Source organism: Lissotriton vulgaris, chromosome 9, assembly GCF_964263255.1.
Source record: "Lissotriton vulgaris chromosome 9, aLisVul1.2, whole genome shotgun sequence".
In the NCBI taxonomy this organism is placed as follows: domain Eukaryota; kingdom Metazoa; phylum Chordata; class Amphibia; order Caudata; family Salamandridae; genus Lissotriton; species Lissotriton vulgaris.
Genome location: NC_141697.1, coordinates 580,732,240 through 580,804,328, shown reverse-complemented (window position 1 = coordinate 580,804,328; position 72,089 = coordinate 580,732,240). Strand labels below are relative to the sequence as shown.

General features: G+C 43.1%; 1 protein-coding gene across 1 annotated transcript; it reads right to left on the bottom strand.

Annotated features, from left to right (window-relative positions):
• Positions 1 to 38,102: 38,102 nt before the first annotated feature.
• On the bottom strand, positions 38,103 to 69,321 carry NAA40 (N-alpha-acetyltransferase 40, NatD catalytic subunit). Its single transcript, XM_086938141.1, has 8 exons — positions 69,148 to 69,321; positions 62,698 to 62,793; positions 62,292 to 62,344; positions 56,965 to 57,060; positions 56,213 to 56,371; positions 53,949 to 54,032; positions 39,384 to 39,461; positions 38,103 to 39,026 (listed from the first exon to the last, which is right to left on the bottom strand). The coding sequence occupies exons 1-8, from the start codon at positions 69,151 to 69,153 to the stop codon at positions 38,885 to 38,887; spliced, it is 714 nt and encodes a 237-aa protein (XP_086794267.1). The 5' UTR covers positions 69,154 to 69,321; the 3' UTR covers positions 38,103 to 38,884.
• Positions 69,322 to 72,089: the final 2,768 nt, after the last annotated feature.

Genomic DNA, 72,089 nt, shown 5'->3' with positions numbered 1-72,089 from the left:
CTAACACCGTTATTTTTTAGCATTGTTTATTTAGAAGAGCTGCAAGTAGGAATGTGGCCGGCAGGGCCCCAGCAACAAAACTGACCCTCAAGGCATTGAAAATGATCCACCGAACTGCCAAGTAGCCAGTCCAGTCCTGTGTGCAATATCCTTCTAATGTAAATCAAATGGGTACTTTATCCAAGGGGTGTGTGAAATTCACACATTTGGAAAGTGTGTCATTACATAAAATTTCAGCATAATTAGTGATACTGCAAAACTTGGTGTTGGCTCTATATTTATGTGCAAAATGCATCCCACAGAGACACATTTTGAGATATATTTTTTGACAAAACACAAGTGCTGAAAACGGCAGCCTCTTGCATTCTGGTTGTTCACATTGTTCCTCTGTGCTTGCCCTAACATTTTACCACAAAAGGTGCATAATTACGCAACTTCGCTCTAATAGTGTCATTTCTGAAATTCCCCCTGACACGAAATTATGTCAGCATATCGGACATTTCACCCGAACATACTTTAACCCTAATTGACTACAAGAACAATGTATGAACAGGGGAATTGCTGTAAGACATGTTGCACCAGTTGTGGAAGATAACGAGAAACACAAAGTCTATTTAGCACACAGTGGGCCTCATTTATGAGGACTTGCGTCAGTTTTGCGCTTTTGATGTGTCACTTTTTGTCACGCATCGGCGGCGTAAAACATGCCTTCTGTTGCGCACTATTTACAAAGTGACGCATCTAAGTAGATGCGTCCCATTATAAACCCCTGCGCTACATCATACCTGCGTCAGGTATAATGTATGCAGGGGGGGCGTTCCGCCGCAAAAAGCCTCGTAGAAGTGACGCAGTGAAATCTATGAGATTTCACTGCGTCACTTCTAGGACGCCGTTGCGTCAAAATCTTACACCTGCCTCACAGCAGGCGTAAAACTGATGCAGGCCCTTTTACATGGGGCTTGCCCCATGTGAAAGGACGCATTGCTGGAGTTGCGTCACTTTTGTGACACACTCCAGCAAAGCATCACTTTTGCGCCATACAGATACATCAGAAATACTGACATATCTGTAACTCCTTGCAACACGATGCGTCATACAGTAAATATGACGCATCAGGTATGTCGCAAGGAGTGTGCACTGAGAAGTGACGCATCACTGCTTTCACGCAGCGATGCGTCATTTCTCATAAATGAGGCCCAGTGTGTCTAATTCCTCTACTAACAAGCCTTAGTGCACAGTTCATCAAACATTAAATATTTTAAAAACGTAATATTAGGTGTAACTGGCAATACAGAGAATGATGTCACAAAATATTTCAGAACCCAGCTGACATCATCAAAGAAAGCAACATTCTATAATGCCTATTCTTGATGACTTTTAGAAATGAGGACTAGGAGAAGAGATTTGAATGTTTTCTCTCCACAGGATGCTCCCTTTTTACACAGCTCCATGGTAATCCTTTTTAATAATGTTAGAACAATGACTGAGTTAAAACCTGCAAAGAATAAAAAGTACACCTCGTATGTTGCATGAAGACTTTTGTGGCAGGCTGATAACTAACTGAGCTATATTTATTTCTAGAACTGGAACCTGTGAACTACAACTTGCACACAGATCACTACTACAACCTTAATAATTCACTGAGATATCTTATTAGGATACATAGTGTTGACCGTCAAGTTAGAGACAGAGCTCTGCAGCAGCCACATCAACCCTCTAAGCTATTTTCTGAGGATTCAATGCAGCAGATTTCACACAGATATTCTCAGCAAATTTATTATCCACATAAGCTATCTTGATAGTTATATATCCAAAGATTTGCTCAATACACATACCTGTGCAATTGGTGACTGAGTTCACTTAGCAATCTCAAACAACAAGCGACTTACCTTCGGTAATGCTCGTTCTGGTAAATACTCTATCTAGCTGCAGATTCTTCACCTTTAGAATATTCCCCAGGCGGCAGACTGGATCTTAAAGCTTTTTCAGCAATACTCCAGGACAGCCCTAGATGGCACTGTGCAGCTCTGTGCTGGTTCTATATCATCCCAGACATGTGCAGAGGAGAGCTGCATAAATTCTGCACCACTGCATACCGACGTCAGTTTCTTGCTTGACTTTTCACGCCCTTAGGCATGGATCATAAAACAATTGTCGGTACCTATGTGCAGATCTCTAACTTGGGACCTTTTTTCAGGTAATAAAAAGAGGCCATTACACAGAACAGGTAGATGAGAGAGTGGTGCGGAATCCAAGTATTCACTAGAAAGAGTGTTACCCAAGGTAAGTAACTTGTTCTTCTTATGGATAATTCTACCAGCAGATTCATTGCCTGTAGAATAGATACCAAGGAACAACCGCCCAAAGGTCGAAGGTCTGTGGAGTGCACTTAAAACAAAAAGTCTGGCAGGGCCAGATGGGCAAAATGCCCATTGCATCAGATCTGGTTGTCAAGGCAGTAGTGCTTTGTGAATGTGTGCACCAACACACCCATGTCACAGCCTGGCAGATGTCAAGGACAGGGACTCTGTGTGCCAATGCAGCAGCCTTAGCCCTGGTGAAAATGGCTTCCAGTCCTTCTGGAGGCTGCTTTTTGACCTGTGCATAGCATATCTTAATGCAGGGGACTGTCAACTTGACAGAGTCCTCTTTTGCACAGCCTTCCCTTTATTCGCCTGGGAGAACCCTCAATAAAATTATCGTTCACCTGATGGTCCTTGATACAATCAATGTAAAAGCTTAAAGCCCTTTTTGGGGTCTACCTGCTAGTCTCTCCTCCTCTTTGAAAGGGTGAGGAGGGGCACAAAATGCCGGGAGAGTGATGGATTGACTAATGTAGAAAGGAGTAGTGACTTTTGACAAAAATGGAGATGAGTTCTCAGCATCAGTTTATGCAGAAAATGAGTGATCTAGGATGGTTGCACTGATAGGGCCTGGAATTCACTCAATGGATAAGCTGATGTGATTGCAATTAGGAAAACAGTATTTATGGACAGAAGACAAATGAGCAGCTGTGCATCAGCTGGAAGGGCGCACACATGGGAGATGTCAAAAACAAGTTACTGCTCCGCTGTGGCATCACAAACGGTTTGGAAGGTAACATGAATGTCAAACTTTTTTTTTAACCTTTAATAAACCACATCCCAAAAAGAGATTTATACAAGGACAATTGGTCCAGCAAATGCATAAAGGCAGAAAGAGCTTCCAAATTACCTATAATTGGGTGCACTGCAAGGCCTTGCTGGACCAAAGGCAAAACAAACAATTAAACAACAGCACACAGGCCAAAAAATTGTTCCACCGCAAATGGACGTGGTGGAAGGGCACATGGCAGCAAGGATGACATCCACAACTTAAGGTGGCAGAGCAAATGCATTCATCTGCTGTAGATCAATCTCCACACATTGAGGTGGAGGTTTCACTGGTTTAGGGGAGGGACCCTGCCCCTGCTACTGCAGAAGAAGATCTTCCCAATGTGATGCTTATGTCCAGAGGTTCCAGGTACCACACTCTTCTGATGCTCATTCCAGAGCCACTAGAATGACTTGGGCCTGGTCGTTTTGTAGTGTACTTCCTATTTTCCCTATAGGCCCTGCGCATTGGAATAACATAAACAGCAGTGTAGACGTAGGACTGAGGTCTTCTAGGTCTCTACTGACTATGTTAGACTTAATTTAGGTTTGCGCCAGCTAGCTCAGAGGTCACTGGAAACTTTCTTGACTGAATAGGAAGTGATCAGCTTCCCTGGCTCAGACAAGAAGGGATTCAGCTTCCGACAACCGCATAAACATGACAACTTTGCTCCCTCAGAATAAGAGTCAATCTCTAGAGTCGTGTGAAACAATACACAGCTATTTCACTCCGTCAGTTGTGCATATTTAATTTCACCAGGGTGCAGAGAATAGAGAGGCGGGCATTTTCAATAAAAGGTATTATTTATTGAGCAGTCTTCCTTCTCATGCAAGAGAAATGAAGTGCCACAATTGCAATACTTAATGTAAAGTAAAGTACGTACAGTAAAAGGAGTATTATTAAATAATACTGTAAAAGCATTGATATGGTTTCTTAGCCATAAGACACTTTAAAATGGATAAAATATATATACATATATACATAGGCTAACATACTCTACTGGTGCTTCTAAACCACGCCTACCCCGGTGTACCTGACCTAAGCCTAATACATGGGAAGGAGTAAGTAAGTAGCAGTTTAAGTTAAGTAGGTTTGTTGCCAAGGATCTGTTCAAGACTTCTCTCTAAGGGTTTAGTCAGCACTGTACCTTGGGAATAGAATGTAGGAGGTCTGGTATCTCCCTCTCAGGACTCGATATTCCAGTCACCCGCAAGGGTAGGCTGGAAACGCCGGAGCTGGATTTTCTCGGCAGGAGAAAAGACAGCGTCTTTCTCAGCGCGTCAAAGAGGAGGGGCAGCGTCCGTGGGCTTCTCGCTTCTGCTCGGCTCTCAGAAAGTAGATTAGCTGCTCTGCTCCAGATTCACCACCGTGTGTTTGTTTAAGGCAACGTTGGTATATTTATACCTGAAAGGTGCCGAGTTTGACGTAAGGTTTGGACATAAGACGTCAATAAAGATGTCACTAAGAACTGGCAGTTCTTACAGTGCTCTATAATGCTCTATAATGCCTATTCTTGATGACTTTTAGAAATGAGGACTAGGAGAAGAGATTTGAATGTTTTCTCTCCACAGGATGCTCCCTTTTTACACAGCTCCATGGTAATCCTTTTTAATAATGTTAGAACAATGACTGAGTTAAAACCTGCAAAGAATAAAAAGTACACCTCGTATGTTGCATGAAGACTTTTGTGGCAGGCTGATAACTAACTGAGCTATATTTATTTCTAGAACTGGAACCTGTGAACTACAACTTGCACACAGATCACTACTACAACCTTAATAATTCACTGAGATATCTTATTAGGATACATAGTGTTGACCGTCAAGTTAGAGACAGAGCTCTGCAGCAGCCACATCAACCCTCTAAGCTATTTTCTGAGGATTCAATGCAGCAGATTTCACACAGATATTCTCAGCAAATTTATTATCCACATAAGCTATCTTGATAGTTATATATCCAAAGATTTGCTCAATACACATACCTGTGCAATTGGTGACTGAGTTCACTTAGCAATCTCAAACAACAAGCGACTTACCTTCGGTAATGCTCGTTCTGGTAAATACTCTATCTAGCTGCAGATTCTTCACCTTTAGAATATTCCCCAGGCGGCAGACTGGATCTTAAAGCTTTTTCAGCAATACTCCAGGACAGCCCTAGATGGCACTGTGCCGCTCTGTGCTGGTTCTATATCATCCCAGACATGTGCAGAGGAGAGCTGCATAAATTCTGCACCACTGCATACCGACGTCAGTTTCTTGCTTGACTTTTCACGCCCTTAGGCATGGATCATAAAACAATTGTCGGTACCTATGTGCAGATCTCTAACTTGGGACCTTTTTTCAGGTAATAAAAAGAGGCCATTACACAGAACAGGTAGATGAGAGAGTGGTGCGGAATCCAAGTATTCACTAGAAAGAGTGTTACCCAAGGTAAGTAACTTGTTCTTCTTATGGATAATTCTACCAGCAGATTCATTGCCTGTAGAATAGATACCAAGGAACAACCGCCCAAAGGTCGAAGGTCTGTGGAGTGCACTTAAAACAAAAAGTCTGGCAGGGCCAGATGGGCAAAATGCCCATTGCATCAGATCTGGTTGTCAAGGCAGTAGTGCTTTGTGAATGTGTGCACCAACACACCCATGTCACAGCCTGGCAGATGTCAAGGACAGGGACTCTGTGTGCCAATGCAGCAGCCTTAGCCCTGGTGAAAATGGCTTCCAGTCCTTCTGGAGGCTGCTTTTTGACCTGTGCATAGCATATCTTAATGCAGGGGACTGTCAACTTGACAGAGTCCTCTTTTGCACAGCCTTCCCTTTATTCGCCTGGGAGAACCCTCAATAAAATTATCGTTCACCTGATGGTCCTTGATACAATCAATGTAAAAGCTTAAAGCCCTTTTTGGGGTCTACCTGCTAGTCTCTCCTCCTCTTTGAAAGGGTGAGGAGGGGCACAAAATGCCGGGAGAGTGATGGATTGACTAATGTAGAAAGGAGTAGTGACTTTTGACAAAAATGGAGATGAGTTCTCAGCATCAGTTTATGCAGAAAATGAGTGATCTAGGATGGTTGCACTGATAGGGCCTGGAATTCACTCAATGGATAAGCTGATGTGATTGCAATTAGGAAAACAGTATTTATGGACAGAAGACAAATGAGCAGCTGTGCATCAGCTGGAAGGGCGCACACATGGGAGATGTCAAAAACAAGTTACTGCTCCGCTGTGGCATCACAAACGGTTTGGAAGGTAACATGAATGTCAAACTTTTTTTTTAACCTTTAATAAACCACATCCCAAAAAGAGATTTATACAAGGACAATTGGTCCAGCAAATGCATAAAGGCAGAAAGAGCTTCCAAATTACCTATAATTGGGTGCACTGCAAGGCCTTGCTGGACCAAAGGCAAAACAAACAATTAAACAACAGCACACAGGCCAAAAAATTGTTCCACCGCAAATGGACGTGGTGGAAGGGCACATGGCAGCAAGGATGACATCCACAACTTAAGGTGGCAGAGCAAATGCATTCATCTGCTGTAGATCAATCTCCACACATTGAGGTGGAGGTTTCACTGGTTTAGGGGAGGGACCCTGCCCCTGCTACTGCAGAAGAAGATCTTCCCAATGTGATGCTTATGTCCAGAGGTTCCAGGTACCACACTCTTCTGATGCTCATTCCAGAGCCACTAGAATGACTTGGGCCTGGTCGTTTTGTAGTGTACTTCCTATTTTCCCTATAGGCCCTGCGCATTGGAATAACATAAACAGCAGTGTAGACGTAGGACTGAGGTCTTCTAGGTCTCTACTGACTATGTTAGACTTAATTTAGGTTTGCGCCAGCTAGCTCAGAGGTCACTGGAAACTTTCTTGACTGAATAGGAAGTGATCAGCTTCCCTGGCTCAGACAAGAAGGGATTCAGCTTCCGACAACCGCATAAACATGACAACTTTGCTCCCTCAGAATAAGAGTCAATCTCTAGAGTCGTGTGAAACAATACACAGCTATTTCACTCCGTCAGTTGTGCATATTTAATTTCACCAGGGTGCAGAGAATAGAGAGGCGGGCATTTTCAATAAAAGGTATTATTTATTGAGCAGTCTTCCTTCTCATGCAAGAGAAATGAAGTGCCACAATTGCAATACTTAATGTAAAGTAAAGTACGTACAGTAAAAGGAGTATTATTAAATAATACTGTAAAAGCATTGATATGGTTTCTTAGCCATAAGACACTTTAAAATGGATAAAATATATATACATATATACATAGGCTAACATACTCTACTGGTGCTTCTAAACCACGCCTACCCCGGTGTACCTGACCTAAGCCTAATACATGGGAAGGAGTAAGTAAGTAGCAGTTTAAGTTAAGTAGGTTTGTTGCCAAGGATCTGTTCAAGACTTCTCTCTAAGGGTTTAGTCAGCACTGTACCTTGGGAATAGAATGTAGGAGGTCTGGTATCTCCCTCTCAGGACTCGATATTCCAGTCACCCGCAAGGGTAGGCTGGAAACGCCGGAGCTGGATTTTCTCGGCAGGAGAAAAGACAGCGTCTTTCTCAGCGCGTCAAAGAGGAGGGGCAGCGTCCGTGGGCTTCTCGCTTCTGCTCGGCTCTCAGAAAGTAGATTAGCTGCTCTGCTCCAGATTCACCACCGTGTGTTTGTTTAAGGCAACGTTGGTATATTTATACCTGAAAGGTGCCGAGTTTGACGTAAGGTTTGGACATAAGACGTCAATAAAGATGTCACTAAGAACTGGCAGTTCTTACAGTGCTCGCAGGAGTTCTATTACAAATCAAAACAAAGCAAGCGGGGCTTTCCCAGGTTGCTGGAGGTTTGGTGTGTCGAAAGAACTCGGTGTGCTCTCTAGGAATCTAAGGAAGTAGCTTCTGCCGCGTCTTGGACTGCAGGGGCGATTTACTGAAATATGGCTCTGATTATTATGCCATTATAGGGATATTATTGATTATAGCTGTATAGGGGCATAAAGTCACAATATTGAATCGTGTTCCTAGATAAAACACATCACCCACTCCACGGTTTTATGTCCATCAGTTACTAAAACCTCAGCGAAAAAGATGCATGTGTATTCCAACCCACCCAAAATACATTTTAGCATTCGAAATGGTGTATGCGAAATACACGGAACGTTATAGGAACTGTACGTTTTTTAAGCAGTGTAATCATTCAAAAAATTGCATATATATTCAGTTGAACGATTTGCGAAAATTACACATGAAATGTCTTCATTACAGAAAAGAAGGTCGAGACTATTTAATCACATATAAATGAAATTGCTTGTGAGTCTGCTAGAGGCTGTGGTAACATATTGTCTCTAGATTAGCTAAAAATAGAAGCTCTGTTCTTTATGAATAGTTCTACTGTAAGCAGAGTACACGTGCCAAAAAAAAAGGTAAATATTTTGGAATTTTGGAAAAAATTAATTTCGTTTCAGGGGAAAAAATTGTTCCAAATGTTTTCAGTAGCTTTTGTTTTTCAAAGCTGAAGGCCGAATTCAGAGTTCAGGGGAAGGCTGTGTGCCGGTTTGCTTAAAAGTTATTCTTTTGGTTCAGGGGAGAACATGACTTCATATAGATGCGCAAAAAAACAGTCTACAGCTTCAGGTGAAAGTTCGACCAAGGATGATAATGCTGTAACCGGGCAGTCGTGAGAATGATTGCTATCATCGATTTCGGGATCAGCAATGCTCACAGTAGGTCGTACCTGGGTGATGTGGCTCTCATTTCTTGCTTCACTGCCACCACCTAATCGTAGTGCAGAAGTCTCAACGGATGCCATCATCAGGATTGGTAACCGCTGGGGACAACACGATGCATGAGCCGTTACTGGACTTAGCAAAGTATCGACATCCATTGGCACTGCTGATTGTAGTGTAAGACAGGTGTCTAACACGCATTCTTCTCCGCATAGCATACATCGAAGCACAGGTAAGATGCAGTTCTGCCATATAGGTCTGAATGAAAGAAACCAGGTAATATTCAGATCTCTTAGCCGGGCTAATCCAAGGACTTTAGTTGTGCGGTCCCGGTAGCGTATTGCTAGGATCGTTTCTTCCATCGTTGCCGGATTCATGTCTGCGTTTTGGCCTGCCATATCGGAGCAGAAGAGTCAAAAATAAGAATCCTGCTACGAGTCCCAAATCTAGTGGTAGGCCACCAAAAACCGAATGGACAAAATTGGGAAAGATGCCCAGGACTGCTTCGAAGGGTGTTAACAGTCCCGAAAAAATTGTCTTAAATACATTTGAGATACCACTGGCATCTGAAATAGTTAGGATTTGGCTTAGCATTTCTGCAAAATGCACGGGGCAATTAGTTGATAAAAGTGTATGTATCTCTGCCGTTGTCCTTGCAACTTGTAGATCATACGTTTAATTGATGACGTGATGGGCACTGTTGTCTGTAAAAGCACAGACTTCATTCTGCTTAAAGTATCAATTCGTATAGAAGAGATATTCAACAGAGGCCAAATCGTCGCCTCTGAGTCTCCAGGTCCGTTCGGATACAATGCTTGCATACAGCAAGTGACCATGGAACTAACGCTTACGAGTTATGCTTTCCCTGGCACTATGCCACAACAGCTGTGGTCCGTTAACTCCTGTTAGAAAGTTGTCTAAAGAATGGCTCTATCTGTGTTGCAGGTGTGCCATGCTGGTGGCATAAAAGGTTATTTGAAGTCCCCTCACAGGCCCCATGTAAATTAATACCTTGGCACAGAAGTATACCGCTTAGTGATTGTTTACAATTATTACCACTAAGAAATACATTCTGGTTGTTGTCACTATATCATGTGTGTGTAAAAGGTAATTTCCATGATGACTTAATGTACCCTTTACCCAACCTTTCATACTGGCCTGCTGGTATATACTCTTGGCATTTTTTAAATTGGAAAGTTGTTATCGGAACTGTGATAATTCCGTGAATTATCCATTCAATGACAGGTCTTTCTGACATTGTCAATGGTAATCTCTCAAGTTTTTCAATGCTCAGAATCGTATAGTCTGCTCCTTTCTGTGCCAAACTGATTTGTTTATCAGTAAGGTTAAAGATAGAGAACAATGACGTTGTGTTGATTAAACGCCAAGGCACATAGCCTGAACAAATGTTTTGCAACGTCCAGCCTAGCTGTACAATAGTAATTGACAAACAAATGGTTCTGTCGGGTATAGACAATTTCTTTGGAGTGGGCTGTAAACAGCTCCAACGCACACAAACAAGCAAAAACTCTCTGATAGAAAAGGTTTTTATATTATTAAAAAACAGGTAGAAGAAAAAGAATTAAGGTGGGAATTACTTCATTCCACTACATTACAAACAATTGCTTAAAAATTACGTGAATAGTGACTGTAGTGATTCAGGTGACAAGTGCAACATTTGATTGGTGACACTTATTTACAAAACCATATTATTTACAATAGAATTTCAAACAAAGGACCGGGGGAGGTTATAAACGATGTGGTTTCTGTCGTTTAAGGGGCCAGTTTTGTATTAGTAAAAGTTCCAAGGAAAATCAGTGGTTAATGTCCATATTCCTGGAGTTCACTTGGCCAAATGTTAGAGCGTCGACGTTTCGACCCTGGATGCGCCCCAGTTGGTGGTCGCGGCGGGTCTTTATCAAGACAGGGGGGGGGGAGGGATCGGTCAAGGCGTGATTTCTTCCTGAGGGTAGCCCGATGGTCAACCCTTAGTCTAGTAACATCCGCGATCAAAACTCCGCGATGTAGTCAAAAGGCGATCTGAGTTTTCACGCCAACCGAGCTGTCCGTGGGAAAAGCTCGTACAATAGAACGCAATTGGGACTGACCATGTTGTAACATTAGCAAGTCCTGATCTATTATATCTATAGCAGATGATACAATACTGTCCAGTGAATATATTCTGGAGGACAGAGTCATTAACCCATTGTCCACAACAGAAAGGGATTTTTCCAAATGAATACGATCAATTTCTCGTATTTTCTCTGCTGTCTCCATTTGAGTCACTTTCCATGCCTCGTTGTAAGCAGCGTATATACTGGCCGCTATGAAATGTTTTTGACGCTGTTTGCGTGGTCCCATTATGAAATCGCGCAAGTCAGCACCATCTTTAAGTAAAGACAAGTGTTGCTTAATTTGTGCCAGTGTGGAAGTTTGTAGCCATTCAAGGCATAGTTTCCCTACACTGTATGTTGTTACTATCCCTGGATGTTGTCTCTGGGAGAATCTAGGGTCTGGTCTGGTCATTTTTAACCCCTGTATTTTGTTCAGGAATCTATCTTGACATTTATTTGTGTCTGTTGGCCAGATTAACCACTTTTTCCAATCAGGATGTGTTCTATTTTGATGTAGAATTTGGGATACGTCTATCTCAATATCTGTGGTAGTGTTATCAGGTATTGGCTTTGGAATCGACGGTTTGTTTAAGTCTTTGATTTTGGCTAGACCAAAACAGGTAGTTTGTTGAATGGTGTCATTCAAAAACATTATTTGTTCTGGGATCATGCAGGCTCGAAATAATGCTTCTAGGCCTTGTACCTGCCATTCTTTTGTAACCCAGATGGTTTTTGTTTCAATGTTGTTTTTCCAGAAATCAAAACCAAATGTATTCATTTTTTCATAAAATGTTTCTGAATAGATCAATTTAGAATTTGTCAGCATGGTTTTTGTCCCTGTTTTATCTAACAGTTTATAATAGAATGTTTCTGCATCACTTGAGTTGAACCCTGAGAAGTATTGGAATTTCTCATAGAATGTTTTTGAACTGCTTTTAGGTGGAGTTGCACAATGTTCCCATTGATTATATTTAAAAACATTTCTAGGTTGAGCAGATTTATGCAAATAGTGATCTGCATAGTGGGTATAGCAATACATCTGTTAATAATTCGATGAACCTTGCAAGTAATCATGTTTTGTAAATTTTGCTGACATTACTAAATCTGACATCATATTATTTATGCTTTCAAAGTCCCAATCATCAGAGAACATACTCGGTTTTACAAAGTCACTTAGTGAAACCTTAAACTGATGAGGATATTTCAAGAGTTCGACCGGTCCATATATTTCGTAATCTGTTTTGTCCCAAACTACCCCGCCGGGTATTGGAATGGCTGTGACATTCACTGATGATAGTTCTCTCTTCTCGATGTGAGATGACTTGTGTGGCTTCAGAACTAAGTTGATGTTCTGACTTGCTGTGTCCATTGTACTGTAATAAATTTTCCTAAAATTAGGCAGAGTAGGAGTATGAGTACCACTACTACAATCCAATATTCAATCAATGGTGCATTTAGATATGCTTTTTGGAGTTGATGGAAGAGTTCTGTTGCTTTGTCTTTAAAAGTGTTTGTTGCTGGTGTTACTTCAGACTCGCTTTGATCTTCAGAAAAGTTATCGAAATTGATGAAGTAGCCAGATGCAGTTCTGTCAATTGTTGAAATTGTTTTTTCGATTTGTCTTTCATTAGCATATTCTGATGCTACATCATTGTAGACTGGTGTTTCTTGACGAACTGTTTCAATTTGGGTTTCAAGAGGCACAAGTTCCATGACATTGTTGTTGCATAGTCCTTTTTTATTCACTGCAGGTTTATCAAATGTGATTAGTCTCTCAGTTTGAACCTCTTGGATTGTAGCAATTTTGGTATTCTGCTATTTCTTGGGAGTCCACTGGGCCTACTACTTATTATTCATTACATATAATGGGGTAACCCTGTAACCCTCAGAACCTGGGTGGGTAATAGACAAAGTAATAATGGTTCTGTCGGACCGAAATACACACTGTTTTAGTATTTCAATGTTACCTTTTGCAATTCTCGTTCCTAACCAGGATATCAAGACAGGTGTACTAATACATTCACAAACCAACACACTGACCATAAAGAAAAATGAAAGCAAATTTTTACTCAAATACTTTCACATGTGAAGACAAATTATTTCAATCACTGTCCCTAACGAGTACTTAAAACATATATGGCACAACAACTTTGTGCTAAAGCATAATACACACTAAAAACAACAAGTAAAATGTGTTACTTCATCAACTTTTTGGAATCAACAACTATATATATACAATAATCCTGTAGGTGTCAGATGGATTGGGTGCTATGGAAATATACCTGGAAACAAGACCTCGGCCCCACAGAGTGCCAACTGAGCTAATCATAAAACTAGCGTCTCTAGCACTCAAGCAGAATTTTTTTTAATTTGAAGAGCTGTTCCTGCAAGTCAATGGTACAGCCATGGGTTGTCCCTTTGCACCAGAAATGGCCCTGTTGTATATGGCCCAATATGAGGAAAAATATGTGTATCGTGACAATCCGTACAGTGCCCACATTAAACAGTGGCTAAGGTACATTGATGACGTGTGGTGCATTTGGGAAGGATCTATTCCTGCCTTAAAGGAATTCCATTGGTGGCTTAACAGCCGGAGCCCTGATATTAAGTTCAGTCTGACATATGTTTCAAAAACCTCATCATTTCTGGATATGGAGATGAAATATACGCCTGAGGGATTAATGTCTACCCTCCATTTAAAAAAGACTGACAAAAACAACTCGCTGCATTTCCATAGCTATCACCCCAGGAATCTCAAAAATAACCTCCCCTATGGACAATATTTAAGGGTGAGGCATAATTGCTCAAGGGTAGAAGATTTTGAGGTACATGCAGAGGCTCTATTTTACAAGCTGCTTGAGAGGGGGTACCCACAGAAGCTCCTTAAACACTCCATGAAAAGACCACTATGGACACCAATAGACCATCTTCTCAGCAAAAAACAAAAATCTCCTACACAACGCATTGTCTGTGTTTCCACGTTTGGACCACATACGCATCCAGTACGGAAAATCATTTGCAATAACTGGCATCTTGTCGAGTGAGATATTCCAAATGTTGGACCACCGCTCTTTGCTCTTAAAAAGAACCAGAGCATTGGCCAGCAGATCATTAGTACATCTACAATCCAAAAAAAATACAATCAAAGCACCTTTTTTAATCTTCAACCAGTACAAGGACACCACAAATGTGGGACATGTTAAGCCGGCGGATCAACAATTGAGGAAACACTCTTCACAGATGGCAAGAAATGTTGGCGTCATAATGAGTTCACTAATTGTAAGTCAAAGTATGTGATTTACGCAATCATCTGTCCCTGCCAAAAGGTGTATGTGGGTAAAGCACGACAAAGGATAATCCAACACCGTTCACGCATCAAGAATAAAATAATGACTGCCTCACTTGTGAATCATTTCATACAAATGAATCACACCCGAGCGATTTTAAATGGACAATCTTGTCAATAACAAAACCCTCACCAAGGGGCGGCGATCCAGCACTTCGGCTATCGCAAAAGGGGGCATTCCTGATGATGAAGTTTGATACGGCGATCAGAGGTCTAAACGAATTGTCTGAATTAAGAAACTTGTGAAACCAACTACAATGCCCATAATTCAATGCGGCGTGCAATCCAGTCCGCTTCTTATCACGAAAACTCCATTCATGGAAAGTCCTAGCTGAGCTGCAGAAAAATGATGGCAGGGAAAGGAATGAAGCTCCAGGAGACAGAGGCAAGTGAGTTGTGCATGGCCTTGACATGTTTCACAGTCAAGGCCATTTCCAGTCCACGTCCTGAGGAGAACCCTAGAATAACTTAGGGTTTGAAACGTGTTGACTCTGAGCTGAAGCCAGAACAGTTGTGGGGCACTCCAGTGAACTATAAAAGTAATGTATCCCCCTATTGTGTAATGACCTCTTTTACTTAGAGCAGTCTTCAGCCCAGTAAACAGGCAGGACCTTCTAATTAGGATATGACCGCCTTTTCCTTCATTTGTTACACAAGGACTGAGGTCCTCTAAAGATTTTTGGAGGCAATTGACATTTCACATAGTGTTCATGTTTTGTACATGTGTCTACTGAGTATTTTGTGCTTTTTGATTTATATGTATTGTTGGTGATAAATGTGTTATCTGTGTCGCTTTTAAGGACATGACGAAATGTTTTCATGCATAATATTTTGAAATAGAAAAATAACTTAAAATAAACTATGCATACTTAGGATTTATTGGCTAGGTGTTGCTAAATATTTGTTCAACAAACTATTGGGTCACTATCAGTATAGAGCATACCGACCTTCTGGCCTGCTCTTTCAAATCGTAGTGGAAGCAGTCAGACTGCTTCACCATGATTGAAAGGTGAAATCCGGTTGCGGCTCTCTCCATGAGGTTATGCAAAACCTCAATATCCTCTGGAGGTAAATCAGTCTGGGGAGGTGGCGGTGGGGACGGACTTGGAATCACATAGTCATCCTATTCATCTAGAGATGGCTGACCATCCTGAATTTCACCCTCTTCTCTCTCCTCCTCCGAGGAAGAAGGATCCTCTCTGGACGGTTCTGCTACATGGGATGCAGGTAAAATAATAGGTGTAGCTGGCAGAGAAAGACGTGGAGGTACCAGAGGGGTAGGAGGTGGTGGCGATCCAGCAGGTTGCTCTTCAATGGGCTGTGGAAAGCACCTCAGATAGTCGGAGAGCATGAACTGGAGATACTGAACCAAGGAAACTGGAAGATGTGAAGTGTTTCGCTTAGGTGGAGGGTCAGAGTAGTATCCTTGTGACTCATAATACCTTGTAGGTGGACTATAATACTGTTGAAAATATTGTTTTTCGTCCTCATACTCCATCTTTCTCATGGCATTTCACATTCAGCTCAGAAGGACTCTGAGTTGCGCCAAAGAGGCTGCAGTCATCATCCGACTCTTCAATGTCCAGAAGGCGGGTAGAGAGAGGTCCTGGTGTTCTTGCAAGATTTTTATCATCATTGACGGAGGCGCCGACAGTGCAGTCGTTGAAGGAATTACCATGGTCGAACATAGTAGATAGGACCACTGTCAATGGAGAAATCAAACGGATTGTTACTGACAGGGCCATTGTCGACGGCAGTGACATCGACGGGATTATCGTCAACAGGAGCTTTGTGGATGTTTGGATCTTAATCGACGAGATGGGTGTGTCAATAGCAGCTGTCTTCATCTTTGTCATTGACGAGATGAAAGTGACGGTCATCGGCAATCTTGGTTTCGACAGAGGTCATTGTCGATGGGATTTTGAAAAGGATTTATGCCTCATAGAAGGGTCGGTAGAGGAGGCATGAGGGCTGTCTGGTAGAAGGTGTCGACGGACCAGATAAAGAGGTCTCCGAAAGGAAATGTTTTTGTTTCTCATTTTTCTTGGAGCTGTGAGGTAGATAGGAAGTCTTGATAGATTTTCTGGACAGTCTTGATAGATTTTCTGAAGCTCCTTCAAGAGATTTGGCCCTCTTGTGAGACCTGGCAGAGGAATCACTGTCCTCCTCAGAAGGTGTTTCCTGAGTCTTGGCCTCCTGAAGCCATAAGAGTAGCCTCCTTTCCCTGTCCCTCAAAGTTTTTGAGGAGAAAGTGTGGCAACTCTTGCACTCTTTTACCTCATGCTTTGGACTGAGGCAGTCCTTAAGTGGGTCATCCACATGAACTCTCTTCCCACGTCTTGCAGGTACGGAAAAGGCCATTACTATCAGAGATATTGGAAATATTAAAGTTGAATAATGCTTTTTAAATGAGAATTCTCGGCAAAGCTCAGGAAGACTCCCTTCACACATGACGTGTGGTGAAAATCTGAGGGACTCCGCCTCTCCTGGGAAGGTTCTAGAGGATGTTAGCAGATGATTGGTTATAATTGAAGTTTGGCCTTTTTTAAAATAAAATTAAGAAAAAGCCATAGATAGTCTAGTAAAGTCATGGCCTAGAGCCATAATAGATAGGTTTTTAGGTTACGCCTAGCAGCAGCACGCATGCACTGCTCGCTCTGCGAGGCATGCGGCATTAGGGTATGCACTTGAAGCTTCGTCTGCTCTCCGCCCATATTTTTCATTGGCCTGTGTCTTTGTCCATAAATGCTGGCTTCTGAGTCGGTAATAGGCTGGGTAGTCCCTCCTTGTCTTCCTTTGTAACCTTCCATGAGGACTGGACCTTTTACTGGTGGTGTTACTCGGTCTGTTTCATCTCCATCTGTGAGCATTATTTTCTTTAATGGTTTTCACCCATTCCACCCACAACGTGCTTTCCTGAAACAGCTCGGACTGCCATGCTTTATGGACAATATTTTAGGCTTTCAACATGCAGCGTGGCACAGGCGACATGCAGCCCTGCTTACCAAACGCATAAAATATCAAAAAAGAGAGTTTGGCGAGCCACACCTTTATTTTCTTCGGTGCCTCTCAACAAACTCTGTTGGGCAGTGTTTTCGCAGCACCCCCACACTTAAAGATTTAAAAACTCAAACACAACAATAAACGTAACTTTTATTCAACATAAACTAAAAATGCTAATATTGCGATACTGTTTACCTGTATGGTAAGACATGAGTTGGTTGGTTTTGATTATAACCAACACTGCAACTCCATTTTGAACAGTCTAGCGGTCTTCATGTTCAGTAGACCCAAAGAGACTACGGCAGGACGGTGCCATGCACTGTGGCATCGGCAGCCACAATGGAAACTTCCATTGCGACGAGGTCAGCTCTGGTGTGTTTTCCGTGGAGAAGCATGGACTCGTAACTGTCTTGTAACTTGCTGCGGACGCTGCTGTAGTACCCAGTAAGTGAACAGGGTTCATTCTTGTTTTATAGACAACTTTTTGGCTATCATTAAATCACAATCTAATAGATTTCTACAAAACATTTATTTATTGGTTTTGGGCCTCACTGTAGCTTAAACGAGATATTGCCAGGGCCTGAAAGGACCCCAGGGCCCCCTTGCTGGAAGTTTGGAAACGGGGGTTGGACTTTTGTATGGGGCTGGAGCGTCCTGTCTTTGAGGCCATGGGATGCCCTAGGAAACATTTTAAGATATGGAGAAGATGGGCGGACTATAGAGGACTGTGGCTGGAGCCACCACTGCCCCAAGATACTAGAGAAGATCTTTGACTATTGGACCCTGGGCGGCCGAGAGCACGCACCTTATTGTACTTTCATGCTTTATGCCTTGAGATTTGCAGACACTGTATAGGGTAAGGGATGGGATTTGGGGAGGGGGGTAGGGAGTTGTGGGTTGGGGGGGGCGGATGCATAATTTACTTTTGCTTGTACTGACTATATATCCTCTTTCATGTCTGAGCTCACTGGTCCTACGATGTGATGCGGGACAGTGTCCCCCTTGGTGTTTTGTCGGTACTACAATAACATTTGTTCTGAAAAAAAACATTTATTTATTTTTTGCATTTATTTTACTTCTTCTTGTATATTTTTTTGTACCCCACAAATAACTTTTTTAGAGGCACGCTGCTTGCACGAGCCATTTTCTTTCATTGGCACTCCATGCCCTGCACCAGTCTGCAGCTTCTGTGCATGGTAAACAACCTGTTCTGGAACAACTCGTTTTCACGACCCATAAAGCTCAACCATTGTGAAAATATTTTTGCAGTGCCTCGAGCGCTTTGCAGACATGCAGAGCGACTTCTCTCTAATCAAATGGAGCAAGGAATTCCAGGGAAGTACTAGAAGCGAAGGTGAGGGCGTTGTGTGACGTTCTAGGCGCACGGAACTGACCGAGTACACCCGAAACTACCCCCATGGGCTTCCCCGAGAGGTTTTGAGGCCATAACCCTCTTGGGTCGGGAAATCTGGCTATGGGATCACGGTTGTATTTCTTCATGCATTAATAGTTCAACTTGGCTTTTGGCAGGCTGCTATGGTAGTGCCGTGGGCCGATGTGCCCGCTGGCAAGAACTAGGCCTCTGGGTCACAGGTTCTCAGGCCCAGGAAGCAGTGTCACCTTCTATTACGGGACAACTATTTAAGTACAGTTCAGTGAGATAATATCTGTTATCAGCCCCTTGAGATTTATAGAGGGAGAAACCCAAACTGCTTTGCAAGTTCGGCAGCAAACACCGCGTAGTACAATGTGTGAATACTTCACTATTTCCTTTTGTTCTCATCTGGTCATTGTTCACACAGCGCGCTTAAATTTTTACCATGGCGGGCACCAATCTTTTTTAATTTACCCCCTCACTTGGCACTCTGGGAGCAAGGACCAGAGAAAGTTCTGTGTGTTGTTGCGGTCAGACACACACCCACAATGAAGTATTACAGCTAACATGTGGACTGTTATAACTTAATGTTAGAAATTAGATTTTGGTAGGCTAGGGCATTTGCCAAAGCCAGGCAAAAGACACCACTCTAGTCAGGATAAGGGAGTTACACTCCTAAAATAACCCCTGCTCACCCCCTTGGTAGCTTGGTATGAGCACTTAGGCTTATCTTAGCGGTAGTGTGTAACGCATTTTCACATAACAAACATTAATACAGTGTAAGCACTACAAAAGGACACCACACCAGTTTAGAAAAATATCCAATATTCTTATATACTTAAGACAAGACCAAAAACGATACAAATCCACAATACAGAAATTCAAAATCTTCGATTATCAAAATATGCATAAAAACAGTTCCTCGATGTTGATAGCGCCGTCCGGGACTAGCACAGCGTTGTGAGCAAACAGATCCAAACAGTTCTGGCTGACCGCGGTGTCGCGGGCCAACTATGGTGTCGGGAAGATCCGCAAACAGAACCTTTTTAGAAATGCAGGGTGTTGGCGACCTCTCGAGCTTCAGAAAGCACGGCGTCCGCAGGAATCGGTGCAGCGGTCTCCTGTCTGTTGGTGTTAGAAGAGCTGGCGTTGGCAGGCATCGGGTGCTGCAGTGCGAAGGGCAGCGATGCACTGCCCTCAGGTTGCAGTGCGAGCAGCAGCTCGGTGGGGGCGTCAGATGGCGTGGTCAGCTTTATCAGGGTCGCGGTGCAAGGTGAAGGTGGCACGAGTCACGGTGCTGGCAGGTGACAGTGCAAGCAGCGTCGTCGTCGTTGCTGAAGCGCTGTTGTCGGCTGACGACTTGGAGTCAATGGCTCCGGCGTCGGTAGGCCAAGGCTGCAGTGCGGGATGAGAGCAGTGCATCGTGTAAGTTTACGAGCGTGCCCTCGAACCACAGTGCAAGCCACGGCGTAGATTTCTGTGTGGAGCAGCATTGTTGCGGATATCAAGGCGTCGTCGTGGATCGAGGCAGTGCGGAGTGCAGTGCCCACAGGTCGCAGTGCGAGCAGCGGCTGGGTGGCTGCATGAGCAGCCGTCATTGGTGAGACCAGGGTTGCGGTGCGGCGTTGCCCTCTGGGCACGGACGCAGCAGCGTCGTAGATGTCGTCGGGTTGCTTTTCTTCTGTTGCAGCACAAAACAGTCCCCAGTGCTGAGGGCAGAAGAGCTTGGAGTCTTTGTTATTCCTGAGACTTCTTGAACAGGGGGCAAGCTCTCCCTCAAGCCCTTGGAGAAACTCACAAAGTAGATTGCAGAAAGTTCAGTCCAGTCCTTTCACTGCCCAAGACAGAAGCAGCCTCTGCAGGCCAACACAGCAAAGTGGTAGTTCCTCCTCACAGCTTCTCCGGCTCTTCTTCTTGGCTGTCTTCTTGGTCCAAAAGAGTTCTAAAGTGCAGGGGTCTGGGCCCCAATATTTATATCCCTAAATCCTTTGATCTCTTAAGCAGAGTGTCTGTGCCCAGCCAGAACCAGTTCTGCCTTCTCTGGTGTAACTTCCTGGCAGGAGGTGGAGACAGCATGGACAAAGGCAGACCAGGCCCTTTGAGGTGCAAGGATATCTCCTCACCCATCCTCAATTGCTGCCCGTGTCTATTCAGCCTTTTCCTGAATCATCTAGACTATCTGGACCCACACCTGCTCCCCAGCCTTCCCCAGACAGGCAATCCACATTCCAGCAGAGGCACACGGGATGGCTGAGCAAGAGAATACCTACTTTCTAAAAGTGGTATTTTCAAACACAGAATGTAAAAATCACCTTCACTAAAAGATGCATCTTTAGATACGTAGTTCAGGCATACTAAACTTTATTTTCCTATCTAATTCCCCAGGCAAGATATGTTTATAAGATGTTATAAATAAACTCCCCATTCTTTCCTATGGGGAACAGGTAGCCTTGCAATAGCAAAACAACTAAATTGACCGTAATTCGCTATCAGGACATGCCACACACACCAGGGCATGTCCTACCTTTCACATACACTGCACCCAGCCCACAGGGGTACCATGGCCCTACCTTAGTGGTGGCTGACATGAAAGAAAAGGGAAGGCGAGGGACTGGCAAGTGTGTGCCCCAGCCAAGTCGACATGGCAGTTACAAATTACACCGCAGACTCTGCAATGGCATGTCTGAGTTACCTTTTCAGGGCTACTCATGTGGGTGGCACAATCAGTGCTGCAGGCCCACTAGTAGCATTTTATTGATAGGCCCTGGCACACTCAATGCACGTCACTAGGGACAAACAAGTAAATCAAATATCCAATCATGGAAATACCAATCCATAACACAATTTACCAGAGGAGCACTTGCACTTAACCACTGATCAGCCTTGAGAAAATTGCGCAGAAACACTACGCCAGCAAAAACAGTAAAAACCAGGAGGTAAGAAAGCAAAAACTAAGGGGAAACATGCCAAAATATGCCAAGCCTAACATTTACACACATTGGTTTGTTGTGTTTGGCAGGTCAAGGGCCGCACAGGGCTGACAAGTGTAGTTGTGGTCCAACCCCTCTCAGTGCGTGCTTGGCACCCTATAAGACAAGATGTTTGCAACATTGGGGACTGTGTAGAGAAGTAAACTCCCTTCTTAACTCTAGTCTTTAACATGAGTGGGATACTGTTAGGCGCTTGCTTGAGTTCGAGCTTTCTGTTTTAAGTCCTGTAGCCATAAAACAAGTTGACGCTCGTTTTTTATTTAAAATAATATGCGCACTGGGCTTCACATGTACATTGTATGTGTGTCTGCATGCACAGAATTCCTGTACAGGCTAGTTCCAATTTGGTGAGTGCCGGACGTTTTTGACTGCCCTTTCCCCTAGTTGTGTCTAGCATCTCCAATCTTTTGTTCCTTAAGAGCTTGGGTCGCTCACGTTCCCACCACAAGCACCATGGGGACATTCCAGGCCTCTGTCAGTGGCCCCTAAAGTAACTTCCCTTTCTGCAGAAGGGATTCTACGATTTCCTTTTCTGTGTAAGCCATATGCTGTGTTCTCCCACCCAGTAACAAATGCTTGCATCCACGTTGGTCCGTCTCCTTTTAATTTTAAAGGAGAGACGTGCACCCCAACAACACATCTGACCGTGACTTACTATTTCTTTAGACTGCAATCCTTTCTGGTATGCTTAAAAACAGCTTCTAAACTTTTTAACCACCCAGAACGGATGTATATGCAAATGTGCGTTCGCTGAGCATATGCTAAGCATACTTTATCAACTGCAGTATTAATAGCTGTACATATTGTACCCGGGTGGTTTCTGACCACAATTTTATTACAGCTTCAAGAATGAGAATACCTGTACCTTAATAAGTAATTATGCTTTCTTGCATTAATGTTGCAATGCATTTAACTTATATGTAGGCTCTTACTTTGTTTTGAGCCAGTGCATCCTGAGACACAAAGGAATGCTACAGGCACCTTTAATTTGATTTGAACACTTAAACGCTCATCAAAGGTTAGATGGAATGGCTTAAGTGTAAGACTTGATAACTATCAACTTTATTGTGTGCCCGGAAATGTATCTCTGTTCAGCTTGGCACAGGATGTTATATCACAGTTACCTTAACCGCCATACTGTGTCTTCCATTAGGAGTATATTTCACCCAGCAATATAAACATCACCCTTGCTGCAAAGTAATTTGCTAAAACGTTCCACCCTGCCCCTAATACTGGTCTAAATCTTGAGAAAAATTGTTTAGTTTTGCTGTGTATTGTACACGAAAAAATAACGTTCAAATTGCCTTGAAATCCAGTGTATGTCAATGTCTATTGGTCTGGTTTCACCAACCACATTCGAGTTTCTATGTTGACACTCCTGTTGCTCTGTCACATCTTGGCTGGTATCAAAAGGCAGAGAACTATTTTTTCTAATTGTTTTGTTTAAGTCTCTCTCAACTACAACTTTATTGGCTTGCAAGCCGCAAATAATATATATATATATATATATATATATATATATATATATATATATATATATATATATATATATATAAATACATAGTACTCCTCGCTTGCTTTCATTAGGCTGTACTCTGGTCTGCAGGAGCAGTCACCATTGGTTCTTACCTGCTGTTCTCCAAGTAACGTCCATGTGGCACAAAGACACTAGAGGGGCAATTATCTCATATACTTTTTCTTCTTTCTGCCTTTTCTGATACTTTGCTTCTCCAGAATCATGGGCTATTTCAACTTCCTAGTTCACATAAGCTCTTTTTCATTGCAATGATGTATCCCAGTGCACAAAGAGAGAGGCTGGATCACCTGAGCAGGTTAACTGTAGACCCAGGTTAGCAGGAGTAAGTCAGGGATATAATGCACACTTCACCAGCAGCAACAAGTGCCGGTGCATGCTCCCAAGGACCTGAACGAATGTGGTTCTAACTCCTTTGTTGCTTTCATTTACCTTTTTCTAGTCTGAGGTTAGAACATAATGCACGCTTCACCAACATCAAGACGTTACTGTGGTTGGTCCCAAGAACCTGGCAGATGTGGTCATAACTCCCTTGTTGTTTACATCTAACCTTTTGTAGACTCAGGTTAGCAGGAGCAAGTCATCGATATAATGCATGCATTACCAACAGAAAGATGTGACAGTGCTTGCTCCCAAGGACCTGGGCGGATGTGGTCATAACTCTTAAGTTGTTTTTGTTTACCCATTTCCTTCCACAAGCCGGAAACATTGACTCCCAAGTAGATGGGGACCTGGGACGCTGTGCTCTAATCTCTTCCTCACAAACTCACAACCGCCCTCTGTTTCCCACTCCCTCATATTCCTTCTCCCCTGCCCCATTCTTTTCTAACTATTCATTTCTCCCTCTCACTCATGCACAATTCTCTCTAAACCCTCTTTTGCTCCCTCTTTCTCACACTCATCCTGCTCTAGTATCACGCTCTCCTGTCAAGTGTGTTTATTTTCCTTCTTCCCCCCCTTCGTAACCTATTGCCTACTTTCTGGTTCTCCAGTGCCCCAAGGTTATACAAATGGCAATAGCGCTATGCAAATGTGATCTCTCCACTGCAAACAAAAAAAAACAAAAATAAAAACATTGTCATTTACATCGCCAATAGCACTAACTTTCACAAATACAAGACCCTTTGCAAATGCTTGTTTTTATTACTGCTTGATTACGATAACGTGTGACTCCTACTTCGACGACAGGGAATGATTCAAGCATGTGAATCTATGAAAGATACCTGGCTATGAGTATTGTGAATCAACTGCTCCTTTAAATATATCTGGATCAGGTGGGGTTCTTTTCTGGCAGCAACCTACCATACAAGAGTGTGTTCTATTCTGTATTAGGCGAACTCTGACCCAATACAGCACTGGTCAGCTTGATGCAGAGAAGGCCTTCAATTCTGTCTCATGGCATGATTAGGCTGGGAGAAGATATTTTTTTTTCTTACTAAATCTGTAGCAAGGAAACTAGTGTTTTTGTTTATAAGACCCATGTGTGATGAAAAGGAGGGAAGACCAGAATGTTCTTTGGTCCGATTACTGTCTGCCCCAGCCATCAAACTCTGGCTGGCAAGAACTAGGCCTCTGGGTCAGAGGTTCTCAGGCCCAGGAAGCTGCGTCACCTTCTATTACGGGACAACTATTTAAGTACAGTTCAGTGAGATAATATCTGTTATCAGCCCCTTGAGATTTATAGAGGGAGAAACCCAAACTGCTTTGCAAGTTCGGCAGCAAACACCGCGTAGTACAATGTGTGAATACTTCACTATTTCCTTTTGTTCTCATCTGGTCATTGTTCACACAGCGCGCTTACATTTTTACCATGGCGGGCACCAATCTTTTTTAATTTACCCCCTCACTTGGCACTCTGGGAGCAAGGACCAGAGAAAGTTCTGTGTGTTGTTGCGGTCAGACACAACCCACAATGAAGTATTACAGCTAACATGTGGACTGTTATAACAATGTTAGAAATTAGATTTTGTTAGGCTAGGGCATTTGCCAAAGCCAGGCAAAAGACACCACTCTAGTCAGGATAAGGGAGTTACACTCCTAAAATAACCCCTGCTCACCCCCTTGGTAGCTTGGTATGAGCACTTAGGCTAATCTTAGCGGTAGTGTGTAACGCATTTTCACATAACAAACATTAATACAGTGTAAGCACTACAAAAGGACACCACACCAGTTTAGAAAAATATCCAATATTCTTATATACTTAAGACAAGACCAAAAACAATACAAATCCACAATACAGAAATTCAAAATCTTCGATTATCAAAATATGCATAAAAACAGTTCCTCGATGTTGATAGCGCCGTCCGGGACTAGCACAGCGTTGTGAGCAAACAGATCCAAACAGTTCTGGCTGACCGCGGTGTCGCGGGCCAACTATGGTGTCGGGAAGATCCGCAAACAGAACCTTTTTAGAAATGCAGGGCGTTGGCGACCTCTCGAGCTTCAGAAAGCACGGCGTCCGCAGGAATCGGTGCAGCGGTCTCCTGTCTGTTGGTGTTAGAAGAGCTGGCATTGGCAGGCATCGGGTGCTGCAGTGCGAAGGGCAGCGATGCACTGCCCTCAGGTTGCAGTGCGAGCAGCAGCTCGGTGGGGGCGTCAGATGGCGTGGTCAGCTTTATCAGGGTCGCGGTGCAAGGTGAAGGCGGCACGAGTCACGGTGCTGGCAGGTGACAGTGCAAGCAGCGTCGTCGTCGTTGCTGAAGCGCTATTGTCGGCTGACGACTTGGAGTCAATGGCTCCGGCGTCGGTAGGCCAAGGCTGCAGTGCGGGATGAGAGCAGTGCATCGTGTAAGTTTACGAGCGTGCCCTCGAACCACGGTGCAAGCCACAGCGTAGATTTCTGTGTGGAGCAGCATTGTTGCGGATATCAAGGCGTCGTCGTGGATCGAGGCAGTGCGGAGTGCAGTGCCCACAGGTCGCAGTGCGAGCAGCGGCTGGGTGGCTGCATGAGCAGCCGTCATTGGTGAGACCAGGGTTGCGGTGCGGCGTTGCCCTCTGGGCACGGACGCAGCAGCGTCGTAGATGTCGTCGGGTTGCTTTTCTTCTGTTGCAGCACAAAACAGTCCCCAGTGCTGAGGGCAGAAGAGCTTGGAGTCTTTGTTATTCCTGAGACTTCTTGAACAGGGGGCAAGCTCTACCTCAAGCCCTTGGAGAAACTCACAAAGTAGATTGCAGAAAGTTCAGTCCAGTCCTTTCACTGCCCAAGACAGAAGCAGCCTCTGCAGGCCAACACAGCAAAGTGGTAGTTCCTCCTCACAGCTTCTCCGGCTCTTCTTCTTGGCAGTCTTCTTGGTCCAAAAGAGTTCTAAAGTGCAGGGGTCTGGGCCCCAATATTTATATCCCAAAATCCTTTGATCTCTTAAGCAGAGTGTCTGTGCCCAGCCAGAACCAGTTCTGCCTTCTCTGGTGTAACTTCCTGACAGGAGGTGGAGACAGCATGGACAAAGGCAGACCAGGCCCTTTGAGGTGCAAGGATATCTCCTCACCCATCCTCAATTGTTGCCCGTGTCTATTCAGCCTTTTCCTGAATCATCTAGACTATCTGGACCCACACCTGCTCCCCAGCCTTCCCCAGACAGGCAATCCACATTCCAGCAGAGGCACACGGGATGGCTGAGCAAGAGAATACCTACTTTCTAAAAGTGTTATTTTCAAACACAGAATGTAAAAATCACCTTCACTAAAAGATGCATCTTTAGATACGTAGTTCAGGCATACTAAACTTTATTTTCCTACCTAATTCCCCAGGCAAGTTATGTTTATAAGATGTTATAAATAAACTCCCCATTCTTTCCTATGGGGAACAGGTAGCCTTGCAATAGCAAAACAACTAAATTGGCCGTAATTCGCTATCAGGACATGCCACACACACCAGGGCATGTCCTACCTTTCACATACACTGCACCCAGCCCACAGGGGTACCATGGCCCTACCTTAGTGGTGGCTGACATGAAAGAAAAGGGAAGGCGAGGGACTGGCAAGTGTGTGCCCCAGCCAAGTCGACATGGCAGTTACAAATTACACTGCAGACTCTGCAATGGCATGTCTGAGTTACCTTGTCAGGGCTAATCATGTGGGTGGCACAATCAGTGCTGCAGGCCCACTAGTAGCATTTTATTGATAGGCCCTGGCACACTCAATGCACGTCACTAGGGACAAACAAGTAAATCAAATATCCAATCATGGAAATACCAATCCATAACACAATTTACCAGAGGAGCACTTGCACTTTACCACTGATCAGCCTTGAGAAAATTGCGCAGAAACACTACGCCAGCAAAAACAGTAAAAACCAGGAGGTAAGAAAGCAAAAACTCAGGGGAAACATGCCAAAATATGCCAAGCCTAACATTTACACACATTGGTTTGTTGTGTTTGGCAGTTCAAGGGCCGCACAGGGCTGACAAGTGTAGTTGTGGTCCAACCCCTCTCAATGCGTGCTTGGCACCCTATAAGACAAGATGTTTGCAACATTGGGGACTGTGTAGAGAAGTAAACTCCCTTCTTAACTCTAGTCTTTAACATGAGTGGGATACTGTTAGGCGCTTGCTTGAGTTCGAGCTTTCTGTTTTAAGTCCTGTAGCCATAAAACAAGTTGACGCTCGTTTTTTATTTAAAATAATATGCGCACTGGGCTTCACATGCACATTGTATGTGTGTCTGCATGCACAGAATTCCTGTACAGGCTAGTTCCAATTTGGTGAGTGCCGGACGTTTTTGACTGCCCTTTCCCCTAGTTGTGTCTAGCATCTCCAATCTTTTGTTCCTTAAGAGCTTGGGTCACTCACGTTCCCACCACAAGCACCATGGGGACATTCCAGGCCTCTGTCAGTGGCCCCTAAAGTAACTTCCCTTTCTGCAGAAGCAATTCTACGATTTCCTTTTCTGTGTAAGCCATATGCTGTGTTCTCCCACCCAGTAACAAATGCTTGCATCCACGTTGGTCCGTCTCCTTTTAATTTTAAAGGAGAGACGTGCACCCCAGCAACAGATCTGACCGTGACTTACTATTTCTTTAGACTGCAATCCTTTCTGGTATGCTTAAAAACAGCTTCTAAACTTTTTAACCACCCAGAACGGATGTATATGCAAATGTGCATTCGCTGAGCATATGCTAAGCATACTTTATCAACTGCAGTATTAATAGCTGTACATATTGTACCCGGGTGGTTTCTGACCACAATTTTATTACAGCTTCAAGAATGAGAATACCTGTACCTTAATAAGTAATTATGCTTTCTTGCATTAATGTTGCAATGCATTTAACTTATATGTAGGCTCTTACTTTGTTTTGAGCCAGTGCATCCTGAGACACAAAGGAATGCTACAGGCACCTTTAATTTGATTTGAACACTTAAACGCTCATCAAAGGTTAGATGGAATGGCTTAAGTGTAAGACTTGATAACTATCAACTTTATTGTGTGCCCGGAAATGTATCTCTGTTCAGCTTGGCACAGGATGTTATATCACAGTTACCTTAACCGCCATACTGTGTCTTCCATTAGGAGTATATTTCACCCAGCAATATAAACATCACCCTTGCTGCAAAGTAATTTGCTAAAACGTTCCACCCTGCCCCTAATACTGGTCTAAATCTTGAGAAAAATTGTTTAGTTTTGCTGTGTATTGTACACGAAAAAATAACGTTCAAATTGCCTTGAAATCCAGTGTATGTCAATGTCTATTGGTCTGGTTTCACCAACCACATTCGAGTTTCTGTGTTGACACTCCTGTTGCTCTGTCACATCTTGGCTGGTATCAAAAGGCAGAGAACTATTTTTTCTAATTGTTTTGTTTAAGTCTCTCTCAACTACAACTTTATTGGCTTGCAAGCCGCAAATAATATATATATATATATATATATATATATATATATATATATATATATATTCAATGAAAAAACCATAGGTTGTAGGCCATATATAGTTAGGAATTAGCATTTACAAAACCTTATTTTACTCGCATAAAACCATTGAAATTCCATATATAGTTAGCTAACTATAAGCGCTAACTATATATCGCGCACCCGCAATCCACTGCTGATGATGTCACATATTACATCATTCATGACATGGTCAGTGACATCACTGATGACATCTCAAATGACATCACTGATGACAACTCAAATGATATCAATGATGACATCTCAAATGACATCACTGATGACATCACTGATGACAACTCAAATGACATCACTGATGACATCTCATTTGTCATCACTGATCACATCACTCATGTGATAATACAATGAACCTCTTCAGACTCTAATATAACCTTACATACACTCAGTATAAACAGACACTCACAGACTGTCACTCATCCATGGACTTACTCACACACCTAGTCAGTCATGCAAAGAATCAATCACACCTCCATTTCCTCAACTATACAGTTATACACATCTTACTTATTCAAACATATAATAACACATATTTACTCTCTTATATAATCCCTGATACAAGCTCACAGTGATCGATACAGCCACTCACACATTCACTGGCTCTTATGTTCAGTTATTTATATATCTCAACTCTCACATGTATTGTGTTTTACATACGTACTTACTTGCACATGTAGCAATGAGAAATCCATTCACTCACCAACACACCCATGCACAGTCAACCGCCCATATAGCTGTTTCCACATGCACTCTTGAACTCATACTCCTAGTGAATCAACTGCTTACACATCTATGCACAGAGTCACGCACCTCCCAGCCACCCACACACACACTCAGCCTCCCATTCAAATATTTGGGCAACCAATCAATAACCCATATGGCTACTCTTATAGCTACTGATCAACACATGCAGCAGCTTACACAACAACAAACATACTGATGCACGAATTAAGACAGTTTAGTCACTAACCCATGTACTCAGTGAGACACATTTAATCACTCACTCATACAGTCAGTCATGCACCTACTAAATTCTTCATCCAGACACTTATACATCCACTCATTCTTCAATATGTGAAACATATTTAAACTTTACAGACACATACAATCACTGGATGTTGTGATCAGTGATGTCATCAGTGATGTCATTTGAGATGTCATCAGTGATGTCATCAGTGATGTCACTGACCATGTCATGAATGATGTAATATGTGACATCATCAGCAGTGGATTGCGGGTGCGCGATATATAGTTAGCGCTTATAGTTAGCTAACTATATATGGAATTTCAATGGTTTTATGCGAGTAAAATAAGGTTTTGTAAATGCTAATTCCTAACTATATATGGCCTATAACCTATGGTTTTTTCATTGAATTTTCAAGGTTTTGTAAATGCAAATTCCTAACTATATATCCACTATAACCTATGGTTTTTTCTGTGAATATATATATATATATATATATATATATATATATATATGTATATATCATCCAGAACTCCTCCATAGGAAGAAGAGAGGCCACACAAGGGGAAACAGTGGAGGTTTCTTTATTCGACACAACACCCACAGTGGCGAATGCATTTCGGCTTGAAGTCCGCCTTCCTCAGCGCCATGGGTATGAACACAGTTTGAGGCTCCTGTTCGACTTAAAATGTCTTTGCCTCTCCCTGCTGCTGGACACGTGGCTCCTCCCCTTCAGGTGAGTACCAATTGCGTGACACTTCCTGCCGGCTGCATGTAGTGCGGTGCCTACAGGACCCAGAATGCACCATACCTGGTCTGTTTCTCAGTGTCTTGGATCATTCAGACTGAAGCTGGCGTCAGCATGAGAGCACCACCATCTCGTGGCTCCGTCGTGGTCATTCCGCGAGCAATCATGGCAGCCGCTCCCCACCGAAAGCCTGCGGGAGTCGGGGGCCCCCAAGACTTTTATACAATCTTCACGGCTGAGGGGACGCTTTTCGAGAATGGAGCCCAAGCCCTAGCAGGCAAGCGTCCGACTTCCAAGGTGTCCCAGGGCCATTTCAGTGGACCAGGCCCAAAACCGAAGAGCCGTCCGCCATTTTAAGAGTCATGTGGCAGCCGCCTATCGCTGCACTGCAAGAGTGGGAGCAACTCAACAACATGGTGAGCGAGACGCTGTAGTCGCAAGAGCGGGCGGTAAACAGCTGAATGGCCGCCACCTGGGGAGGCCCGTTCACGCCGCCTCCCCCCCCCCCCCCCCCGGGCCGCCGCACGCCAATTTTCGGAGCAGCATTGTAGGATACCAAAACCAGTGCGGCAGTTTACTGGACATCACCTGGGTGCCTGTCGTACATGTTGTGTCAGCCATGTGACACTGGACACAGACCGCTACTGACGAGGCCTCCCCCCGCACCACCCGGGACGCCCCACGCTGTTTTTCTGTGCTGCATTGTAGGATCCCTAAACCAGTGCGGCACCCAGGCGACATCACCTGGGTGCCGTCCAGAACTCTGCACGTTGTGCTGCCTTGGGACTATTCGCACAACAGACCGCTACTGACGAGGCCTCCCCCCGCCCCACCCGGGACGCCCCACGCCAATTTTCGGAGCAGCATTGTAGGATCCCTAAACCAGTGCGGCACCCAGGCGACATCACCTGGGTGCCGTCCAGAACTCTGCACGTTGTGCTGCCTTGGGACTATTCGCACAAAAGACAGCTTCTAACCATTGTTGCTTTTTGTGTTAATAAATGTTTAAATGTTTTTAGTTTTTGTTCTGTTCATTATCGTTAAAAGTTAATAAAGTTTTATAACCTTACTTTGTTGGAGTGTTATCTATTTTTTGAAAAACGGGTGAATGGGGCCTTGAATCGGGTTATTGTCATGTGTGGGCTTTGGAAGTGTGCTGCTGCAGGATCGGACATTTCAAACTCAAATGCACGTTCTTTTTCTTACCTTTCCGAAGCATGGAGCGCAATAGCAGGCAGAGAAAGGGTGATGCACGTGTTGAACACTACCTGACCTGGCAAGTTGCTGGCAGTGCCCCCCCCGCCCGCTCCTGAAAGAGGGCACACACACACCACCGCCCCGAGTACTTCACAAATCTTTAAAAGACCATGCGCTTGTTCATGAGGCTTAAATGGTTTATCACCTCTTCTAGAACCCCTACATCGACCCTCTGACGTTTCATGGAAAAATTACCATGTAACACAATACCAAGCCCTATCAGCTGAAACCCCCAAGGAATCGTGGGGCATATTATCAAGGGGGTTTATCTCCGCTTTTTTGGCTTTAAAAACCATGAAAGCGGAGATAAAATTATTTCCCTATTATCAAGCTGTCGCTAACACCAGTTAGTGACACCTAAAAGGAGATAGCGACCATCTTGGGCCCGGCTTTGCATGTCAGTGATACTTATCACTAATGACATGCAAAGTGGCGTGCCAAGATGTTAGCGACTGGAAACAGTCCCTAACATCGCTACCTTCTATTACCAACTTTTGGAGATATTCGCGCTAAGCGCGAATATCTCCAAAATCTAACACCTGCCCTGAGCAGTTCTTAGCCATGTTATCCAATGGGAGGTGGATAACATGGCTAAGAGCATTAGGTCGATAATACATGAATATCGCTGACTTTTCTGCGATAATAGCAAGGTTTATCTGCGATAAAAATCGCCGATCTGCGGCGATAATTTTTGTCTCTAAACAAGTTATAGACAAAAATTATCGCTAGTTGTTAGTAATATGCCCCCGGGTTTTTGCTTGCAGAAATCGGGAGGCGGGAGACTAGCACTGAAATCAGTACTCACACGCCTGAATCAGGAGAATTGGCATGTCTGAATTCTCTACAGCTGGGGCCATAAACTACATCCACAGGGGTAGGTGATAGCCTGGGACCAGCCTGGCATCTAAAATGGCTGCCGTGCACGACAAAATTGTGGCATTCGAAAAAAGGCAAGATGGCGCAGCCGCTGGAAGAGATATATCAACATATATCAGCCTCCTCAGCCACCCTCAGGAAACATAGGGGATTAGGATATGTCTCCCGCACCCCCTTATACCTAGTACTTTAATTAACGAAGCACAAAATGGCGAATTCCCGTTTCGCTACCAGTTTGCGGCCCAGTTCGCGGCCCGTGAAGCGCTTCTACCGTGAAAAATCATTTTTTTTTTATTTTCCCCACGGGACCCTTTAATAACCCCAACAACATTCCTAGGGGGTCAAGAGGGGGATACCTTGCCCCCTTTCATTAAATTCCCCCTTAGTTTTTCACCTTTTCTTCTCTCTCGATCCTACCGAGAGACAAGATGGCGGCCGCTCCGGACTGTCACGCAGCAAAAAAAAAAAAAAAGCTCACGCACAGCCGCTGAAAGAGATGTATCAACATATATCAGCCTCCTCACCCACCCTCAGGAAACATAGGGGATTAGGATACGTCTCCCGTACCCACTTATAACTAGTAATTTAATTTACGAAGCACAAAATGGCGAATTCCCGTTTCGCTACCAGTTCGCGGCCGCGCTTCTACCGTGAAAAATCTTTTTTTTTTATTTTCCCCACGGGACCCTTTAATAACCCCAACAACATTCCTAGGAGGTCAAGAGGGGGATACCTTGCCCCCTTTCATTAAATTCCCCCTTCGTTTTCCACCTCTTCTTCTCTCTCGATCCTACCGAGAGACAAGATGGCGTCCGCTCCGGACTGTTTAGAATGTTGACAGACACCGGAGAGCCAATCAGCTTTCTGCGCGCAAAGTTCCGATAAGCGAAAAGTAAGCGGACCGGATCGCTGCCCAGAGCGCTGTTACAGATATATATCTTGGTTTGAACGTTAATTTCTCAAAAACTACTGGAGCACATATATTGAGACCTAGCAAAGGCACATCGGGCTAACAGTCCCTACAATTTTGCCAAGTTTCGTGCAAATCCATTCAGCCGTTCGAGCTAAAAGTGAGTCCAACCGCCCTATGGAAAACTCAATGCAAAAAACGCGTTTTGGGACCCCCCTTTTTTCTCAGCCCCCCCTTGACGAAACCCCACCAAATTTTCAGGGGCTGCTCAGAAACAAAATGTGCCATTTTCCTGAAAATTTCAGCCGATTCCATCCACAAACGCCAAAGTTATTAGACATAGAATTTTCAAAAGTCCCATAGGGAAAAAATCCTAACTATATATACCTACTGGCGACCGCCAGTAGGTAATATATATATATATATATATATATATACATAGTACTCCTCGCTTGCTTTCATTAGGCTGTACTCTGGTCTGCAGGAGCAGTCACCATTGGTTCTTACCTGCTGTTCTCCAAGTAACTTCCATGTGGCACAAAGACACTAGAGGGGCAATTATCTCATATACTTTTTCTTCTTTCTGCCTTTTCTGATACTTTGCTTCTCCAGAATCATGGGCTATTTCAACTTCCTAGTTCACATAAGCTCTTTTTCATTGCAATGATGTATCCCAGTGCACAAAGAGAGAGGCTGGATCACCTGAGCAGGTTAACTGTAGACCCAGGTTAGCAGGAGTAAGTCAGGGATATAATGCACACTTCACCAGCAGCAACAAGTGCCGGTGCATGCTCCCAAGGACCTGAACGAATGTGGTTCTAACTCCTTTGTTGCTTTCATTTACCTTTTTCTAGTCTGAGGTTAGAACATAATGCACGCTTCACCAACATCAAGACGTTACTGTGGTTGGTCCCAAGAACCTGGCAGATGTGGTCATAACTCCCTTGTTGTTTACATCTAACCTTTTGTAGACTCAGGTTAGCAGGAGCAAGTCATCGATATAATGCATGCATTACCAACAGAAAGATGTGACAGTGCTTGCTCCCAAGGACCTGGGCGGATGTGGTCATAACTCTTAAGTTGTTTTTGGTTTACCCATTTCCTTCCACGAGCCGGAAACATTGACTCCCAAGTAGATGGGGACCTGGGACGCTGTGCTCTAATCTCTTCCTCACAAACTCACAACCGCCCTCTGTTTCCCACTCCCTCATATTCCTTCTCCCCTGCCCCATTCTTTTCTAACTATTCATTTCTCCCTCTCACTCATGCACAATTCTCTCTAAACCCTCTTTTGCTCCCTCTTTCTCACACACATCCTGCTCTAGTATCACGCTCTCCTGTCAAGTGTGTTTATTTTCCTTCTTCCCCCCCTTCGTAACCTATTGCCTACTTTCTGGTTCTCCAGTGCCCCACGGTTATACAAATGGCAATAGCGCTATGCAAATGTGATCACTCCACTGCAAACAAAAAAAAACAAAAATAAAAACATTGTCATTTACATCGCCAATAGCACTAACTTTCACAAATACAAGACCCATTGCAAATGCTTGTTTTTATTACTGCTTGATTACGATAAAGTGTGACTCCTACTTCGACGACAGGGAATGATTCAAGCATGTGAATCTATGAAAGATACCTGGCTATGAGTATTGTGAATCAACTGCTCCTTTAAATATATCTGAATCAGGTGGGGTTCTTTTTTGGCAGCAACCTACCATACAAGAGTGTGTTCTATTCTGTATTAGGTGAACACTGACCCAATACAGCACTGGTCAGCTTGATGCAGAGAAGGCCTTCAATTCTGTCTCATGGCATGATTAGGCTGGGAGAAGATATTTTTTTTCTTACTAAATCTATAGCAAGGAAACTAGTGTTTTTGTTTATAAGACCCATGTGTGATGAAAAGGAGGGAAGACCAGAATGTTCTTTGGTCCGATTACTGTCTGCCCCAGCCATCAAACTCTTGGCCCATATACCTCATACTGTGTGGGAAATTTAAAGATCACCAAACACTGTCACATATGCATGCAGACAACACCATTATTCATAAGGGACCCAAGGGTGTGTGTACCTTCAATCATAGGTGGAAGAGGTAGACATCGTCTGATGAATTTTCTTGAATACAGCCCAGATCAAATTGGGTAAGTCTGAACTCTGGTATCTGTCTGGGGGTACACAACAGTCACTGAGTTTCCAGTATCATGCAAGTCGATATCTAGGAATTAATGTCATCTAATCCAAGTTCTCATTAAAAAAAAAAAATTATGAGCCAGCAATCAGGACTGTGAGGTCTTACTTCGAAGTGGATTTAACCCTCGCTCTCAGCCCTCTGCAGATTGTCTCTACTGAAAATGGCTGTTTTAGTTAGCTTCCTGCATATGTTTATCAGTATTCCAGATCACTGTCAAGTGCAATCTTTCACCAAAAGATAAACATACAAGTTGATGTGGTCTGGCAGTAACATTAGGGTTAGTTGGAATACAACAATGGTGAAACAGAAAAAAGCAGAGTCTCAGTTACAGACCCTCAAATGTACTTACCTATGTCAGAGGTGATATTCCAATTCCCCGATTCATCTGGTTTCATTTGAAACTATAGCTAGATATGGCCATTGCGAAATGTGAGGAGAGACTCAACCCCGCCTTGGATAAACCAGTGATGGGTTCCAACTTGATAGATAACCATACAAGTAAGGCTAGGTTGTATGCTGCTGCAACTGCACCTCCCAACAGAGTCCATGAATTTAGGTGTACCAAATATATCAAAAGGGATAACAAAGTATGTATGTGCCCAAGCACGCATCAGGACATGGGTTAGTTGCAGTGCGGAGAAATCAGATTTAATCTGAACCAGCAAAAAGGCTTTTTTTTTTTTAGAAGGAAGTTGCCTGCGCATCTGAAATTGTTGCCTCTGTAATATTGAGAGACTAGATACTACTAGTAGTAGGTATGACAACAAAATCCTAATTACATTAAGTAAGATTGCAGTGCTAGAGGGAAAAAATGAAAATTAGTCAGGGCCAAGGACTCGTTGCCCAAGATAAATCTAATGAACATGAATAATAGTATGAGAAAGAAAGGAACTGAGCTTCACATCCAAGGACATTTCAGCATCGCAGTTGCTTACCTGCTCAGCAGAGGCACAAGAGGGAGGCTACACAGGCAGCTCATATACTTACCATGAAACTGGAGGTGTTTAGGAGCAGATAAACATTTGGTGATAGTTAAACAGAAATGTTTTAATGAAAAGCCAAGACCATGTAACACTAACTCAGAAGTCAGTCACTCAGCAAAACACATTCTAAGACCTCAAAGAACAAGACTAGGTCTGCTAGCAGACAAGAAGATTCTAGTCACTTTCAAACAGTTCTCCACCTATCAGTACATGAACCTGCTCATGATCAGTGGCCTAGCTACAACTCAGACACTCATCCATCTCAAATTTACAAAGACATCATACTCACCATGTACGCCACCATCATGACAAGAACCATCAACATCTCTTTAATATTGGTCACCTTTCTCCAATGACCTCAAAAATCCTGCATTAAGCCAATTATAAAGAACCAATTTGTCCCGCCAGCTAGTTAGCAACCAAGTTCCAATCAGTCATTCCTAGGAAAAATGACTGAAAGCATTATCTTCACTCAGCTCTTCAACTTCAGAAAAGAAAATCCTACTCTTCAAACAAATCAAAATGAATTTTGACCTCGGAGAGGAGATAGATCTACCAGGATTTCCATCTAGGACATACTTAAGATGACAAGTGAAAAAAATTGAATTGCTGCGTTATTCTGGACTTGGTCTATCGTATTTAATACAGTCCACAATTTCTTGTGTTTCGGTTACATATCTAACTATTCGGGGAATGAACCTACATAGAATATCTTGCCTCAGGCAGATCATCAATACACCCTTTTGAATTAATCAGAAAAGAACTTCCAGTCCCCTCTTTCAGTGACCTGACGTCTATGAAAAACTGGAAACATTACAAACATAGCACCTGGTCCCAGCCTGGACTATAACTATTTGGCAGAGGACAGCATTACACTAAGAGCTACAGGAGTCAACAGTAGCACCCTCAAGTAACACTAACGATTGACAATGAATAAATACATCTCCAATCCACAGTTATAAAACAAAAGCAAGCGAATACAAGATAAGCACACTTTGGACAAACATGGAAGAAGGAAAAACAAGCATTTTAGGCTAGTACCTGCAGCATTAAATCGTCTGACAAATGTATTGAGTAAAAAGATTTTTTATAGAAAAACACAATCATTACTGTAAAATCTGACATTTCAAAATAACCACACAGACACTTAGGGTGGTGGAAATGGAACATTTTTGGCTGTGAACCCTGATGGGCTGAAAGGAGTAAGTGAGCAGGGCACTGAGCACAAATAGGAGATTTTCGCTACAGAGGTACTGTGTTATACGGTAATATTTCAGCTCATAGCATTAGAATCCGTAACTTTCCATACTGGGAGAAGGAATGCAAATCTTCCTGCAATTAGCTGCAAAAGGTTTCAGAGAATAATGTGTGGCCAGGTGGGTGAAATCAGTGGCACAATGGAATGAAAGTGGGGAAGAGATTCACTAAAGAAAACATACAGATTGTTAAAAGTCAGTACACAGGGGTAGTCTGACAGTGTAGAGAATAGGAACGTCCCCTGGAATGATCAATTGCCTCACTCCACGTTGCAGTATCTCTGCATTCTTTTCCTGAAAAAAGTGTGTGATTTGAAGGCAGGTTTCTGTAAGTCAGGAAATTGGGTGTTGGATGAGGGTCCTTTCTGTGAATTTTGTAGGGGAAGAGGACCAGAAGTTCAATAAAAGATATGCAAAAAGGGAGTACCGAGGGAAAACTTGCCCTTCAAGAGAACAATGTCTTTAAGCCATTACAACCTTGTGGGTCTTGCCAATCCTGTTGCGGGCCAAGTCTTTACCACGGCTATACTGTCCAGTCTATTGGTTGAGGGTACAGAGGCGTAAATATACAAATTACAAAGGCATAGGGCACTCGGCATCAGTGGCAGCAGCCCCCACAGTGACTGCCCCCATGTGAATGCTGGCCCTCTCCGTACTTCGTCCTCCGGCTGAGGATTTCATACGTGCACTCGTCTCCACAGCAGCCAGTCATGCTAGGCGAACTCTCATCTATCTCAAACCTGAAGGAAAGTGGGTGGAGAAGCAAAAGTTAACCTTAAAGCCAGGGCAGGAAACAAATCTGCAAGTGAGTGCAAAAGGTAGAAGGTTAAAAAAATATTTTTTTTTTTTTTAAATCACAGCCACTATGCATGCAAGGTGCAGGAACTTTGGAAAAAGCAAGTGAATACATTAAGATAAAGGTTTTACCAACGGTCAACAAACCAAATGTTATAGAAAATGCAGAACAAACCCATACAGGAGTAGGTGACATCATGCTTTTACATGTGTATGTGGCCCACAACGGTGCTAGAATTTCTCCTCTTGCAACATGATAGGTTAACAAAATTACATAACGAGGGGAGCAAAATGGAACTTACTGCAAAGCTTCTCTGAAGAACTGGTAGGCACCGTGATTGTGCTTGAACACGGTCAGCATAACCTTCTTCATCTGTGTACTAAAACAGAAGAGGCATTCAAGATCACCTTGCATATTATGCTGTTATGTAGGCACCAGCATGCACTTGCAGAAATTCACAAAAATACAGGATCCACAGACTGGAGGGTTAGCGCTATTAGGATTCCTTAGGACTACCAAGCCCTGCCATTTTCTGGATAGTCTGGGTTTAGGATCTCTAAACTGCAGACATTTTGCATGCTTCTAAGGACCACTATAAAGGAAAGTGCGGAAACACGGAATGCTAGGATGCTGTTAAGCACGGCAAGAGGTTCATCACCTTCAGTCCGCAACTTTTAGTCCGCATACCTTCATTCCGCATACCATTATCCCGCAAGTACTTTTATTCCGCAGAATATTACAACGCATGTCATTATATCTTATATGCTTTTATCACGCATGCTTTTACAACGAAATTCCTTTAAGGGTGCTGGGGTATATGTTTTAGGGGTTCAGGGGTATTTTAAGGGTGGGTTTGGGTTATGGGGTACAGGGGTAATTAAGGGTTATGGGGTATGTTTGCGTTTTGGGGTACAGGGTTATTTTTAGGGTTCGGGTAGCTTTGGATTTTGGGGTACAGGGGTAATTTAGGGGTCAGGGCTAGGTTTTGGGGTACAGGGGTATTTTTAGGGTTCAGGGCTAGGTTTGGGTTTTGGGGTACAGGGGTATTTTTAGGGTTCAGGGCTAGGTATGGGTTTTGGGGTACAGGGGTATTTTTAGGGTTCAGGTCTAGGTTTGGGTTTTGGGGTACAGGCGTATTTTTAGGGTTCAGGGTTAGGTATGAGTTTTGGGGTACAGGGGTAATTTAGGGTTCAGGGGTAGCTTTGGGTTTTGGGGTACAGGGGTAATTTAGGGTTCAGGGGTAGGTTTGGGTTTTGGGGTACAGGGGTATTTTTAGGGTTCAGGGCTGGGTTTGGGTTTTGGGGTACAGGGGTAATTTAGGGTTCAGGGGTAGCTTTGGGTTTTGGGGTACAGGGCTAGGTTTGGGTTTTGGGGTACAGGGGTATTTTTAGGGTTCAGGGCTGAGTTTGGGTTTTGGGGTACAGGGGTATTTTTAGTGTTCAGCGTTAGGTATGGGTTTTGGGGTACAGGGGTCATTTAGGGTTCAGGGGTAGCTTTGGGGTACAGGAGTAATTTAGGGTTCCGGGCTAGGTGTGGGTTTTGGGTACAGGGGTATTTTTAGGGTTCAGGGCTAGGTTTGGGTTTTGGGTACAGGGGTAGTTTTAGGGTTCAGGGCTAGGTATGGGTTTTGGGGTACAGGGGTATTTTTAGGGTTCAGGGTTAGGTATGGGGTTTGGGGTACAGGGTCATGCTGGGGGTAGGGTTTTGGGTAGTGTTGTAGTGTTTGGTCATGCTAGGGGAAGTGTCATAGGGTTTAGGGCAGTGTAGTGTAGGGTCATACAGGGGGTAGTGTTTTAGGGTTTAGGGTAGTGTTGTAGCGTTTGAGTAGTGTAGGGTCATGCAGGGGGTAGTGTTTTAGGGTTTAGGGTAGTGTAGCGTTTGAGTAGTGTAGGGTCATGCTGGGTGTAGATAATGGACTGTGTGTTAAGGGTGGGTGGTGCAGGGGTTCTACTTTAGAGTGTAGTGTAAGGTAGTGTAGGATAGGGTGCTCTTACTTTCTTTAACAACTTTTAAAACGAGTATACATTTAACATGCATGCCTTTTTGTTTTAAAGGCATGCGTGCTAAAGGCATATTCGTTATAAAAGTATGCTTTTTTTTGTTTGCGGACTAATGGTATTTGCGGGATTTTTTTTGCGGACTAATGGTATGCGGGATTTTTTCATGCGGGATAACGTCATATTCCCGGCAAGAACACATTCAGAACAAACTGACCAGCCCTTTTAACATAAATCCTGGCAAGTCTTCAATGTTCTCCCACCAGTGTATAATGTAATTAGATGTTTAAAAAGGGTTGCATCCGTTTGATTCAAAGGTCCTAGTGTTCACAACAAGGACGTGCCTCAATGTTGTTAATTTGAAGCTTTCCTTTTTTTAAATGTATTATTTTATTGGACATCCAAATCCCAAAAAGGAATTAATTATAACATATATTCATATAAATAGAAAAGGAGGGGAAAAAAAAAAAAAGACCATTACCAACAGTCCAAAAGTTTTCCCCTCATTTTTGCTCATATACAAGTTACACCAAGTCTTAAAACATTGTACTTGAAAATTGGCAGAAATACATGTTATTTGGCTGTACAAAAGCGAATCCTCACACTCCCCTTGACCAGCTTGTAACCTCGTTTGCCATGGCTCAAAATGCTTAGTCAGGTCATCAGCCATCTGTGCATTGATAAGTTTATATAATGAAGCTGTCGTAGATTGGCCACCATTGATTAGATCTAATAACCACAGACCCGTGATGCCTCCTGCAAAAGTGTGCGCCCCACGTCACTCCCAAAACTGCCTAAGAAACAACCCCCCCCCCCCAGCCAAAAAAAATATGCGAGGAGGCCAGCCCTGCTCAGTGCCCATCGAAAATTGGGACTGCCCCTCAAACACAGAAAAAAAAAAAACTACAACCATAATCACATTTCCATTGATAAACCACAGTGCCATAGTTGATCTATCACCATAATTTAAGCTACCAAAAAAAGGCAGAGAAAAACAGTCCCCCAAAAAGAAAAAACCCCTGTAAGTCTCGAGCTCGATCATCCACCAGTTAGTTCCTGCAGATAGTTCTCAGCTGGATCTCTGAAGTGAATACCCTGACCCGTCCCTGGAGTATAACTTTCAACCGGGCAGGGTTCATCAGATAGACTTCGCATCCGTGCTCTTGGAAAGGACTGATCAACTGCCGCAGACGCCACCTTCTCTCCACAGAGTTGTGGCAAAAATCCGGCTGCACAAAACGCTGCTGATCTTTTGGCGTCAGGTCTAGCCTTCTCAAAGATCGCCTGCCGCAATAAAAAATTCTCAAATAATATAAAAATTGCTAGGGGTTTTGGGTTGGGACCAGGATTACTTTTGGCCATTAGGGGAAATCTGTGAACACGCTGAATCTCTGCTTCCCAGTTCCAGTATGATAATTCTGGGAAAGCCGTTTTCAAAAAGCTGTAACACAAAACTGCGTATATCACTCCCCTCAGCTTTCTCCTCAATACTCAGCAGGCGTAGGTTATTTCTGTGATGTCTGTTTTCAGACTCCTCTAGTTTCCAGAGAATATCCATCATTCTTGCATCATTGGCAGATGTTTTTTGCTCAGTGACCTCCAAGCCGGCTTCCAAACCCACTACTCGCTCTTCCAGGGCAGTGGTTTTTCCTACGACCTCCGTACAGGCTTTGGTCATTTTGCGAACAGAGCCCTGGATTTTTTTGGTCGCAAGTTGTGCTCTTTTGTGTTCCTGACGGGCCTCTATTTGTATTGCCCTAAGGGTTGCATATATCAGGCCAATTGAGGGGACAGGATCCGTTTTTTTTAATCTAAAACACTAAGATTCCTGAAACCCAGGCCCTGGTCCCACCGCTGCTTCCAAGTTGGTAATAGAGTAGTCCCATTGGAGATGTTCACTAACGTCCGAATGAGAACTTTCATGCCTGGAGCCCACATGGTTTTTCTTTCTAGGTCGATTAGCGGCCCTCTTTAGGGTATCTGCAGTTGTAGGGGGGCTGTCGCTGTCTTCCCCTGAAACGTCTATATCTGTATTATCTGGACCGTTGGCATTATTTAAATTAAATTCCTCTGCCAGAGAAAATAAATTTTCTCTGTCTGGAGTACCTGGCACCATTTCTCCCAGCTCTTGGAGTTCCCCAGCCCCTCCCTCCTGTTCTCCCCTGATAAGTATTCCTTTTACGCCAGCAGATTGAATATCTAAAGCCTCTGGGGGGGGGGGGGGGGGGTCTTCAATTTCTCTTGTACAGAGGGAGTCTTGGCTAACAGTCCCCTTTGAGACAGATACAATGTTGCATGGTTCATTAATAACTGTAGCGGTAGTAGTAACAATAGCCATACCCGAGCCTGTGCCAGTGTTTCTCCCTGGGTTAGGGATTTTCTCCAGCAGGGGATTAGGCTATTTAGACTGCTTCCCGCTCACTGGCTTGCCTGAAAACATCCCAAGGATAGTAGGGGTCTTTTTCTTTGCTCCCCCTTCTGGGAGAAGCTGTTCAATAACACCCACCATCTCTGCATTTTCCGTGCCGGGAGGGGGGGGGGGGGGGGGGGTAGTCTCCGCCTCTGGTTCTTTTGTGACAGGCAGCTTCGTGGGCACCTTAGGTGCAACTCTTCGTGGGGCCATTTTCCTCTGATCCACGCTGTCCCGCAGCAACCTACCGACAAGCCACGCCCGCCAAACAGTCAGGTGCGGCCAGCTTGGTAATGCGCGTAGACAGAGCTCTGCCGCGCGCTGCCAGATCATATTCAGCCCCCGAAAGCTAATCATGTGGAACTGTACAGGGCCCAGCAGGGCATTAACTCCGCACAACACTCGAGATCCACAGCAGCCGGGGGAGTGACGCTTGCACACCTCACGCAGCCGCCATCTTGCCTTCTCCTAGTGGAGTAGGATGCTAATTTGAAGCTTTCAATTCTTAAGGCGATTGGCCTGACCCACGCAAGAACAACAATTGCTGTCCAAAACAGAAGGAAGCTAGAAAATTTGAGAAAAGGCAAATATATGGTGCATGTTCACTGAAAGAAATTATTTTAACCAGGTCACTGAAATTGTAAATTATTTCATAAGAGCGCAATTCCTTGGTAAATTAAACTGTTAACCTTATTTTGAGCAGGAACATTTGTTATACTGATTTTTGCAGGGTGTTACTAGCAACCATATACTCCAGAGATTCCACTGCACCAACCAGTGTATAGTATTTTAGAGCGAGCAGTAACAAATAAGGAGACATCCTCATCAAAAAAAGATAGGTCTTCAATGGCTTCTCTCTTGGCCAGGCATCTGTGTTGTGAGAGAAAAAGGTAGAGCATCCCACAATGGGTCCCTATGTGAATCTAAAGCTCCAAACTGGTAGAGAACTTTTCAAAGGATCAAAACGTTTTTACAAGCTCTTATCACATTTTATCTACAGAGGTCTTAAGAATATATGGACAAGTACACATCTAGCTTAATCATATCATCGAAATGTTAAAACCTCCAAAACATGACATACTGTGACTAAAAACATTATGGAACATTAGTAAAAACAGATAGAAACTACAGGAGACAAGAAAGAGTCAAACATTATCTACAAAATAACATTTCTGTAATGAAATAAAATATTGGACACATTCCTTTAAAAAACAGATATTCAGCCTGTGAAGCAAACAAAGCCCTTGCATCTCAGTTATCCAAGAAAATTTGGGAAATAAATCACTTACCTGTATAGTTTGGGAGCTTAACTGAATTTCAGAATCACATACAGTGTATATTCACATTGTGTAAATGTTCTTGAAATAAAATTTTATTTAGAAATTCAAAATTATGGGTCTTGACAACAAGCACCAGTAAATGGCTAAAACAACCACCACAATGGCCCTCGCCTTTGTCCCTAATTTGTATTAGCATTTCTTACGCGGAGACTGAGGGTTCCGTCAAGCCGTTATTGAGGTCCCACATTAGGTGACATAAAGAGTGGCCTTCCTACTTACATGAAGAGGACTCAGTCACGGATTATCATTTAAATCATTCTGTAATCACTATATATGTTCAAGTTTAATAATTGTGGAAAAAAGTTAAACTATAGTAGCGGCTAAACAAGATTAAAACAAAAGGAAGCCATTTCACGTCCCTGTAGAAGACTAATCTTGGTGCCATTTGAAATTTGATCAAGATCGCTATGAGAGTGGCGTTTTGGAGCCCTGTGGAGCCCCGCCTGACATTGAGCCTAACATTATGAATGTTCGTGCTTTCCCTGACATGACAGAGGAAAATATTGTATCAATTTGATAAAGAGGCTGATATAGAATACAAGTCTTGAAAAAGGTGGTTTAAAACTGTATAATACCACCGAAACGCGGCGACGCCTGTGTTTATAGTTGGTTACATCCCAGGAACACGTCAATGCCTAATAGAAAATGAAAGGCTGTGGACAAAAATTTGGAATTCCATAGGGAGTAAACTAGAGTAGATGCCACTATTCAGTTGCACATTACTTTTCAGACTCTCATTTGATGTATATTGCTGTGTATTAATGTGTTTTTAACCCTTTTTAGGTCAAGCCTATCCCATTCCGCAGATATGGATAGGGGAGAATTTTAGTGTGCAAAATAGGTTCTCAAACCATCGGGCGGATTTAAGACAGTTCACGTAAAATCACGTGAACACAAGCACGCGCATTTCCCCACATCAAAGCCATCATCCTCCCTCCCACAGGCTTCCCCCCGCATTCGCAGTGCGCACTGGCCTCACTGCTCCTCCCCCCTAATCGCTTTCACTTTCACGGCCGCCAGGCCATGAGCTACTTCAAGGGGTTCCGCTACCCCGCCCCCTGCTTCACGGACGCTTCTCAGGCCACCAGCCTGCCCAATACTTGGGTTTCATGGCCCGCTTTGGCTTTCTAAAAAAAAAAAAAAACGTGCTCATTCACCGCCTGTTACAGCTCTACTTATATTATAGGAGTGTTTCCTTTTAATAGTACATTCTCCTCTTTCCGTGTGACATCAAAGAGGAAGCTGTGAGGTTTCATGGCCCGCTTTGGCTTTCTAAAAAACGCGCTCATTCGCCACCTGTTACAGCTCTACCAGCCTGCCCAATACTTGTTTTTTTGCAGTTTGTTTTGTGTTTTAGCAGTTTTGATATAGAGCAAATTGAACTCGAAGCTATTGGAATGCTTAAAATGGTACCAGTTACATCACACAAGGACACATTCGCTTTTTTTGTACGCACTGGAAGATAACGGGATTTGCCCAGAATCACAGGGTGTCAAGGCAAGCCGACGCCGAGATTAGAACCTGGTTTCCCACACTCAGAAGTCCCAGCCCAGGCCGTGATGTCACATTCTCTCCCCGTGGCCGAAACTTCACAAGCCCGTGTGACATCAAAGAGGAAGCTGCGAGGTTTCATGGCCCGCTTTGCCCGTTACAGCTCTACTTATATTATAAGAGTGTTTCCTTTTAATAGTATATTCTCCTCTTTCCGCTTGTTTCAGTCTTGATGTAAAGCCCTAAATTGCTGCCGCAGCTTTTTCCCCGTCAGTTCCTTTCTTCCCCATTTGTTTCTGGAAGGTTGCTCATCTTACTTCAACCCTCTGAAACACTTGTCTAAATGTGAATATGATGTGACCACCACAGCATCACCCAGCACCACCACAGCATCACCCAGCACCACCACAGCATCACCCAGCACCACCACAGCATCACTCAGCACCACCACAGCATCACTCAGCACCACCACAGCGCAACCCCAGCACCACTCAGCGCAACCCCAGCACCACTCAGCGCAACCCCAGCACCACTCAGCGCAACCCCAGCATCACTCAGCGCAACCCCAGCATCACTCAGCGCAACCCCAGCATCACTCAGCGCAACCCCAGCATCACTCAGCGCAACCCCAGCATCACTCAGCGCAACCATTCAACAACATAATGTTAATATTTCACTTCTGTTCTTGGATTTTCATCACAATAAAAATACACTGAACATAATCTTCACAAAAGTTATTTACAAAAGTTTAAGCTACTGCCATTATAAATTACAATCACTTTTATTTAAGTATTAATTATTTAAAAAAATTAAAAGCCATTGTTATTTGTAATATCAATACATCTAAGTCACGTAAATACAAAACATGTTGCATTACAAATGCTATAGGTGTCACATTTGCGAAAGTTATAACTATTGGCATTATAAATGACAACGCTATTAATTTAGCTATTTTCAAAACCAACACATAAATAAAAAAAATTGTAATTTACAAGACCAATAGCTCAAACTTTCATAATGCAAGACGTATTGCATTGCAAATGCTTGTTTTATTTCTTGATAAATTGTGTTTTTATGCATATTGATTACTTTTGTAATACATCGGATTACATAATTAAAGAAAAAGCTTTTTACTGTATCCAGTTGGTAATTCTGTATATATGATAATTGATCAGTAGGGTCTGGGGCCGCTTTGTAGGATTGTGTATGACTCGTCTGCAACTTGTTGGGGAGACAAGTAGTGTAAAACATGTGGATGTGAACACTTTTGTATTTCCTCTCCAAGAGAATTTCTTTTTATCTACCTACACCAGGGAAGCCAGGTGCATACATGTGAAGTGGTGTCAGAAACTGCAGTCAAACCCAATGGAGTACTTCAGGAAAGTGCAGCTGCTGGTAGAGGAGAAAGTGTCCGTGGGATTGCAAACGTTGATTCTTGACGAGGAGTACCTGAAAGCAGAGGGGACAGTGTCTATGCCACTCAGGAGTGACCCGGAGACTTGGAAGATGGATGGCCTCTGATGTCGGGTGCTTCAGAGAGGATGACAATGACCTTGACTCTGCAGCTGCGAGACCAAGCAACACTAAGGAAGACCAGGAGCCGTGCACGAGTTGTCCCACAAAGGATGTTGAGTAATGAGGGGTCGTGTCCGGTGAGAGCACCAACACGCCTCGGCAAAGGCAATCCACACAGGAATCAAAGAAGGAACAACATCGGGACTCACCAAAGACAGGGGAGTCAGAGCAGGTCCCGAGTAATCAGGGGAGCCTAAAAGTAACAAGTGTGGCCCTCAAGTGGACCCACAGGCCAGAGGCACTGGAGTCGCGAGATGACCTCAAGCAGCTCACCAAAAGATGAAGGCCACAAAGCACACAGTGCGGTGTGGCTGAAGATTCTGGTCACTGGAGGCGCTCATGGTTGGGGCTACTTTGAGCCCGATTATCTTATTGCAAAGAAGCCAACAAGCTTTTGCAACTGCAAGTTGGACGCGGTGCACATGGGTTTGGTTATTACAACCCCTACGAGGGATACTAGCCTCAAACTTGGTGAGAGAGCAGGCCTCGGGAGCTCTGGAAAACCACCACCTATGTTGCAGAGCCCAAGGAGTCCGGATCTGCAGACCGGTCGACTTAGTTGAGGTGCCTGCAAATGCAGCGGAGTGACTCCTTCACTCCAAGGGAGATTACTTCAGGGGTCTTTGATGCTTCACAGGCCTTGTAAGGTTCCTGTATGATGCACAGGCACAAACGATGGGGCAGACTGGAAGGGATACAAAGTCAAACAAAGCCCAGAGTGCCCAGACGGTAGAAGTGCAGTGGTGTCCGATTTGAATCTTATCCCACGACGAATTTAGGGGCCTACACCCAGGCAAGCCCTTAAGTACACCAGGAGAGGGTCTGGACAGGGAGGAGGTTATTCCCATGTCCTTTGTCTAGTTTCGCGCACAGCAGGAGCCAACGGCTCCCAGAACTGGTTTGAACTAGACTATGCACAGGGACACCAAATGTGCCCCTCAAGTAGACTGAGTGGTGTTGGCAAGCGCTCCCACCCCATCCCAATACACTTAATCCTGTCTGGGAGGTGGTCGCACCTCCCTTTGACAGGATGCCTATTGTTTCACCTTCCTCTGCTCGAGGTTGGCTCAGCAACAGGAGGGCAGAAATGTGTCTCTGGTCGGCAGCAACCATTTTGTGCTGTCCGGGTCTAGACAGCTGGTACCGGGATCAGGGAGCCTAAAGGAGGGCTCTTCCAGTGCTTGGAATCATACCTCCCACACTGTTTACGGTGTGGGGTATGATTCCAACATGTTTGATACCAAACAGGATAGGATTCATTGCAGCCATTTTCGAGATGGTCATCCCATAATTACGCAGTGCCACTCTATATGGTATATATCTGCTTCACTGACAACCCGGGAGAATGGACTCCGTAGGCTGCAGGGGTGTCCTTCTCATGCAGGGGCACCCTCTCACTTAGAAACAAGTACTGTGCCTTCAGGATTGCTAAGGCCTGATTAAGGGGTGACTTATAGGTTTTAAGTGCAGTGACCCTTAGATATAGAAAACCTGTAACTTTAGTAAGTGGTGCATGCACCAACTTACAGGTTGCAGCAGCCTACGCCAGTTTGTTTGGAGGACAACTGCGAGGATACGGACCTTGAGTTCCTGGTAACAAATGTATTGTCAGGAAAAACTGCAGCACTAGGAGTTTGGGATTTAGGCTCAAGATAGCCTGTGCTGCCGTACTCTGTAGTACAGGCTCAAGCATGAGGTAATGTTTTAAGAACTCTAGTAAATCCCATTACTCTTCTGATGAATTAACAATATTGTTTACATACAACTCATGCAGCAGTGATCTCAAATTACTCTATCAATGAACCAAGCTTTTAAAAACTGGACTACTAGCACCAGAGCAGAACCAATCACTGCCCATCAGCACCAGAGCAACTTTTCAGCAACATAATACATGCGTCAATTTTCACCTTCAGACGAATCCATCAGGGCATTATGTCCTTTAACTATCAATGAGTAAGAGCCTTGACTTTGCTTTACATTAACCTCCATAAAATGGCCATTCAAATCAATTCAAGACGAGCCTGAAAGCAACCTTGCTTAAAAAAAAAACGGTGCTTTTCCAGCTATATTTCTAATCAGAGGACACCCTTTTTCTTCCCTGGTCTAATTTTTTTTAACGAAAGCACAAAGTAGCAATTATTGAACACTCCCAGCGTGTGGGTGTAATGCCACGAAAACAAGTCATTTGGCTATTTTTCACAATTCGGATCGGCAAATACCCTCCTGAAACAGACCCACAATGTTCTACATTAAAAGTTTCCTTTTTAGTTTACAAAACACAAGAATCCAAGGAATTCAGAACAGCAGGTTGAACGTCTACGAAAATCAAGTTGCTTTAAGCAGTGACTGACTGCTACTGATCAAGAGCAAATAGGAATTTGAAGAGAATCTGCATGCAGGGGGTGAAAAAAAATGTCTCAAACACGAATTAATTAAATAAGCCAGTAGACACTATCCGGGTGGGGACCAGCTTTTCTCCCTCGCTCACCTTCAATAAGTGATACAGTACTGCGAATGGGCCAAGAGGGAGCATGCTGGGTAGTCCAGCCCTGCAAGTCTCCTTAATCTGTCTGGAATAATAGACAGCCTCAAAGGAAGTCAATGAAGAACAACAATAGGTGGGGCAAGAGGAGATTTGGGATGCAAGTGGTTAACAGCAAGCATTTTTTTTAAGTATCAAGTGTGTTATAAGGTATGCAAGCATGCTCCTATAAGGTATGCAAGCATGCTCCAGTAAACGTTTATGTTAGCAAGGGACAGAAAGGTACTTGGCAGGGCAGACAAACTATTTTCAGGCAAGAGAAAACGTAGAGCTTTAGAGATCTGGAAAAAAAGAGGACTCCGAGAAACTCGTGTGAACCAACGATGCAGCTCAATCGAATTAAAATGGCAGGTTCTTCACAGTTTCATCACGAATAGAAATGTGCATAATGGAGACCAAAAACGGTATTGCACCCTGTACTGGCTACGTTTCCAGTGTGATACAAACGCTGCATCATGCGGCATTTCAAAAGCCTTTCCTGGGTTGACCACAATGCTCCGGAACGCCTTTAAAATAACTAATTTCAATTGGCTGCATTACATACACCAAGCAACAACATGATGCCAGCTACTCCAGAGTTAAGGAGCCATTCTTGTACACATTGCCTCGGATTTCCTTCTATACAAGCATGCACCGTCTCCAAAGGTACAATAACTCCACAAAGTAATTTTGCAACGTGTCTAGTAGTCCAAAGCGAAAACATGAAACCCCGGAGGCAGACGGCACAGTGCTATTTCCAGTTCTAATGTGCCAGAGCTTAGGTCAGCCACTTTTACTCCTACAAGGGGGCTAACCAGTAAATCAGTGGTTAGGTTTGTTGCCGGTTTTGTTTATAATTTAGCAAATATCCAAAGTGTAAGCTTATAAATGAACTGACAGCTTTACAATTCGAGAAGATTGTGTTCACACTGTTTGGTAAAGTGGCCGTTTAAAGCCTGTGCAGTGCTAGTTTATCTGGAACACTAAGGCAAGGTTAGGCACATCTCACCAGTTTCCCCGCTGTTGAAGACTTCTGATTCAAGAGTAAGGGCTAGCTACACAGTGCGTACCTTCTATTGGTATCATCTTAGTTGCTGGAGGAAAGTCTCTCGGACTTGCTTCACTGAGTTGAGCTGCAGAAACAGGACTGCTGTGCACATTTGTAGTCATTAGATTGCTATTTAGCAGTTATTACAGTCTACCAAGCTAGTCCCAAAAGCATAAACTATGGTTCAGAAACAATCACTTCTTTAAGTACACAAAGGGCATGTTCACGTTTTTAAAAGTTGTTTGTGTCAGGAATCATTAAAAAAAATATTTATTATTAAATGTATTGCATTTTGTCAGATGTTGATTTATATGATTTTTCTGAGAGTATAAAGTATCTAAAGTAAACTGCTATGCAAATTTGCAGGAAACGTATTGCTGCTTCAATAAAAGTGGTTACTTTCATGTATTTATCAATTAATATTAACTGCATTTCGCACTTTAAAGTGATCATATGTTGGCCCAAGGCACCTCAAAAATGAGTCACTATCTTAGACTCTCTGGGTGGCATAACTGTCCCTTTTTAGCCCAATTTTTTTGACTTTTATAAATAGATTTTTGCTGTTTTTTTGGTCTCAACAGGAAGGCGCCTCAGTGCCAAAAGATGTTTCATGGTGTAAACAAACTTCTAATTTAAACACTTTACTATGTGTTTTATTATGTACTTTAATGCTTGTAATGCGCACTTTTATGGTTCAACAAACCAAAGTGAAGTTATTCTACTTTCTTAAAGAAAAATACTTTTTAAGCCACACCCTCCCTATCCCACTTCTTCCTCTACACTGCTGTTTTAAAATCAAGTCACCAACAATATGTTCTCCCTCAAAAACAAATGTATACATTTTAAGGGTACAGAAATCCAGTTCTTAGCATTTTTATACATAAAAAATAAAGAGAATTCACAGTCCACATCCATTTGAACTCACTCTCTTTAGTTATACCTGAAGTTTACTTTAAGCTTGGAGTTTCTTTTGTTAGGCTAGGAAGTCACTAACATTTTGTTTTAAACAATGCTTTTGCAATTCATTAAATTCACCAAAATGTCTTCTGGAGTTAACAATGTTTCAGAAAGTTATTTTGAAGATCTTTTAACACTGTACATTTTTTTTACACGTTGAGGCAGACGACAAGGGTCCTGAAATGGGTGTGGAATTTTATATTGTATTATTTTCCCAAAAGAGAGAATGCTTCAGAACTCTGATTGTCCAGTGAAAAAAAATCTGCTTGTCGCTTCTGGTGCCTTGCAGTGAGGTGACAAATTATGTCAGTGTTCATTTTCAACAAACTTCTGATAATAGTCGCTGGGATTTTGTAAGGGCTTCTATTTGCTATTCTATCATGATTTGGATTCTTCACACTGTAGGTAGATTGGAATCTGTATAGTTCCAGGGTTGGAAAGGCCTTGAAGTTGTTGCACAGCCACAAACTAATATGTTTAAGGATATTCACCAAATCCCTCCAATCTCTTCCCAGACAGGGAAAAAGTTGGAAATGAACTCCTGATCTGGGTGGGAAAGGGGGTTTAGTGAATGTAAATGGGAAAAAAGAATTTGCAAACGTCTGCTAGGAGCACGATTTCCAGGCCTACTTCTTTATGCTATTTCCTGAAAGTCATACATCTGGATCAATGTTAGGCCGCACAACTGTGGGATTACTTTTAGAAATGTAAGAATCGTACCCTTTATTTCTTTTCATGTTGCTCATAATGGTTCTAAACATTTGTGTTATATTACAATATATTAAACAGGTTTTACGAAAAGATGTCTCATAGAAATGGTATTTAAAGTTACACAATCATATATAAACTTTTTTTTCAAGCACTACTTTTCTTATGTACATTGCATTTAAAAGCAAACAATCAATATTGCTTTCATGCTTATGGAAATGTTTGCACATAATTAGGAAGGATTCTAAATGGCCTCAAATGATTAAATTTTTCCAACGTGTGCATACCTTATAATACCAGGAGCACTGTCAGTAATGCAAGCTGAGCTCACATTTCCTTGGAGGGCTCGCCATAATAGTAACAACTCTGCATCACTGAACATATGTATGTTTGAATAACTTCTAAATATAAATACAAACCTTGCCATACTGGCACACACTCCCCATTCATAGCTCGATACTGTGGTTGTATAAGCTTGCAACCAAAGAATTGGTGTAGCAGAGGCTCGGGGCTACTTGTCCAATGAACAAACATTAAAACGTTTTACCTTTGACCCACAAACAATATGTCCTGGGAATTGGATATTAGGAAGTTCACATCCCTGCATTGCTATAATGTTCACATATTCCACCTGGAAATTCAGCAGCACTGTAACACAATGTCAAGTCAACTGCAGTGTGCAACATACACTTTGACATTGGGTCTGGACCTGGGATATGGAACTATTTCTACGCAATATAAGAAAGGCAGCAGACTACACATGGGCCCCCCTACAGTGCTCTAAAAAAATCAAGAAAGAATAAGATAAGATTCACTCACCTGTTTGCCATCAGCTGCAAAATTTGAATAAGAAATTTGCCCAGGCCTTTCCTCCGCACTTTGCTTTCTAACTGTGCCTCATAGCTGTGGAGAAGGAGACTGTCAGTCATGCTCTTACTGTTATATTCTACACAGGCTGGCTCACTCCCCGTGGGACATTCCAACCAACACGTAAGTGCAACACCAATACTGAACAGAAAGGAGTCCCACAGGCCAGAAGAAAAGTTTCTGCGGATGTGGTATTTTTTTTTACCAACTAATAAGCGTAATTAACAATTTTAACAGGTAATAATATTCAACCTATAGGACAGAAAACATGTGTAGGCAGGAAAAACATTCAAAAGCAGGGACACCCGCCTCAGCAATAAATGTCCTTGAGGAAACAACCATTGTACATTTTTTTTTACACCCCGACACTCCTTGTGCAGGACCAGAAAACAACACTAAAACAAAAATGTGTGTTAAGCATACTACCATACAATTCTAAATCGGGTAAGGGAATGGATACAATATTAATAGGATGGGCTTAGTACCCATAGCAGTCTTAGAAGTGGGTACTGCAGCCTGGAGAAGGCTCTCCCAAAAGTGGGCACATAAATAGCTGTCCCACTAAAGCACAAAGTGAGGTCCCAAGAGAGAAGTAAAAACCTCCCAGGAAGAGAGGACACGGAAAATTCAGATATTTGTGACACAGCCATTTACAGCCAATGACTTTCCGCCATAACCCACACTCTCAGTCGTCATCGTTCTACAGAACCTTATTTTTGGGTTGGCCTAAGCGAAGGAAATATCCCAATTCAAGAAACAATGGACCCTTAGGATTTGCCAGGGAATTTAGTTAAAGTCTGAGAGTGCAACAGTACTTAGCTCTGCACTAAAAGTGCTCTGCATGATTAGTATCTACTTTAATACTCTTTCGGGGAAACTTCAACTACCTATCGGGCAAGAAAGGCTTTGGGTGCAGTCAGACATGGTTGGTGAATTGTGAAAGCGAACAACTACATGAGAAAATATATAATATCTCAGACGTAACAAGTTCCATGCACAGCAAAGCTAAACTAATGCCCGAAATGATTTCAACATGGAAAAGAATGACTAGCAACCCGTGTCACTTGAGCTTAATTCAAAATAGGAGTGCTGCAAACTACACCAATCGCACAAATATGCTATAAATGGCAGCAGTCATGAAAAAATGTATTAACCGTTCCGTTTTGACAGTCTAACTGTGACATAAATGTAAATTTAGCGTTCTCTTGTGACTAACTGCAGATAAAATAAGTATGAGACTCTTAAAGTGAAAACCTCTGCCAAATACACATTCAAACCTCACAAACATACACACCAGGCTGTGCCACAGTAGCATGCTCTGATTTTCAGGTGGAAAAGCAGGGAGAGAATGCATATATTTTGGAAAGGAGTTAGACCAGTGTTTCACAAACAGTGGGTACCGAGCGGATATTTGGTGGGTCACAGAAGTCCGAGCAATAAATAAAGATTCCTTTACATTCTATACTTATCTTTTTACATTTGCTGCACTTCAAAAGACAGAGGTCAAATGTCAGGCTATGTCTTTTTTGCAATTCGGAAGTATGACGGAACCAAATATTTCAAAAGGATCAAAACAAATCAAGACACTTTACTTGATGATGCACAAATGATAAATATTCACCGAAAACCGATTCCCACACAATGGGGCCGATTATGACTGCGGAATTTCCGCATCCTACGGCCGGCGGAAGCCACCGCCGGCCCAGAGGATGCGGAAAAACCGCAGCGGACCCACCAAAGACGCACCGCCACATTAGGATGGCTGGTGGGTCCTGGTTTCCGTCCGCAGCTTTTCCGCCGCGGTTGGCTTACAACCGCGGCGGAAAAGCTCTAATATGGTGGCGGTGTCTCTCATGTACTATATGAAATTAACCACCCTCTACCCTAAAAAGAATCTAATTAACAGATCACTAAGAAGCTCACAGAACGATTGTACTGCAGAAACATTTTAATGTCTAGCTTAAGACTAATATGAGGTGGAGGGGAGAAAACAAGGATTCCTTTCCTCGCGCTTTAAAAAAAATAATACTTTCAAAACAGCCTGCATTTTGTGAACGCTAAATGGTCATCTAAGCTTGGTTAAAACATTTCCTCAGGAGAAGAGCCAATGAGGACACCATCAAATCCAGGCACCAAATTGGCAGTTAAGCAAAACCAGCTGCGGCAAGCCACAAATTAGGGGACTGGTCCTAGACTGCACCGAGGGCAATACATACCAATACAGGACTTCATCCCCGCATTCTACATCAAAGCGGAAGTGGATGAATGCCACCGGCGCCGAGCTTTCCTCTCTTGCCACTAGGTACCAGGCACGGTCATCAGTCATCTCATCTCGCTTCTCACGGTCCTTCCAACCCCACTCGCTTTGTTCATACCTGTAAAGAGCGAGAAAAACGAATCACTATTGGTGAGGGTTATACCCAATCTGTGCCCTTCACTGCAAATAGACAAATAAAGGACTTTTTTCATCATTCCATCTTATTTAACTGAAAGTAGCAAACACACAGGCTCTTCTCTATAAGACAAAATAATTAAAAGAACACTGCAGCCCTTGGATGTAGGAGGACCCAAAATGAACTGATGCATGCAGTATTATAATGTGCTGGAATAGGTGGTTAGGCCTGAGACAGTGAAAGAAAATAAGCCAAATCAAGGGTGCAATCCTCCTCGGATGAGAAGCAGTTACCTTCAAAATGCAGAGAATACAGTTGAGCTCTCTCTGAAGCATCGGCTGCCAGCCCAAAGTCTGTTGTAGGGCCAGAAAGTAAAGGTAGGGGAGAGGATCGAAGTTTTAACTTTGTGGCACTGGCAAAATGTGGAAAAAGCATTGACTCCACAATCATGTAACCAAGGCTTTCACATGCATTGGGGCACATGTATGCATGTAGGCAGGCAAGCTAAGTGACCTGTCCTACAGCACCCCCCTCCGCTGCTCTTGCGATCACGTTTATTCTAAAAAGACACTTACAAAGACTGCATGTTGGTTTTGGTGAGTTCATAAGCCCAGTCCAATGTTGCTGGGTCCAACCCGGATACTTTTTTGCACTCAATGGAGATGTTTAACCTGCAAGAGAGGGACAGGAAAAGTTGAAAACCTTGGCACAAGTAACAGTCACACAAAAAGCAGACTGTGCTCGGTGTTAAGTGGAGCTAATTTCAAGGTTTGCAAGCTAGGCCTAATCGTGCACGGATTAACCTTGTGCTGCAAAACTACGGAAGTAGGCCTGATCAGCATTACAAGTTCAAGCTTGTGTTCACAGTGAGAACACGGGTGCATAAGGGTGTTTACTGCCAGTGACGTGTGTTTGAACTTAGTGAAGACTAGCAGAAGATAAATCGGGTGAGCAGTGTTCTTCCCAGAAGGCTGAGAACACCGATAGGACCCATTTTACAGAGCACATGGTAAGTAAACTTCCAACACTAATTAACCCACTCCAGTGGTCCCACGCAGTCAGTGCTGTCATTTTACCCTTCCAAACATGTACTGCACAAAAAGGTAATGCTACTGCCAGAACAATAACCTTCATAAATTACTGCTGCGCCTTAGTTTTAACCAATGGAACTGGATCAAACCTGCAAAATATTTCACTACAGCAAAAAACTTTCCATTCCAAGTCTGATATGCTCAACAAGGACTGGGTTTATGGAGCCTTTAGTTTTAATTCTTTACATTTTGCAGGAAGTTATAAACCTGCCCTAACCCCAGAACCAGGGCCTACCCCAGCCCACTTCATATCTGAGTTCTATTGTTTTTTTAGGTTGCTCGCAAGCAGTGAAAAATGTTCGGCTGGGCTAGGAGTGTGTCCAAAGGGTCCAACCCATTTGTAGAAGAGCTGTGATGGTGCCCTGTAATCAGGCTACGAAGAGAGTAAAATGTGTAACCGCTGTGATTTCAATGAGGCACAGGCCTCCTAAATCAATTGATGGGAGAGAAGTCCCAATACCTTTATTCCAATAAAATATGTGTCGTTCTCTTCACAATGTTTTTATGTTTACATGTGGTGTTTATGGGGGTCAAGCACAGCACAAATAGTGTGCTCTGTAAGCACATATTCAGACCCTCCAGGATATCGCGATTTCGCGATTTGCAAAAAAATCGCGAAATCGTTACTTTTGTAAAAATGCCGCGATTTTTACTAAAGTGCCCGCGAAATCGGCACTTTTGTAGAAATCGCTGCATTGTTACAAAAGCAAATGCATGCCGCTATGCCGCGCCGCTATATCCTGGGGGGTGTGTATTGTGAGTCTGAGTCCGGTCGCCATGAACGGCCTGGTATTGTCAGTCCAGACGGGGTGTTAATGTCCCAGTGGATGGCCGGGCGGTGCTGCTACACAGGAGGATTAACCCTAAAGAGCGAGTGATTAAGCAGGCCATCCGCCTTCCCATTTGCCTCTGTTTGTGTGGGTGACACGGCGCGGTGCAGCTGCAGTCACAGGACTATGCAAAAGGGAATTTGAGAATTTGTATATTTTATCCATTTACTCATTGCATATAAAGTTAAAGAAATATTAATTACGCAGGACATTATGAGTCAGCCAACCATTTGATCTGTTTATGCTCTGGGCGACTGTGTGTTTACTCATAATAAACCATTTCTAGCCCAATATGCTAGCTAGATTTCTGCAAAGTGCAAAATTGTTTAAGATGAAGACTCCTTTGTGTAATCATAATTTATAGCTGTTGGAGTTTGCTGAAAGCGTTTTACCAACATTCTTCTCAATTTACGGTGGGGACGAAACAAATGCAGAGAGATATGGTTCCTGGAAGTAAATTAACATTCACACAGAATCTGCAAGGAGGGTGTCAATATTGTCATGTTTGATTAATAGCGCCCAGCACTAAAACTACAGCGTGGAATGGGACACAGTTAGGCCATAATTATTAAATAGAAACTTAATCACCGGGTACGCAGGTGCATTTGTCTCATCTGAATAGGTCTTTGCATATTGCACCTAAGAGCCCCCTTCTGATGGAAAGACCGACATCATGTCCTGTGGTCTTGAAAACATCCCACACTTAATAAATGCATACACGGGGCTCAGTGTTAGGCGCTATGAACACTACTGAACAGTTACATTGTCATTTTGCCAGTGTTGTTCAGATGACCCTTTCAGTATGGATTTCCCTGCCTTCTGTGTTTCGTTCCTCGGGTTTTATAGTTTGCTATTGCATTAATAAGGCTATGGGCGTGGGGAGTAAATATGCATCACGTTGGGCAGGCTGTGGATACAAATCATTGCAGATTTCAACGTCATATTCGCACAAAGGGGCGGGCGGGCGCGGCAACACACATTTACAACAAAATTAATTGCAAGAGCCGAGCCGACTCTCTGTCTGGGTTTTAAGTGCTCCTGCACTTCAACATTCCAAAGAGTGCATTTCTTTAGCAGATAGAAGTGTTTCAACGTAGTACCTCAGATGATATCACTGCATTGCGAGGGATTTATTAAACATGAACTTCAAAATGGTCATGCCTCCTGGCCCCAGGCATGACTGCGTTGCCATTAGGGAATTAAAAGGCAAGTCAGTTGCCATGTGTACCATGTAGGTGGCCTTGATTCTTTCATGGGGCAACATTATAGTCTTTCAATCCGACACAAGATAGTACATACCTTGAACTCATGTATTTCAAAGCACTCTTAAATGCAATAAAGAAAATAGGAGGCACAGTGAAAAAAATATTTGTCTAGGATCACATCACAGTTTGGTCAAGCAGGGAAGGCAGGAAAAGTTCTAGGTTTCCCGATTCCACATTGTGCCATTCAGACATTGAGTAAGTATTTCCTTTTCCTATTTTACATCAAAGGATAATGTTCTCATCTTGGAGTATTCAGTTAGAGCGTGGGTGGTAGGCAGAAAACATTTTAAAGTTCGGATCGTTTAGGGCTCCAGAACCCAAGAGGACCTCGAGCTCAGCCAGAGTGAGGCATCGGGCTCGAGCCTGACTCCCCCTTTCAGTGGCTCGTCCACCTCTGGGTGGAGTGCAGCAAGAAGAAATGCTATAAAAGAAATAAGGGTCTGCAGATGTCAGGATAATCCCAATTACAGATGTCTGGATACTACAATTTGGAATTACAATGTACCCAGAGGTAGAAGTGGGCGGAATCTATGAGGAACAGCAAAGCAGTTCCCCTACTTCTTTTTTTTTTGTTAAAACCAACCATTTCTGAACCGTTACTGCCGACCTTGTGGTGCCTCTGGTTGAAAGGGAAGGGGGAAGGGGCGGACTGTCACAGCTCCCACTCCATAACACAGCATTCTTGAGGCCCTACGTGTTCCAAAACGAGCCATATTTGCACCAAAAAACTAATTTCTCTGTCTTTACAACTTCATTTTAAATGCAGCAGCTGAACTTAAGTGTTTGGTTGGAGTGTGAATTCCAGTATAGAGTGAGTTGCTGTAGTGCAACGTCGCTGGTCTTGAGGAAGAGCTGAGGGCGCAAATGATTGTTGAGTGATGAACCTCCAAACTCCAGCATCTCCCCCTGAAGAAACTCCATGCCATTCTATCGCTGGGCAAACCTTCCAACGTCATAAGCAGGACAGTTTCAGCCGTTCTCCCGTGAATGATGCTAGTAGCTCCTGGTGGGACAACGGTTCTAGCACCCCCCATGCAACGCGGGACGCTTGTAACGCTGTTTTGCTACCCTGGGCTGCTGACGGGCAGTCTTTTGCTTTTCGAGGGAAACAAAGTATCTACATTGTAAATAAACCAAATATACATAGCTTCAAGTTGTTAAATAACTAAAAAACTAAGATATCTGTATTTGTTGTAGGAAAAATGGCCAAATATAATGCCGCACAATTGCCGCTAAATTTCCATATTTGTGCCGCTAAATTTCCATTTTTGTGCCGCTAAATTTGCTAATCCATGCCGCTATATCCTGGGGGGTCTGCATATTGTATGCAGCACAATAGGGCGATTCCCTGAACAAGGTACAGCCATTCTGTTTTTCGGACTACGGGTGGGCAGAACTCACGGATTTTCACTCTGCAGAATTCCATAAAGCTACCTCAAAACTCTGCGAGATTATGTGGAGTTCAGTGAGCGTCAGAGTTCGGTATGTTGCGCTGATATTTTTTGGGCCAGGAGCTTGTCCCACACTGTAAAATCCACGTGAACAGCTCCAAAAGGCCCACCAGAGAGCGCTGCTTATTTCTGCTGTTAGAGTAGATTTTCTACTCGAGCTGCAGCTTTCTTCACTTGAAAGGTAGCAACCACCCGCGTTGAAAAATCACCCCAGGAGATGGTCTAGAACTCAATGTTAATGCACAACAACTTACTGTTGACAAGCCGCATGCCAAAAAAACTGCCTCGCTGTGGTTGGCAGTTTTTCTGAAACTCCTTCTTCAAGCGGAGCGAGCAGAACTTGAACTCTACTGGAGGAGCGGAATTTACCACCCACCCCTATATCTAACCCAGAACCAGCTGCTGAGGCTGGAGTCTTAGAGTCCCATAGCAATTTTACCACTGGCTTAGATTAATCAAGATCCCACTGATCAGTTTGTTTACCTCAGTGCAACAACCAAATTGTGATGAGTACTCCCAGATGTGGGTCCCATACTCACTTTGCCACTGGAACCAAGCTGCACAAGACTGAAAGGTCCCAACTAGAGCAAAATCGGTTTTGCTTTGCTTGTGTCCCGGTTTAGAGAGGACCAGACTCAGCAGTTCGGGTTAACTGTTTCTACTGGAGCGGGACCAAAGCCGATTGGCATATGGCTGGGTCTTATCTATGGTAGCATTGTAGGCAACAAAAAAATATGGACTGGGATGTGGCTGAGTAATTACCAGTGGCTGAGATTAATTCAACCAACCCATCACTTTTTGTGTTTACACGAATGTGCGAATCAACAACAGTAAAGACCAAAGACTGGCGATAGAGGAGAGTGTGAAGAATGACCAGTAAAGTACATTAGCACAGTACAGCAAAGAAAAATAAGCACAGGCCTGTGAAATTAAGAGAAGCTAGGATGAGGAGAGGGGTTAGAAAGACAGAAAGCAAGCCTGGAGCCCTGAAAAGTGAGGTACTCGTGAGACAGAGAGAAATAATCAAAGTAAATGAGCCAAAGAGACTTTAGTGTGATGGAAAGAGATGGACAGTGGAAAATCATAGGGTAAGAGGAAAATGTGGAGAGAAAAGCATGCACACATGAATACACAGGACGAGAAAAAGTGCTAAAGAGCCAGAAAACGAAAATGAAAGGGATGCATGAGACCTGTTTGTAAAGCAACCAATTATAATTCACACTTAATTTAAAAAAGAGCTGACTTAACTAAAGAATTGGTCTTACCCATTTCTGTCGTACTTCTTGAAGACAGGGAAAGCCTGTAAGGGATCTCCGAGCTAAGAGGAGAAAACACAAGATTTTCAACTATTCATACAATTTACGTTTACATGGTATCACCAACAAGACATTCTAGTCTTCACAGACTGGAGCATACATTCCCTAAAGGGCCTGCAACTCAGCAATAGTGCAGACTACATGACAAAGCTGCAGGCCTATAGAAACATTCTATGCTCCAGTAAGCACTAAAGAACAGACTGATCATGGTACATATAGAGTTGAAGGCATCTGACCACAATGTAGTATGGTTCTACTCCAATATGTGTTGCGCACACTGGCTTCACTCACTGGAGCCAGTCAATTTAGCGCTAAAGCTTTGTCAGCGATGCGAAGCCACTTGCGAGATACTTACTTTATTTGCTGCTTCCACCTTGGCACAGACTGCATCCATGGCAGCCCGTTCTTCCTGTCGTTTCTGCTTTTTCTCTTTGGCTTTGCTTGATTTTCTCTAAATCCAGAAAAACAAAACAAAATGTACTGAGAAAAATATTTAATTATTGTATCTTCGTAGTAATCATAAACGTGCCTCAATAAATGTACAATGGCGCTAAATGGTTCATTCGCTGAGGTTGCAAGCTTAGGCTATTTTCACCATAGTAGTGAGAATGCTTTCACACATTACCTGTAACCATTCTGCAGCTAGGGAGTTTTCCTGCACAATTACAGATCTGCCACACAAGTCATCATCTGCAGATTTGGACAAAAAATGTTTTGTTTCTAGTGCAAATGTACAAGTTACTAAAAACGCAAAGACGTGTTTCTGCACAGTGAAAGGCCCTACACAAAGGTTTACTGGTCAACTTTCAGTTGCTTGTTAATGTACTTGGGTGTTAAACTGGTACTAATGAAATGATAGGTTTGCCCAGAAAGCTTCATCACGTGCAAAAATAATAAAATAATTAATACTAACAAAATGTGAGGTATGGTTTTCTTTTCTTGCTGGATAATATAGCGAACTCTCCCACATAATGAGGTCCTCTCCTGCTGCATAATTCCAATGGTCCTGCCTGTAGTCCAGGCTATCCCGCAGAAACTTGCAACTGGACACTAAAAGAGCGATGAAGAACCACACTGGTTTATTCCACCATCTAGCTTATTCTAACAGGGCAGAGTACTGAAGGTCCTGCCACAGCGAACGAATGGTATACCGATATTTTTACAAAGGAAATAAAGGATTAATTACTCTGTTTTAGAAAGGATATTGCGTTTAAATTGTGCGCACTTTTGCAGCTGGGATGTCATCGATGCCGTTCAGAAATGAAACTGACAACGAAGAGATAAAAACAAAGGAAAGCCTGAAAAAGTTGGCGCTTGAGAAAACATTAATATCACTCCGACTGTTCCGCCTCAGTAGATTCGGTGTTCAGAACCTCAAAAACATTCAAGGATCAAAAGAAAGTAATAGGAACGACTATTCTTCCTGGATAAAAGCTTTCTGTAGGGACTTCTTGAAAAAAAAATAGTTCATCAATAGCCTGATGCTGGCAGATTAGCTCTACAGGGCACCAACCCATGCAGAGTCTAAGCCTGCCGGGACAGTAGAAAGATTGTGGATTCTCCCGCGCATACTCCCAGAGAGTATTTATGTTAAGAGTAAACTAACTAGAAACTTGACTCCTTCATATTTCCCCGCAAAATGGTACAACCCACTTCTCTGAACAAATTGGGTGCATCAAAATAACAAAATGATTAAAATGTAATTAAAAAGTATCCCCATGTCGATTGATTGATGAAGCACGTAATTTCTGTGACGTGTGCCTCTCCCACGCTTGTAAGTGTTGGTAAATGGATGGGGATCCCTGCGGCTTGGCCACATTACTTGGATCCTGAAGCCAGAACTACTTGCCTGCAAGACAGCATAGACCCGAGATCATAACGGAAGCAGGAATGCTTCTTGCTAACTTTACTATACACCCATATGACCAGGGATAAATAATGGATGCACAGCCGCTTCTTCTGGCTCACTCCCCACAACATACGGGAGGGCCGGCTTGAACCTAAAAGTGGGATGATTAGGAAAGAGTAGGAAGGTTTGGAAAAGATGGTTTCCAAGGAAACAGGTAACAGACTCTTTCAGTCAGGCTGTAGAAAATTATCAACAAAGGATTGTACTGACAAACACCTAAATCCGATAATGCTGGTCCCTCTTCAAGCAGGGAACAGAATAAACAAACGATCATTTTTTTATTTACCTAGTAGAATTTGTAAATCTCGAAAAACCATAATTCTAAACACACATTTCCATACTTCAATAACTGTCCGCCGCCCGTACAGACAGAAGACTCGGGGCTAGTTTTCCACAAACAAAACAAAAAGGAATCGGGGTTACAAATTTACAACAGTCACAAAGACGTCTAACGACCCAAAAGGCTAAAAAAATCGACACAAAAAAAGAGACCAAATGTTTCTCAAAACCAAAAGCCCTGGTGTGGCATTAAAGAAGGAGCCTAAAACAGACAAAAACACCCTTCTGGAAATCTCAATTAGAATCCTGTGTAAGAGGATTATCCACATACTACTCCCAAGTCTTCCTGCCTGACCGTCCGAACTCTACCCATGGCCACCCCTTCATCCCTCCGGTCCACCCAATTACCCCCAGCTACTTACACACTACCTGCTGAAAGTACTGCAAAGTATTAACACCAGCCCCAACATACTGTAACTACCCTCTCTTATAAATGTATTGCTCAACCTCACTCTTTTAAACATTTTGCAGATCGTTTACTCTAAGTAATCCAATATGTTGGCCCCAGTACAGAGAACCGTACTGTCGCAAGTATTCCCTCCCTCCAACACCAGACATGTTGCAACGAAAGCACCCTGCATACCATGGAATAGATGTGTTTTACCCTACACATTTTTTGTGGACTAGTCCCAGATTTTGCTTCCAGTGAACTGGATGATCATGTGAAGCGATAGTGGGTTCTCCATTTAAGGTTTTGCCTACAGGCAGCTTCCCACTATCTGTTGTCAAAGACTTGTGTACTAAAAGGGAGAAGTTTGGGGTCAGTCCACTGTTTAACATTGGTTGGCTTTCTTGACAATCTAATTTAATTGCTCCTTATATTACTACTTCCTTCTTTAAGTTGTACCTCCTATGGAGCAGATCTTCTTTACTACTTTTGAGAGGATGACTTTAAATAATAAAATATTTTTTTTTTAAAAAGGCTACCGCTTCTCAACACATTCGTGCACAGGCATGGTGTTGCATACATGTGAACACATCAATCTGTAGAAAGCTTTTTTGCTGATACTATTCCGTATTAACCAAGTATTTTCTTTTTGCTGATGCAAAATCACGGTGTGCCTCGTGAATATCAAAATATCAAATCAACAATATCATTGGGAAAGAATATAGAGGACCGAATAACAAAAACAATATTGAGAGGTAAGTCTAGACTGTCTATCCCCAACTCCACAAATATGTACCTCCGTGGTACATAGATCTTCAAGGAATGTATAAGTGGAGTTAGTAATAGTAATTCGATATCTCCCTATATGCACTAACCTTACAATATTTTGTCAGTCGATATTTGTATGCCACGATATTGTTAGTGTTGATATTCAGTAAAGGAATCCAAAAGAGCATCAGAAAAAAACTATTGGCAAAGCTCAAAAGGTACACTAATTGCACTGAATGGTGAAACCTAATAGCTTAGTCCATTCTTGCTTTATTTTACTTTCCTGATCATAAGCACAGTTTTGTTACCAAGACAACACAAAAAAGTACTTCTAATGACCGAGAGAGTGTCTATTGTCCCTTCATTCAAGGCTACTTGGTGATTAGTAGTGGGGTGAATGATTTCTACTCCAGTCCCTTTTCACCAGAACACATGTGGAAGAATACCTACAAGCTGTCCCTAGAAAAAGGTCCGCCCACTTTTTGCAAATATATTTGCCATCCTCCTGTGTTTGACAATGGTGGAGCCTGTGTGCGTTCTTTTTTTGTATTTGTTTTACACATTTGCTGAGCAATAGGTTAGGTTTATTTGGACATCAATTGTATGCTGCACAATATAGGGAAACTCATTCAGATGCCTGTCTTTGTCCATGGGTTCTAGTCGGCAGTACTTGCCTCAGTAAAACCTGATCCACCCAGCGAAAGGCTCAGGGAGGGATGCAGACCATTCTTTTGTTTCTGTAGGTTTCCTTCACCTCAGTTCAAGTGAAATTCACCTCATTACCCCTCCTTGAAAGCACCGATCAATGGTTACCTGTGCTGGCCTCATCTAATTCAGGATAAACAAAATATCTGTGGCAATTTGAAACTGTTCTTACCTGCGACTTGTTGATGAAATAGCACAACCTGGATTTAAAGAAGACGCATTTCTCCTTTGCTGGAAATGCTATTGATATTTGAAAAGGGTAGCAAATTGCTTGTCTTTGGCTTCTTGTCTTGACCTCTAAAGAGGGTAATCAATGGTCTGCCTGAATCTTTAACTTGAATATATTGTTTGACCTGCCATAAGATTGTGCACCAGTGCAAGGCAAATGTGTTATTGTGAGCATAACCTCTGCTGCCTTATTGCTCTCCGTGCACCTGACCCCAAGGCTGGATTCCTGTGTGAAGATTTGCTGCCCAGTCCTTGGAAAGAAGGAAAGCTCCGATGCCTCCTCAAGATGCTGGACAGTCTGCTAGATGAAAAGCTGACGTGACACCAAAGAGATTTGCACAAGACCCAAATAAATAGACTCTGGATGGAGGACAACTCCGAAACTGCCCAGAAGCCACAGGACAGCTTGTAAGAACTAAAAACTGCAAACCTACTTCACCTGGGGCGTTGAGCATCACTTACGCTTACACAACCTTTAATAAGTCTGCACCATACCTAACCCACCACTATGTTTGTAAAGACTTTAACTTAACAACCATTGCGTCTGGGTTGATTAGGCAGCCTGGAAACGATCGCACTGATTATGGAACCCTTGCAATTATCTTCATAACCTGTGCATTTCTAAGGAGCCAGTCTTTTACAGCCACGTCGGAATCCCCAAATCTGAACTCCAATTTCCAGTTCGAATTAGTGAAGCGTTATGACTCTTTTGGAAGACCCCAGAACTGGAAAATATTGACCAGAGCCACACGGTTATGAGGTTATGAAAATCAGGCCTCTCCAGAGGACTGAGTATTAAGTACTACACCACAACCCTGTTCTTGCCAAGGACAAACACACACAAAAAATGAAATACTTGGGGTTCTTAACTGGATACTCAAACTGGACGGTGAACTATGAGGGATTGTTCCCTGCTCACTGCAGGCTAGGGTGTGCAGTTAACTGTACCAGAAACCAGGCTATAGCAAACATGGCAATAAGCACCCTCCTCCGTCAACAAAACATTTTTATGAGACCATGCTCCAGTTTTCAGTTGTGGGATTTTACAAATGGGATCTCTAGAGACCGTTTTTGTTGTATTTTAAGCCAAACTCCGCATCCGAACTTACTGCAATCATTTATTTTAAACTTGTTTTTATGCAATAATGCACAGGTATCACGTTACATAGTGACCCATCAGGTCTTGAGTGCAATTATTAGCTCAGCAGCAGCCAGACAACTATAAAAGGATTAATCAAAGTCAACAAATCCTATATTCTTAACACAAAATCAGATCCCTAATAAAAACACATATTGAACTAAGTAAAGCAGAATAAGTATTGAAGATTCGCAAGTCTTCCCACAAGGATAACCATGGCAACATGGCCAAAGCTATATACTGAAAAAATAAAGCACAAATGAGCTATAAACAAGTTTGGGGTCATAACTTGCCCCTCCAGGTGGCACCAACACAATCTGAATATATATTTGAACTGTTCTATTGACCGACTTACCTATAAAGATGTATAGCACCGATTGGCAATGCATGTTATGAAGCACAAAAAACGATGTTCTTTTACATCTATTTTGTAACTCCTAGCACACCTACAGCAAGCCTTCACTACTTACCACTGCTACCTAAAGAGTCAAGTGCCCACGTTCACGGACATGAATGAACAGATCACAACCCCTTCCTTTTAACCTCCGTCCATTACATTAAGACTCACTTTTAACACTTAACACCCTTTGTGCCACCGACCAATTATATGATCACGACACCCCACACCCTCAAACATGTTAATGCCTTTGTGACATAATCTGTACCAAGTCGCGTCACTCGGAATAGTAACCCAAACCACGTACTACATGTATAACTTGCTTGTTGTATCATTCACATCAGCCCGCCCACTGCACTACCCTATGCTGGATGTCTTTCTTACCCTCCACCAACATCCCAAGGTACACACACACCACAAGCCTCCCGTATCTCACCAGGTCTAACCCCTTGCCATAAGCTATTCTCCCATGTCGAACTCTCAAGCATTTTATGTCTGAGCCGCTAACCCGAGCTCACCAAAGTCTTACCCATTAGCCACCTATGACTTCACCCAAAAGGTCCACAGCTTCCTTGCATTTACTCACGAGCCCTCAAGTCTTTCCCCGTCCACTTGTCTTAATCTCAAAGGGCTCCTATTACCCACAACCCAGCAGTAATGCACACATTTCGCATGCCCATCCTTCATTAATACCTGGTGCTCCATTTATGGCACTAAATTAGCAAACATTATCCTAACCGTGCATTCGTCACATATTACCCATTACCTGCAATGCACAGGAATAATCCTGGCCCCAGTACTACCCCCACTCCTCTCTTACCTCCGAGTCCGAGACCTAATATTACCACCAGCCCCAATAGCACACCTCTCCTACTCAAACTGGGACCCCACATTCATTCTACAATAATTCGATACTATCACCCTCTCGCTTACCCCCATGGCGATGGCACCGGTTCCTCTCAGGTTTAGCGCGGGCGGCGAGGGTACAGAAAGGGGGCGCGCGCCGGGAGGTCAATGCGCGTGCGCCCACCTCCGAAAAAGGAGTACAATGGGCTGCCTACAATCTGCGGGGCGCTGGCGTGGCGGCCATCTTAAGACGGGGCTTTCTCAGAACCATGCCAGTTGTCACATATCGCTGCCGCCATAGTCGGTCGGGGTGACTGTGAATGGTTGTGGGCTTGGATATACGTCAAGAGCGCGGAACTGTTGGGGGCCGCCGGTGAGGGCAAACGAACAGCTTCTAACGGCAGACATCTTGCGTTAGCCTAGTTCCCGTTCATTACCAAGAAACATTGTGATATACAGGTAATTCTGACTACCTGGCTTAGTGTTCCATTAGACCCGTGAATCCCACTTCAATGCGGGCAAGTATGACTGCCATGGTAAACTTGTCGGCAATCTTCAGTCAGATAAGTACAAATTTAAATACAGTCTGGGTGTTATGAACCACCTTTGGCGGTAATGGGAAGATGGATAACATACTACTTTCCATAGACCTAAAAGCATGATGTCACCCTCCTTGGAATCTTCATTACCCCTCAAAAAAAAAAAATGCCCCCCCCCCCCAATTGACTTTAGTGGGATCACCAGGTCTGAATATCTTCGGAATTTGTTTTCACCCCTTCGATATCAATGGACATACTCTCCAAATACGCTTAGTCTCGCTCTCCTTGGAGAGCCAAACGTTCACGGCATATGACACTACCCACAGATGCATGAAATGGAGATATATGGTGTAAGACATCTAAACTAGTGTTGCCACCTGCCTAGTATACTATCTGCCTGACTAGTATTTTTAGATGATGCCAATTGAAATATTAGATAAATCAGTAAATGCTGGAATGTTTCATTCTTTGAAAAATTCATTAAAAATAACTAACTGTAATAACTATCACTGCAAAGTAGTTTAGAGCTGTCCAAACTATTAACTACTGGTTATTAAACAAACAGGCAGAGTTGCCCTGGTAAAAAAAACAGACACATGGGATTTTACAATGCAAGTTTTTCAAGTTTTATCCCCTCCACCTTCCACAATGTTAAAACATTAACAAATGGTTGGTATATATTGCTGAGAAAGGTGGCACCTCACTAGATAGATGTCCACTTTTTAAGACAAAAATGAAAGTGCTGTTTGTACTGCACCGCAAACACCCTTGGCTGGTCGCAGAGGTACCAGGGGTTGACAGGAGTTTTTTTCAAGGGATGCTGTCCATTGTCTTACGATTTTGCTGTTCTTTTGGGATTTATAATATTTCAGATTTTCTGATTACGTATTCTGCATTTGGGCTGTCATGACAATTATTCTGTACCACTTATTTTTGAGATTTTATAATAAAACCCTTCAACTTTCTCCTGATTTAGAACTCAGTTATTGAGTGGTCACAGTTATTTAATATTTGCTTCTCTGTTATATTAATGTTGGGTCTGTTGTTGGGAAGAGTGCATTTTAACATAAGACCAACTCTGGAGAAGCAGAACTGCCAGAGGCAAATTTTGGATGTATTATGAATTTTGAGGTGCTCTAAAATTTGGGGTTTAGGGTTCCGCTACCACAAAATGGTAGCAGAGAATGGCTGCATTTTAAAGATTACCTTGTCACTTTAAGGTGTCCCCTAGAGTTATTTTGGTCCCTAGAAGTTTTCCTAGTCCCTAATCCATGAACCGCTTGACCCAGTCCTGAACCCTTTTTTGACTATTTGGGGTAGTTAGTGCATAGGGCTCCATAACTTCTGTTCCACATAAGGTATCCACTCCAAAGGTGTGTCTTTTTTTTCCGAAATGCTTGGGATTCTACAGGCACCCAGGGTTTGTCGATTCCCTAGGAGGGCACTGAGAACATAGGTAAAATAGAGCTACATTTTGAGTTTGCCTGGAAAAATTGGAAAAAGAGCTCCAGATAAAAGTGTCTTTTTTTCCATTAAAAACTGCATCAAGAAACGGTTTGCCGTGCTAAAGTCACCACCTTCCCAGCTTTCAGGATAACGCAGAGCTGAATAAAAAAACTATTTTTATTGCCACCGTTTTGGCTTTTTTGAAAGAGGTTGTCCATTTTTCCTATTTTTGTGCTCAACCTACTTTTCCTTTTATGGTGAAAACCAGTGTGAAACCCTTGGGTGATCCAGCAAAAACATAGATTTCTGAAAAGTAGACTACATTCCAAATTCAGCAAGGGGTCATATGTGTAGATCCCTTAAGGTTTCTCCAAAGAAACTAACTTCGAAATAAAGACATATTTTAAAATGAGTAGGAAAAAAACTGCCATTTGTGACAACAATTTCATGTGTAACTTTTTGTCATGATGGCTGATTTGCAAAAGTAATAAACCACTAATGGCCTAAAACAAGGAAATGGCCTAAAACAAGGATGTTTATTGGCCCCTCTACTTTTCTCTCTTTATATATCTGACCTTCCCCATGCTCTGTCTCCCATTATTGTGGGGAAAATCAATTGTTTGTTTACTCTATGCGGATGATATACTAATACTGGATTTAACGCCGAGGGGACTAAATAGTCATCTTCAGGTGCTACATGAATATGCAGAGGCCCATTTTTTAAAGATAAATGTATCTAAAAGCAAAGTAATGTGCATGCACGGTAGAAAAAAGCTGAAGTATGGAAATTTCGTTTGGTCTGTAGGTGGGCAAAAACTGGAGCTTGTTAAATCATACGTTTTCTTGGGGAAAACGGTGTGCAGCAATTTAAGTGATAAAGCACACACAGAAAATAATATTCATAAAGCAATTGCACAGGGGAAACGTTTGGGCTCCCTCTATAGGTCAACTGGAAGGAGACACTTTGGAATTTTATTAGAGGTATTTCGTGCTAAAATCCTTGCCTCTCTGTTGTATGGTATTGAACTACTTGACTTAGGAAAA

Excerpts from the sequence above, each read along its gene's own strand:
- NAA40 (XM_086938141.1), bottom strand. Across the intron at positions 57,061-62,291 it reads AAGAAGTACGACAGAAATGG|GTTAAACATCTCCATTGAGT; the intron begins GTAAGACCAATT and ends CCTCTCTTGCAG. Across the intron at positions 56,372-56,964 it reads AAAACCAACATGCAGTCTTT|GTATGAACAAAGCGAGTGGG; the intron begins GTAAGTGTCTTT and ends CGCTCTTTACAG.